The following is a 72,089-nucleotide window of genomic DNA, read 5'->3' as shown; positions in this document are numbered from 1 at the left end:
CTTTCTGAGTTCAATATGTGTTTAGGGGATCCGGAGTACTTTGTCGATGCCCCGAGATGTAGCATACTTCTTCATTGTTAATTAAGGCATAGCAAGACTAATGTATGCCCCACTTTGATCCAAATTTGAGCTGCCCTTTTCGAGTTTTCAACTTGAATCCCTTTTAGTCTCAAGGCTCCATTTGCGGGGTTTCACCCTAGCTTCTCTTTTTTTCTGCTTTTTTTTTTAGAATTTTTTTATTTTCTTTTTGTGTTTTTGTGTTTTTTTTTTTTTTTTGCCTTTGCCTTTGCCATATAACGCCTAATCTTTAAACAATTGCGACCTTTTGATATTGTACAATTTGTGTTAGACATGATTTTCGCACTCTTTATTGGTACCCTTTTTGAAATTTGATGATTGTCGACCTAGTGACATTGGCATATGAAACAACTTTTATCCTTTTCATGGGTAAACGATGACCCCAAAGGCGAATCGGTATTGGTTAGAAGCTTTCAAAGAGATCGCCCATAACCTCCATGCCCCACATGAAGGGCACATGAATTTTCTCTATAAATTTGGCATTTACACAGATAATGATGCAATCCCTTTCTATGGTGGGCCAGTGAGAACCCAAATCTCATGATTAGCCTGGCCATTGTAAAACCATTAGCATATGTCATTCAAAACCCTGCAACATCCTCCTATCTTAGTAGCCAAGCGTATCTTGATATGATCATGCAAAAAAATTTTAAATTCCAGGAAGTGACTCAATGACGTCTTGCTTTGCCTTTGTGGTAATGCAGACTCCGATGTTTGCATCTTTCTCTTGTCATAGGCCTCACTCTCACCGCCTTTTTGTAAGAGAGGATCTGTTTTCATCTTACTCTACCATCCTTAACAAATTAGAGAGTAGTCTACATCTCTATCATCTTCAGAGTGTTGAGATCCCTTTAGGCCCATATTTCGCTCAAAAGGAGACTCGGAGTCAATGACAGCGTTACTCACATCATTGATATCTGGGGACCCGCTGAAGGCAGATTCTAAAGAAATAAATGATTCTAAGGTTGATTATTTGTATGGTATGATCATGAATGAAGAATAAATGAATATTTGACATAAATTCCAAAGAACAAAAGAATCTAAGAACAATTATTTGTACCGTATGAGATGAAATCAAAGAATATTTGCTCAAAAAGATGCATTTTATTGAAATAAAGACTTAGGATACAAGCCTATTTCACAAAAGGGGTTTAATTGCTTCCAGGCTTAAAGCAACAAGCGTGTTTTGAATATTACTCTAGATTAGCTCTAAAAACTACAAGAGGTTCCTCTACAAACTAATCATTCAAAACATTTCCAGGTTTGTAAGGACAATGCCTCACAAGTTTCTCTACTCAGGATCCGATGCTACTAATCCTCTTCTTATTTTTCTATCTTTGACAGAGTCCTTTAATCATTTGCTCTTATCATCGTGATTTGGTAACGGACTCTTTGTACCAGGGGTGTCATCAAACTTCACAATCTCTATCTCGAGGAGTCTTTCAACCGTCTTCTTGTAGGCAGTACAGTTTTCTATTGAATGCCCCGATACTCCCGCATGATAATCACATTGAGCGTTTGAATCATACCATTTGGGGTATGGGGGTTGCAACGGCCTTATATAATATGGGGACACCACGTGTGAATCAAATAAACTTTGATATAACTTCTTATATGACATTGGGATTGGCGAAATTGGAGCTTTTCAAAATTTTGCCTTACACTTGATTCTGCTTTGTCGAACCTTGTTGGCCCTCGTAGTCACCTTTGGTTGATTGATGTTATTGACCTTGAGTGATCTCTATTGTATGAGCTCATCTGTTCACTTCATTCTCCTTTTCTTTGGGCCGACATCTTGGTAGTTTCTCCAACTTCAATCTTGCCACCTCTTATGGCATTCTCAATCATCTCTTTGCCATTACCATATCGAAAAACTTTTGGTAGTACTCCCAATCATATGGGTGATGAATGGGGCCTTCAAAGTATTAATGAAAAGCATGGTCGTTTCCTTCTCCAAAAGAGGTGGTGGACTTGCATCGCTATTTCCTCCACCGTTGTACATACTTGCTCAAACTCTCACTCGGCTTCTTTTCCATGTTTTGTAGTGTGATCCTATCTGGCGTCATATCACCACATGGTTATATCATTGCATGAAAGCTCGTGCAAGATCTCTCCATGAACCGATCTTTGCACGGCTCAACTGATTGTACCACCTAGCCCCTGCTCCCATTAGGCTGTCCTGAAAACAATGGATCAATAGTTGATCGTTGTTCACATAGCCAGTCATCCTTCTACAAAACATTGTTATGTGCGCCTCTGGGCAAGTAGTCCCGTTGTACTTTTCAAACTCTGGCATCTTAAATTTATGAGGAAGCACCAAATCTGGAACCAAACTTAAGTCTTTAGCATCGATCCCCTGATGATTGCCAGTGCCTTCTAAAACCCTAAACTTCTCCTCTAACCACCTGCAACGATCTTCCAATTGTTTCGAGGATTCAGTGGCCATTCTTTCCTTCTCTATTAAATCCAAATCAGGAGTAATAGGGTTGACCGAGCTATCACCCAAATTATTTCCCAACCCAGATGGGAAATTTATGGGGATTCCAGCATCCACTGGCCCATATTGAGGCCTCACTGTGATAGATGGCCTTCTAGGAGGTGCCTCGGTTTGCAGGGGCACATGAGGTGGGGTAAAACCCGGAGAGTAGGTAGGATCTTCATTATCTTCTCCCGCATTGATCAAAGGGCTTTTCCCCTTTTCTAATCCGCCAGCCAATAGACGAGTTAATTGATCCATCATGCTTTTCTGGGACTCTAACATATGGTCCCTCATATCTTGCTGTATCTTAGCCAGTTGCTCTTGCATCTGCTCTTGTAATTGTTCTTGCATCTCCCTTTGCATTTGTTCTATCCTTTCTAATCTCTAGTCCATTGCTTTGGTTTTACAAATGGGTATAGTGGTCGTGTTCGGTTGTTTGATTCTCGTTGGTTTCAGATTAATCAAATAATTTTGTTTAATCGTGGTTCTTTAGTGAAAGTTTAATGCAAATGTTGCAATGTAATGCAAATGTATGGAATGAATGCAAAAGAAAGGAATATGTTGATCTTGAATTCAATTCCATTAGAATAACTTTTCTAGAAAACATATTTCTTTACATGAAAATATATTACATATGCGGTATTGCCCTTCATATCCCAAGTAAACGCTAATCTTTTCTTCATGGTCGAATCTCAGAAATTCTCTAAAAGATGCCTTTACTAGTTCCTTGTCGCTTAATCGAGCCTCGATCTCTTGCTCACTTATCTCCATGATACTCATCAAAAGTGCCGCTCTTGAATAATCTTCGTTGGCAATTAAATCAAGTCATGTATTCCTTCGTGGACTTCCAGCTTTCTCTCGTCATGCCTTTGTTGGCTTGAATCTCTGGCAATTACATCATGTATTCCTCCGTGAACTACCAACTTTCTCTCATCGTGTTTACTTGGACTATATTCAGGCTATCGCACTATAATCTACTTTATCAAGAAATTCATTTCCTTATGACAAACTATTCTATTTAGGAATTGAATTTCGAATCAACACATTCTTTTCTTTGATGTAATGTAATGCAAATGCATGAACGCAAAAAAAAAGGAAGGCATTGATTCTAAATTTAATTTCATTAGAACAACTTTTCTAGAAAGCAAATTCTTTTACATAAAACGGACTACATATACGGCTTTTCTCTTGTATTCCAAGTGAAGACACCTATCTTCCTCTTCATATCCGGATCTTGTGGTCGAGTCCGATTAATTCTCCAAGAGATGTCTATATTAACTCCTTTTTGCTTGATCCAGTCATGCGACTCGTTGCTCACTTATTACTGTGATACTTGTCAGCTCCTTTAAGAAGGTCAAGATGTGACGGCTCTCGAATAATCTTTGTCAGTTTCTGTCTTCAGGCAATGAAGCGAAGTCTTGTATTTCTTCACGAGCTATCAGTCTTCTTTCATGTGTTCACTTGGATCATATTTAGACAACCGTATTATAATCCACTTTATCAAAAAATTCGTTTTCTTATGACAAACTGTTCTATTTAGCAATCAAATATGAATCAACACCTCCTTCCTAGGATGATGTAATGTAATGCAATTATAAACAAAACAAAAATAAAACACGTTAGTGCAGGATAAATAAATAAAAATAAAGCAATTGGGTGACCACTAGGGGTTCGGAGTGGCTCTACCTAGGGTGGGCTCCTAGGTCTCTCTATATGTGGTTTGGTTCTAGAGTAAGGGTACCTGAACCAACAGATTCCTCGATCCTCACCCATTATAGGCTCATTTGAATCGAGTTCAATTCAGGAGAATACATTTCCCTATGGCTACACGGAGATGAAAATCTCACGAAACCATAGGTACGGATGTATTCAAAGTGATCCATCATCTCCGCACGGAGGTGAAAACCTCACGAAGGCGTAGTTTCTCACTCCCATTTAAGGGTGTGACCACAACGGTCATGCAATGCAATGCGAGAAGATATATGCATAAAAACTTGAAACAATTAAAGAAAATAGGAATAAAATGATGAAAACAGTACGAAAAACGGGTGAAACGCAATAAAGTGATCGTATATCAAAACCAAATTCTCAATTTTCGAAAAAAGACAAAAGTTAATCAACTTGTGGCTTGACTCTCTTATAAAACTCCCGATTAGAGTCGCCAAGTCGTCAGTAACCATTTTTTTAAAAAAACGGGTATCGACTTGAAAAAAAAAATGAAAATAGGAGTCGCCACCAATCCTTTTAGGTGTGATCGGATCACCTTAAGTTAATCATTTTAATAAAAGTTAAGATTTACTAAAACGATAATTTTTGGTCTCTGAAAATCGAAAATGAGTTCGGAGTCGATTACATACGAGGAAGGATTAGCACCCTCGATCGCCCAAAATTGGTACCTAGTTGATTAATTAGTGTCTTAGTGTCGAAAATTTGAAAACTTGAAAGAATTTAAAATACGATCCCTCTTTGTAAAGAAAATGCTCAAATGTTAAGGACCTTCTCGTCTCACATATAAAATGTCACATCCAGTAAGTTAGGACACGAGATCTTGAATTTTCGATAACGAGCTTGCCTTTTATATAAAAATTCGTGTATTTCAAAAGGTTATTCAGTTAGTTAAGGTGAACGAGGAAAATCAAAACCCAGTAAGTTAGGGCACGTTTCCTCGAATTCCCAAACACCAAATATTGCCTTTACTTGCAAAAATCTTATTTCAAGGTAACAAAATGCCATACCCAGTAAGTTAGGGCACAACACCTCATATCTCCGAGAATAAGCATTTTTCAAAACTCATGTCGCAATTTAAAAGAGTATTCCGTTATTTAGGTTAAAGGAGAAAAATTGAAACCTAATAAGTTAGGGCACGATTGTCTCGAATTACCAAATACTGAAATATTACTTTTATGAAAGAATTATTATTGGGTTGGATATAATGATAATAAGAATAATATTAAAGTAAAGTAAACAATAATACTATATATAAATATATATATATATATATATGTATATAATAGAAATACACACTACTATATAATAATAATAATAAATATAGAAATACAAAAGCAAATATAAAAATATTAAATTAAAGTAATAAAAACAATACTATATATAAATATAAATATATATATATACATAAAAATATACACTAATATATAATAGTAATAGTGATAGCAAAAATAATGAAAATATGAGTAATATTAATAATATATTAGAATACAAAAGTAAAGTAATAACAATAGGGTGATAATAATAATAATAATACAAACAATAATACATATATATATAATAATAGTAGTTAGAAATAAAAATAATAAAAGTAACAATAATGATAGTAATAATATACATAAATATGGAGAGGGCATATATAATATAATAATAATATAAATAATAATATATACATGAGAAATAATAATAATAATATAAATAATAGTAAAAATAATAAAATAATAAAACGAAGCTCTCAACTCTCTTTCTCCTCTTTTCTAAATCGTAGTTGGTCTCGCTTTGCTTCGGTCATGGACCCCACGGTCACATCGGCGCCACCGTACACTGCAATGGACCTCAAAAAAAAAACCTTTTTCGGTAATGAAAATATGGGTAAGCTTCTTACTTTTATTTTTACTTTCGTATAAAAAAAACAAAATAAAATTGAAAGGAAAACAATAAACAAACAAAGAACTAAAGATGAGAATAGACAAAAGAAACCTCTTTTGCTTTGATCTTTGATTAATCTCCAAAAAGTAGCCTTTCCAAGAAACAAAAACAACCTTCTTTTCCAAAAATACACCTCCAAAAAAACAAAAAAACCTCCTCCAAAACAAAGAACAATCCTCCTCCAAAAAACCAAAAACCCACCCTCAAAAACAAAGTCTTGAATGGCTTTTATAGCCAAATTTTACAAGTGGAGTGGTTGGGGTGGTTTAGGTGGCCAAGGGTGGTGGAGTTGGTGGCCAAGGTGGGTGGCCAACAAAGGTGGTGGAGTAGGTGGCCAAGGTTTTTATTTATTTATTTATTTTTGTGTTTGGGTTGGGATTAGGTTGGGCCAAAATTGGGTTTGGGCTTGTAACTGGATAATAGGCTAGGTTTAATTCAGGTTTGGTTTTATTGGGTCCCGGGCAAAATTTGGGTCTTACACTACATTATTTACACATGAACTTACCTCGATACCACAAAGGTGAAAAAAAAGACGTAATTATCCCTTACTCGATTTCTTTCTGTTCTAGGTCCAAATATCGATTTTCATCATCTAAAATATCACATTCAACTTATTAAAATAATGTACTGATCAAATTAGTCCATTGACACACTTCGGCAATTTTTACAATTTTGCCCCTATATTTTGCCAAAATTACCAAATTACCCCTAGGCTCGTAAAATAATTTTTATCACATATCTTTACTCCTTGAGTCTAGATGAACCATTTTCATAACTATAGCAACTTATAATTTCAGCTATTTCACACATTTACAACTCATTTTACAACTTAGCAATCTAGCCCTTTTTAAGGTGTTTTCAGGCAATTTCTTTCACAAAAGTTGTTTATTAGACAACTAGGACTCATAATCTTCCATAAAAACACAGCAAACAACACATTTACTCTCATGGCAAAACCCTAGACTCTTCATCATTTTGCAAAATAGACCCCTCATATGAAAGCTCATGCTTTAGGGGTTCCAAAAATGTAAAAATCATCAAGCAAAGACATTAAAATCACTTACAAGCAAGGGAAATATGTTACTGAAATTTTCCAGCTTCAAAGCCCTTTCTTTGCTGCATATTTCGGTGAAGGAGAAGAGAAAAATGATAGTTTTTTCTTTTTAATTTGTTAATAATAAAACTAGTCAAAATTGGTGACCAAATTTCACCTAATTTTGACTTTTCAACAATTTTGTCTCCCATGGCCTGCATCACACTTTCAATGGCCTAATTTCACTTTAAAGACCCCCAATTTAAGATACAAGGCAATTTAACACCTTTAGGTATTAAAACACAACTTTTACCTTTTACCCAATTTAGTCTTTTTTCGAAATTGGACTAGAAATTGCTAAAATTAACTTACCAAAATTTACATGCACTTATAAAATTATATTATAACACATAAAATAATACTAAAATAATTTTCTCTGGCCTCGAAATAGTGGTCCTGAAACCACTGTTCCGACTAGGCCCAAAATCGGGCTGTTACACAACCACATACTCATTTAGGCATACATCACATTACACATGTCGAAACCATCCATTAATTTAAAAATTTTAAATTTAAAAAGGGGGAAATCGACTTTTGAAAAACAAATGCATGGAGTCGCCACCGATCTTTTGTTTTGGTGTGATCGAATCACCTAAAAATGAGGTTAGTTTAATAAAACATTTTTGGTTTATTAAAACAATGATTTTGGTCTACGAACTTTTGAGAAAACGGGTTCGGGAGTCGGTTACGCATGAGGAAGGATTAGCACCCTCACTACGCCCAAAATTGGTACCGAATCGATTAAATACTGTCCTTATGTCTAAAATTAAAAAAAGGTTTTTGAAATGTAGTTCTTTTTTATAACGTTGAGTAACCCGAGTTGATTGTCAAAAATCTTCTTGTTTCGACGTCCGAAAATTTATAATTCAAGAATTACAAAAGGATGCTCAACTATTTAGTCCAAAGAAAAATCGAAGCCCAGCACGGTAGGGTACAATTCCTCGAATTCCCAAACATTAACCATTGCCTTACCTTATAAAATACATGTGAAATTCTGAGAAGATATTAGATTGTTTTTGGATAAATGAAAAAGTGCAACCCAACACGATAGGGTTCGATTCCCAAATCGCCAAATATCGAACATCGCCTTCATTTTTAAATTTTTTTTTATAAAAATGAGTGAGAATATAAAGTTCGATCGTTTTGAGCAAACGAGAAATCACAACCCAGCACGATAGGGCATGATTATCGAATTGTCAAATGCCGAATATTTCCTTCGTTTTAAAAAGTTTTTAGAAAACACAAATGAAATTCTAAAGAGACATTCAATTATTTTGGGCAACCGAGAAATTGCAACCCAGCACGGTAGGGCACGATTCCCCGATATTTCAAAATACAAATCATTGCCTTATTTGGAAAATCTCATTATCGAATAGTAACGAATACAATATTTAAACAACATGTATTATTAGTTTGGGTTAAAATAAAGCGATTTATTGGATAAATGTATTAGGGTCTAATTTGAGGCAATGATATGAAATGAAGTATAGTGCGACATGGAACAATAATTCATGCATAAAATATTCCACAAGCGCATGGCAATAATAGGAACACGAGTAAGCAGAAACATACACGCAGTAGCGATAATTTCACAACATACATTATTTATCATTAAGCTTAATAAACATAGAAATGAAGTAATAGTATAAAACAACTTAAATCAAATAATAAGATAATCTTAAATATAAAAAATATATATGCAAAGGGTTTAAAATAAATACTTGTAAAAGCAACTTAAAGTGAATGATAAAGCATAGTTTAAAATCATTAATGAAAAGTCTAAAATAAATGATACGTAAAAAGAAATTTACAACAAATAATGTACGTAGTATATAAAAAAACAACTTCTCATAAATATATATATATATATATATTTATATAAAAATAATGTGTAAAGAGTTTAAGATAAAAACATGTGAAAATCTGAAAATAAATAATCCATACAAAAGAAAGTTTAAGGATAAACATTCTATAAACTTAAAATAATAAGCTATTCAAAAATAATATATAAAGAGGGTTTAAAATGAATAAATAAAAAGCAAATGTAAAGTGGTTAACATATATATAATAGTTCAAAATGATTTATGTAAAAGGGTTTAAAATAAATGATATGCAAGATAATTTAAGATAAATAATGGAAATAAGTTTAAAATGAATATTATGTAGTGAGAAATTCAAAATAAGTAATATACAAAACATCTTAAAAAATAAATGGTATATAAAAAATAGATAATACATATAAAAATTTGAAATTGATAATATATGAAAAAGAGAAAAAATTTAAAGTAAATAATAAAACAATTTAAAATGAATAATACATAAAATAAGTTTAAAATAAATAATGTATAAAGCCACCTAAAGTAAAAAAAAAACATAAAAGGTTTCAAATAAAGAATGTATAAAAACTTAAAATAAATAATACTAAAGAAACTTAAAATAAATAAATACAAAAGAAATTTAAAGGTGAATAACATGCAAAGTAGTTTAAATGGAATGCTATATGTGAAGACTTGAAATGAATAATAATTTAAAATAAGGAGTATACAAAACATTTTAGAATAAATAAAATGTAGAAAGTTTAAAATAAAAAATGGAATTGAAAACGACTACCATATAAAATAGTATATCTAAGTAGTCGTATAAAAAATTGAGAATGAATAATATGTACATTAAACAGTTTAAAATAAATTGGTATCTAAAAGTTTTCAAAATAAGTGATATATAATATTTTAAAACAAATAATGTATATGAAAGTTAAAATGAATAATAGCCCAAAATATGTAAAAACTTAGAATACATGATAATAATACAAATTTAAAATACATAATATAAAAAAACAAGCTTTGAATAAATGAATAATAAAATAGTTTCCTAAAAAACAAGCTTTGAATAAATAAATAATAAAATAGTTTCCTAAAGAATGAAATAATAAATAAATAAATTAAATAGATTAGGACTAGGCTGAAATTGAATTAAAAATTAAGGTAAAAATTGTAAATAATGAAAAGAACGCCATCAAGGATCAATATGAATCACACTGAAACAACGAGGGACTAGCTGGGAAATATTCCCAGCCTTTTATGCGCAGTGTTTCAAAGGACCCAAATGTAACCCAAACGAAATCTAAAAGCTAAATTAAAAAAACAAAAGAAAACAGAAAATGGGGCCTGATCGAATGAAGTTGCAAAGGAGAAGGACTAATCTCGCAAATCTCCCATTTAGGGATAATACACACCCCCCACTCTACCAAACGCGTCGTTTCATCATCATCATTTAAACCAAAAAACCTTTCCTTTTTCAATTTCATTACCAGCCCTCAATTTTAAACAAAAGAACAGAGAGCTTCTCTACTATCTCCCCCTCCCCCTTTCTCTTTTCAGCTAGGGTTTCGGAAACCCATCATCGCCGCTGTTATGTCGCCGTAGAGGGCGATCGGAGTCACGAAAAGGAGGTTTTCAACCTCTATTTTTAAAGTGTTCGAAGATCGCGTTTTCTTAACCCCCAAAAGCACGAGAGAACAGACTCCTCATTTTCCTTTTTTGGGAGCCAATTCCAACGACGGAGTAGGGCTCCGATGTTGCAGCTCTGAGGTTCGGGTAAGTCCTCTTCTCTCTTTCTTTTTTATTTTTGTTTCAAAACTGATTTTAGAACCCCAAAAATAAAGAAATAAAAAATGAAATATAAGGAAACAAAGAAGATAACAGAGAATGAAACTCAACCTTTTGTATGTGTTTTTTGATTGCTTGATCGTATAGAATTACAATTTTTTTATGTATTCCCAAAATCTCCCCGATTACAAGATTAAAATCTGGCTTTATAGCCGAAAAGAAAGAGGAAAAATAAATCAAAATACACTATTTTCTTTGTTTTGTTTTTTTGCTGCTGGGTTTGTCTTGTTCGCAGGTACGGAGTGCGCTCGGGTACTGGGGCTGTGCTAGAGGGTACGGAGGTAGCTGGCGTGAGGGCTCGGTTGCGGTGCAAACAAGCTGTTAGGGTTCTGTCTTAGCTTGTGTTCTTGGGCCAGGGTAGTTAGGCTTAGGATTGGGTTATTGCAAATGGGTTGGGATTTTGGGCTATGGGGTTGTATTAGGTTTAGGTTTTAAATTTGGGTCATGTAATTTGGACTGATGGACTTTTTTGGCTTAATTTTATTTTCGGTTTATTTTGGGTTTCAAAGGGGCCGGGCCAAAATTGGTCACTACAGCTGCCCCTCTTTGCTCATTGTCGTGCAACAAGAATAGAGCAAAGACTTCAAAAGGGACCAAATTTGCCCGACCTAGCTAAGTCTCAAAGTCTTGATCCTCATCTTCCCTAAAGGTATTCTGACTTCAGGAGTGTCAAATTGGCTATCTTCAACTTGCTTCTTGAGAACTCGGGAGCACCAATCTGTTATTTTCGATCTGCTCTCTGCCAATACAGAGATGCCAAATCTGTCATCCTTGATCTGCTCTCTGTCAACACAGAGATGTCAAATCTGCTATCTTCGATCTGCTCTCCGCCAACACAGAGATGCAAAATCTGCTATCTTTGATCTGCTCTCCGCTAATACAGAGACGCCAAATCTGCTATCTTTGATCTGCCCCCTGACAATACAGAGACGCCAAATCTGTTATCTTCGATCTGCTCTCCACCAATACAGAGATGCCAAATCTGCTATCTTCGATCTGCTCTCCGCCAATACAGAGACGCCAAATTTGCTATCTTTGATCTGCCCTCTGACAATACAGAGACGCCAAATCTGCTATCTTTGATCTGCTCTCTGCCAATACAGAGACGCCAAATCTGCTATCTTTGATCTGTTCTCCGCCAATACAAGGACGCCAAATCTGCTATCTTTGATCTGCTCTCCGCCAATACAGAGACGCCAAATCTGCTATCTTTGATCTGCTCTCTGACAATACAGAGATGCCAAATCTGCTATCTTTGATCTGCTCTCCGCCAATACAGAGACGCCAAATCTGCTATCTTCGATCTGCCCTCTGACAATACAGAGACGCCAAATCTGCTATCTTTGATCTGCTCCCTGCCAATACAGAGATGTCAAATCTGCTATCTTCGATCTGCTCTCCGCCAATACAGAGACGCCAAATCTGCTATCTTCGATCTGCCCTCTGACAATACAGAGACGCAAAATCTGCTATCTTTGATCTGCTCCCTGCCAATACAGAGACGCCAAATCTGCTATCTTTGATCTGCTCTCCACCAATACAGAGACGCCAAATCTGCTATCTTCAATTTGCTCTCCGCCAATACAGAGACGCCAAATCTGCTATCTTTGATCTGCCTTCTGACAATCCAGAGATGCCAAATCTGCTATCTTCGATCTGCTCTCCGCCAATACAGAGATGCCAAATCTGCTGGATTCGCCAATGTTGCTACGCTGTCTTCTAAAGACATGATGTGTAGAATGGGTTTCCTATATCTGCGTATATCAAATAACTAGAATGCTATGATCGAGATGAATCAAATGTCCCTAACTAGATGAATGATTATGAATGTAGAAATGTTATGAGAGTGATTCCTTTTTAAATGCTTAAGGTGTCATTGCCCACAATTCGTTTGGGTTCTATCATTGATGTGCTATCACGTCTTCCTACTTAGCCGTTATCTCTGACAGAAAATTTGAAGAAATAGTCCAAATTTGGACTACTCTTTTTCAATGTTTTCCAACTTTGAACCTGCTCTCCGCCAATACAGAGATGCCAAATCTGCTGGATTCGCCAATGTCGCTACGCTGTCTTCTAAAGACATGATGTGTAGAATGGGTTTCCTATATCTGCGTATATCAAATAACTAGGATGCTATGATCGAGATGAATCAAATATCCCTAACTAGATGAATGATTATGGATGTAGAAATGTTATGAGAGTGATTCCTTTTTAAATGCTTAAGGTGTCATTGCCCATAATTCGTCCGGGTTCTATCATTGATGTGCTATCACATCTTCCTGCTTAGCCGTTATCTCTGACAGAAAATTTGAAGAAATAGTCCAAATTTGGACTACTCTTTTTCAATGTTTTCCAACTTCGAACCTGGTTAGTCCTGACTAGTGGCCCTGTTTCAAGTCCTTGCACTATTTAGAGACTTTCCAGAGTAATATGCATAACATCTTTTATGTAAATATTACATGTTCAAAAATCGCGATTTCAACAAAAATGCTCGAAAGAGATTATCATAATGGACAAATGGAATTTTATTAAGCAAAATTTGATGCGAATACATAGGATAACGAATCTGATAAGGTGCAAAAAAAATGAGAAAAAGGTGCCCCAGATATTGCAGCACAAGTTTCACTATTACAATTTCTCAAAGGCTCCTTCAAACCAAATGTGTATTCAGGAGATCCTATGTATTTTGTTGATGCTCCAATGTGTATTATTCTTCTGTCTTGCTGATTTCGGAAGGACAAGACTACCATATGCCCCATATTCGAAATTTGAGCTGCCCGTTTTCGGGTTTTCAACTCAAAGCCCCTTTTGGTTCCAAAGTGCCCTTTACGGGTTTTCACCTTGGCCTCTCCCCCTTTTTTTTTTTTTAGAAGATTTCAGAGCGCCCTTTGTGGGTTTTCACTCTGGCCTCTTTTTCTTCAAGTAAAATACTTCTTGACCGAATCCGAATTTATAGGATTGGGTAAGTCTCTACCGTCCATCTCGGCTAGAATTAATGCTCTTCCGGAGAAACTTTCTTCACAGTTTCAAACATCAAGAATAAGTTTGAGCAATAATCAACATATCACGATTCAAACTTTAAATCCCTAGAACAAATAAACTATGGAAATATCCAAAATATCATGCAAAATTTATGCAACAATTCTACCACATTGTCTTTATTTCCCCAAAACATAAACGAATTAATAACACCTACGAAATAAAGCTAACGTCTTGCTTGGATCACCCCTCGGAAATCACACTGCTCACACCAGCATACAACTAATCTGCAATGTTTTAAAATGAGTGGGTGAGCTTAACTAGCTCAGTGAATGCTTAGAATAACCACAATGCACACACAATATCAAAGGTTAAACAATAGCATACTACAACAAATTCACAACCATATTCAAATCAAGTCAAAATAACATATTCACATTTCATTAAGTCATAAAAGTAACATATACTCCTACATGCAATTACACTCAACTCATATATAATTCATTTAACAATAATTCATCAAGACTAAACAACTTATACATGCTTTAATAACTCACAAGTCTAGTTGATATATTCACATACATATTCACAAGTTAAATAGAAACGACCCAGACCACAATTACATACGCAATTTACTATAAGAACATACTAACATTTTCATGAAACTTAAATAAACTCATTAGCATATTATTCACATGTTTAAGTGTTCACCTCACATCGTATTACCATAACAAATAAGATCACATTTACACAATAATTTACATAGCAACCACATACTCATTTAGGCATACATCACATTACACATATATACATTTTAAGATAATTTGACACTTGAAGCTAGTAGACAATATTTTTTGTCCGAGCCCAATTGGAGACTCATTTGTTCCCTTTAAATTTTTGTTCTCTTTACCCAATTTTGGTCAATTTAAGGCATTTATTTTTCTTTCTTTTTTCTTTCCTTTTTGGGTCTGTCAAGGGCCCAAATTATTATTATCATTACTACTATTATTATTATTATTATCTCTTTTTTTAACAAATAAATAATATTGAAAAACAATATATATATAGATGAAATGGAATGAAAGGAAAAAAAAAAAGACTTTTCATATTTTGTTCTTTAAAAAAAAGGTAAAAACAAAACAACAACAACAAAAACAAGCATTCTATTTCTTTTTTCTTTTTCTTTTTCTTTTTGCCATATACATATCTTGAGGGATCAAGTTTGAGCTCCGATGAAGGAGACGTCACCGAAACATCTGTCCTCCACCCCTAGGACACCAAAAATCCAATTTTTTCCCTTTCCCTTTTTAAAATAAAGGTTTCTTTTTAAAAGGAATGATTGATCTCGGGAAAAGTTTTGATTTTTTTTTAAAAGAGGAAGTTTAGATTTTAAAAATAAAAATATGTTTTTTAGTCATTTTAAAGGAAAGTTTAAAATTTTAAAATAAAAGTTTTGATTCTTTTCAACTATTTCAAATAAAAGCTTTGATCTTTAAGAAAAGTAGTGAGTTTTTAAAAGAAAAAAAGAGAGAAAATTTAGATTTTAAGAATAAAAATCTATTTTTTAGTCATTTTAAAGGAAAAGTTTAAAATTTTAAAACAAAGTTTCGATCTTTTTCAACTATTTCAAAATAAAGCTTTGATCTTTAAGAAAAGTTGTATTTTTTTAAAAAGAAAGCTTTGGTTTTGTAAAAAAAAAAAAATTGGCCACCGTATGCGGCGGCTCCACCACCATAAGCCGAAGAGCCGTTGGACTCTTTGGTGGTGGGCCATTGCCAACATAGAAGGAGGAAGAGTTTTTTTCTTTTTTTTGAATAAGGTTAAAAATGAAAGAATGAATAGTTTTTTCCCATTTATAGGTGCCTAAAATGGGTAATTTATTGCCACCTTATTGCTTTTTAAATTTACAAAAAGTACCCTTTTTTTTGCTGTGTAACCCTCACTATCTGGCCTATTTACACCCGCAACCCTTTTTTTTATTCAAACCTATGATTTAATCCGAAATTTTAAAATTAAAAGAAAATTAATTGCTACATCAGTCCTGTCTTTCACATTTTTTATTTTTTAATCCCAAAATCAAGCTATGCCATTTTTTTTTCATTATTTACACTTATATCTTCCCTTTCATTTCCATTTATACCTTATATATTTAATGTCAATTATGTACTTTATTTTAATGTTTTATATTTATTCACACTTGTATAATTTTTATTTATTCTTATTTCATCTTTAGTTATTTTCATGTCTGTAACCTCCCAAACTGGGCCTAAACATTATGGTCGAATCGGGAAGGCGACACTGGACACCTTAGTGTCAAACTTGTCCTAATGATAGTTAAAAACCTTTGGGTACTTCTTTTTATAAAACCGTAGTTTCTATTGTTAGTTTTGGAAAACATCCATTTACTTAGTCCAACCATACTTAGATCAAATTAGCGAATTAGGTGAGTTTTTGTAAAACCTTATTGACGGCGTTGCCTTTGAAAAATTATTTTGTTATCTTCTTAGCAGTAGAAATGTACCATTACTAGTCAAATTATTAATGTAGTCATATATCATGCATAGTCCATTTCAACATATTATAAAAACCATCTATCTATACCAAATATGTGTGTCATGCATGCATGAAAAACCCCAAAATCTCGAACAGTCTCAAACCACATTTTAAAGAAACTTTACAATCCAAGACCAAATAATAATAAAATAACCTAAAAATATAATTAAGTTAAAATAATATGACGAAGTAAAGTTCGAAGCCCGCAATACGTCTGCATGCCAATTCCGATCCTAAGTTCGATCATTACCTGAGAAGTTGAGATAATGGGGTGAGCTTAAAAGGCTCAGTGTGAGACTAAACGAGTATTAAGCATTCATACAGGCAATTTCATAGAGGTACCAATAGCACAATCAAATATTAACAATAATAATTTTCAAATGCACATGTTAGATCCTACCCATACTATTCGCTACACACCACGAGTTCCCCATAACCCGTCTGTCAAACTCCAACGTATGTGAGCAATGCTCTATGTGGTAAAACCACCAATAATCAATAATGTAGTGAAACTGTCAAATATATAATGCGATATAATTGCCAATCCCCTCGGTACTCCAAATGCATTGAATTAACTAAAAATATATGCGGACTTAATATGCCACTGGTACTCCACGGAACTCCTCCGTCAATCACAAAATCCTATCCCATCCCAATGCGCATGCAATATGTCATACAAATTCATACACAATCACATTTCAATACTTTTCACTTTTATTTGACATGCTCAACATGTCCTTAATAATTACATACTTTCAGAAAAAGGAAACAATGTTCCAATTTTCAAATTACCATTAAGATGGTATCCATCAATATCGTTCAATTCACATACTTTAGAAATTTCATTTTGCACCAATAACGACCTCATGTATATATATCATAGTAAATATTTCATGCATTTAAATCATGCATAAAACTAATATCTCAATATTTCATACCATTCCATCAAACATTCTCATACCACATAATATAACTATGAATAAGAATCTCAATTACACATTCATACAGTCAAACTAGCAATTTTGCCAACACATCAATCTTTTATGGTTCGAAATGTACCTAGTTTGGCCACTCGCAAAACTAATATTTTGGCTACTATGCCAAACCAATCAGGAAGCTAATTATCAAATAAAACCTAACATTTATCATTATCAAACAAATTACAAGTTTAGGACCCATACCTTATTTTTCGCTTTATCGCAACACCCCAGTGAATCTTCTAATTTTCCTTAATAAAGCTTTATACGATCCTAAACTAAAATTCAGTATAAATTAAATCAATTCACCATTAAACCAGTCTCCAAACACCCGCTTATGAGTTCAAACCAATTGTCGAATTAATAATTATTTTACGAATTCAACTAGTTAGATTCCTTACCTTGTATCAATACGAACCGTACGTACAATTGTTCTTCGGCTTTACGGTTGATTCGAGGCACTTGGATCAGCACCTAATTCTATAATATACTGGAAAATCAGTAGTTAATAATTATTCAATTCTTTCATGTAATCAATCCATGACATTTACCCTACAACTATGTCGAAGCAACAATTAATTTTACACTTAACCGCACTTACGCTTCCCAATTTGTGAGATTTGAATGCCCAAACGATCAAGAACGGTTTTTCCCTAATTGAAATGGGTTTAATAGATGATTAGAAGGGTTCAAGAACTCAAATTAAAACTGGAATTAATTGGGCAAGATTTAAGAAATAAAACAACCCCCTATTCTACACATATGCGCACGCACCATAACCCATGATGGCTGAAATTAGGGCTGAATTTTAAAATGATTCGAAACCTCATTAAAATATAGAAAAATACATTTAAAACCATTCAAAAGCCCCTAAATTCCAGATCTAGAAATTTAGGTTTTTAATGGACAAGATTAATTGAGAAATTGAAGTGAGAAGAGACATTACACAAGCTAGTCGAGAGAAACGGCAATGGCACTTCTAGGTGATGTTTGGAATCAATATTGGATTTAAAAATTTCAAATTTAGGGAAAATTTAATTGATGGAAATTTGAAACAATATAGAAAATGAGATGGTGCACAATCTTGATGCAAAAAGTAGAAGAATAAGATGATAAAAGGGGAGCTGTGGGCAACGACAACAATGGAGGAAAAACGGAAAAGAAAAAAATAGAGATGAAGTGTAACACCCCAAACCTGGCCTAAACAATGGTCGAATCTGGTGTGTCACATTGCACTACTTTTCGAAAATATGAACTCTGTTGGTGTTTAATAGTTAAAACCCTATTGTGGTTTGATAAGTATGTTAAATTCCTTGTTATTAACCGATCAGCTAGTCAAAACATTAGTCATATTAAATTACCATTATTTTATTACACTGATTTAAACGTGGAAGCTTTTCAAAACTATAAAGGTTAAATCGTGTGTCTTTGCAATTAATCGATACTTTGAAAACCCGTCTTCCTCTAAACTAGCAGTTTAAAGTAAGCAAGCAAATGCCCAATTAAAATTCAAATCCATAAAAGGCCTTGTTCCAGAATTAAAAACCCAAAACAAAAAAACTCAGGTTTGGTCATAAAGGCAAATTGAGTCTGAGATTTATTGGGCCGTACGAGATTATAGAGCGTATCGAGCCGATTGCTTATAGACTACTGTTGCCACCTGACTTGGAAAAGATCCACAATGTATTCCATGTTTCGATGCTTCGTAGATATCGATCTGACCCCTCACATATAATTAGTCCGTCTGAGATTGAGATTAAGTCTGATATGACATATGAGGAAGAATTGATTTGTATTAGAGGTGATCATGGGCCGGGCCGGGCCGGGTTCGGACCGGGCCCAAATAAAATTTTAGGCCCATATACTAGGCCGGGCTGCCCGCCAAATATGGGCCTAAAATTTTGCCCAAGCCCTACCAAATAAAATTACTAAACCCGACCAGCCAGGCCCATATTAATTTTTTTTTCTTATTTCATTAAATAAAAAATTTTAAAAATATAATAAATCAAATATATTTAAAAACATAAAATAAATATTAAAACAAATAAAAATAATACTAAAACAATTCTTAAAACAATACACAAATTAACAATATAATAAAAAATAGTTATATTAAAAATTTAAAATAATTAAAATAAAATAAAATATATATATTAATATATAATTGGTAAAGCCTGGGCCAAAAAAACTCTTACTTGAGGTCTGCCCGCTTTTTAAACGGCCTCGTTTTTTGCCCAAGCCCATTTTTCGGCCTATATTTTTACCCAAACCCTCCCATTTTTCTCGGGCCTTGGTAGGGCCGCCCAGCCCATGATCAGCTCTAATTTGTATTCTAGCTCACGAGATTAAAGAATTGCAAAATAAGAAAATTTCGTTAGTTAAAGTGTTGTGGCATAAACACAGAGTTGAGGAGGCAACGTGGGAGCCAGAGGATACAATGGGAGAACGTTATCCAAACCTATTCACCGGTAAGATTTTCGGGGACGAAAATCCCTAAGGGGGAGAGTTGTAACAGCCCAATTTAGACCCTAGTCGGAACGGTGGTTTCGGGACCATGAATCTGAGTCAGAAAAATATTTAAAAATTATTTACGATGCTTATTATGTGTGAATTTGTGTGTGTGAAATTTTTGTGATTTAACTTTATCGTTTGAGTTCCCGATTAAATAAAAGGACTTAATCGCGTAAAATGCAAAACTTATATGCTAAATGTTGAAGTATCTAATTGCTTTGTTCTTTTAATGTGGGGTATTTATAATGTAATTATACCATTGGTTTTATAGGTGGACGGTAATGGGCATGTTATATAAGGTTTTCTAATTAAATTTATTAAGGTTATAATGGTAAAATATGAAATAATATATGTATAATAAAACATAAAATTTATAATATGGTTTTATATTATAATGCTTTTGTCTGAAACTTAAAAAAAAAAAAGAGAGAGAAAAGAAAGCTAGGGTTCGGCACTTGCTTAAACTCAATCAAGGTAAGTTCTAACTCGGTTTTTGATAATTTCTACGTTTTTGAGATCATTACTTCAAGTACTAGTAAACCCATGCTTGAATTTTTTATTTTGGTGAATATTTTGAGTTATGCCATTGATGAGAGCTTATGATTTTTGTTGTTTGATGATGAAATATGAAAGATATGTTTTGGGTTAACATGTTTTGTATTGGAATTTTTGATGATTTTGAGTAATTAGGACTAAATTGAAAAAATAATAATTTTAGGGACTAAAATGTAAAATAAATGAAATATATGGACTTGTATGAATACTAGGAACATTCGGCTAAACATGGGTATATTGAAATTTTGCATATTTTGTGTTTTGTGCAATAGGGACTAAATTGTAAAAAGTGTAAAATGTCAGGGTAAAATGGTAATTTGCCTATTTATGTGTTTTTGGACTAAATTTAATGAAAATATGTTTGAATGAGTTTAATTTGAATATTTTTAGATCAAGAACCAAAGAAATCTGATTTGGATCGGGGGAAAACGAAAGTTGTCGACTAGTCGTCCCGTTCCATTTTACATCGTCCGAGGTAAGTTCATAAGCAATAGGCGTACTTAAGTTTAATTAAATACAAATTGTATATGCTGAAATGAAAAATGTGGTTTTATATATGAGTAAGCTTGGCTACTATATTTCCGAATTCGTTTCGACTGAGTTACGACGTCCGAAAGCCCCGTATAAACCTTAGGAATAGCTAGGATACATATGTCATGACATAGGATTCCAATATGTGATGTGCGAGTAAGACCATGGCATCTATATGTGATTTTGATATATGTGTGCGAGTAAGACCCTGGCTGGGACAGTGGCATAGATATATGATTATATGTAAGACCACGTCTGGGACGTTGGCATTGTACGATATATGTGTGATAATCCAAGTGTCCTATCCAATTCCGAATGGTTCATCAGGCAAAGATAAGTTGTGATCGAATGTGTAATACGAGCTAAATGGTCAGGTATGAATTAGCTTGTTGTCTACTTGAAATAAGGTAAGTAAATAACTTGATTTTTGTTACAAATTTTGTGTGATGCAAATGAAGAATATATATGAATTTGGTAAGTGTATTCGGCCTTGTGAATATTATTGAAATGAATCTTAACTATGTGTATATATGATCATGTGTATTCCGTCACATAACTAGTATATGTATATAAAGTTATATTTTGATACATGAGTTTATGTATTTTAGCGTATGTGGACTAGGTTTTATAATGACTATTTGGCTTTGAAAGTTGAATAATAATATGTTAAATTGACTATGTGGGTAGAAATTGTGTATGAAAATGTATTATTTATGAAATTTGTAAGTTTGAGACTAAGCATGTAAATGTTAATGTAATTCGGTTTAGCTTTAAATGAGTTGATTATAACATTGGTTTGTTTACTTGCTTATGACTTACTAAGCTAAGGTAGCTTACTTTATGTGTTCATGTTTACTCTTTTTTATAGATTTTGGATTAAGTTACGAGCTTAGGGATTGTCAGCAAAGTTCATCACACTATCTACTGATTTGGTATTTAATAAGTTGAGCTCGAATTATGGCATGTATAGGCTAGATTACGTTTTGAAATGTTGAATTTTGGATGTGTGTAATCTAAGCCATGCGAGAATGGCTAAACTTTTATGTTTGGATTTGGTTAGGTTAGGTTAAGTATGGTTTGTGTTCATTTTGGTTATAAAGTTATGTGCTTTGAATGTACAATATTTGTTGTAAGTACTATATGTTTTGAAAACGGTTGATGACTTAGAATGTACATGTGGTTGGCTCGGCTAAAGTTATGCATGGATAGAGATATATGTGCTTTGAATTATCATATTGACTTATCAGGTTGTGCCTTTATATTCGGCTAGTGATAGTAAAACATATGCTCATACTTAAGATATATTGTTTGTGGTTTGGTATTTAAGGCCAAGTTGTTAGTGGGATGATTGATAACTATATATTCTATAAATGTAAGGTAGTATTTTAGGTAATGGTGTAAGGTTCATTTAATGAGCATGTGGTCGATTGAGGTTATAAGTGATAACCGAATGAAGGATTAATTAACATATGAAATGTGAGGTTTAGACTTGATACTATATATGCAAATTAGGTATACATTGATATGTCAATTATAATTGAAGTTGGATTGTGGCTATGGTGAAATGCGTATGAATTGGGTATTGAGTTGTCATATGTGTCTGATAATGGTTTAAGTTATTATGGTAAATTATGCTTGAGCTTGGTAAGATATATTTACACCTCTAATGTGTTGATCGTTTATAAAAATTATAAACATGATTTGTTACTAAGCTTTATTCGAATATGTTTAAATTCTTATATATATTCTAATAGATGTATTAAATTGTATTAGAGTATGAGGTATGTAAATTTATATTGACTAATGTAATCATGCCGCATAAATGAAGTATTGGAACTTGTTTTGTTTGACATGTAATTTGCACTTACGCAAGTCTTTTAAAATAAAATTATAATAGGTCTGATATTAAATTAATAAAGTTGTTGGTTTGTCATATGTTCTGTATATACATATAGTTTGTGTTAACATATGTTGGATCATGTTTTAATTATACTGTGTTATGAATGATATGATTTTAAGTTTGATATTAGATTAAGTTAATTTTAATAATGTTATTAAAATTTCGAGTTGTAAAATGAAATGCATAATTGTATGAACTGTGACATGACCGGTAATGCCTCATAACTCTACTCCGGCGACAGATACGGGTTAGGGGTGTTACACATCATTTTCCCTAATCACAAAACCTGTATTCAACTAGAATTTCCCAAATTAAAACCACTTCCATAACCATGAATCATACAATTTATACACTTATGGTCAAAAAATGCCAAATTAAACACATAACACCATTGCTCACATTCCTAACATAACATCACCAAAATGTCAAAATCATTACTTGTATTTCATCAAATAACCTATCATGTGTGTATTATTTCAACATCTTAACCATGCATTATATTCAAAACACACTTTTATATTATCAAATACAAATCCAACCAAATCATCAATAAAGGTTTCCATCAAACACATATATATTTCAAATGGCACAAAACATAACCAAAATTATCATAACATACACATACTAAAGCCCTATTTACATGCCACTTATAACCTAACCAAAGTGAACAATTAATTACAAAATAAGTTACCGGATAGTGTGGTCTCTAAAAGCAATCCAATCAATAGCTCGAATCTGACGATCTACAAGGACGAAAAACCAACGCTAGGTATAAGCTTATGTAAAGCTTAGTAAGTTCACAATAAACTTAAACTTTTACCTACTGTAAAGGATGTAATTTTAAACATTCTACAAGATAATTCAATATCATGATCATGAGTTTGTTAATTACATATACACATCATAAGTCTCACAAGGTTAGTGAGTTCATATGTAAAACGTATAACTTTATCATATTATCAAACTTATACATGAATAACACATTTGGTATATAAACCAACCATCACATATTCATTTAACACACACATTTCATTTCAAATATCTATATAAATTGCCCCAATTCACATATATATTTTCACATAACCATTTCATGTATTCATTCCATATAATCCTTTCATTTACATATATAACACATAATCATTTTGTATACCACGTTTTGTTTCAATAATTCATATAAATTTATTCATTCAATGTTTAATTCCATATAACTGTTTCGTGTATTCCGATTCATTTTATACATTTAACTCCCGATGAACCAAATGAAATAACGTTGGATACGCTAGAACCATGCTCACACAAAGTGTGCCTGTAACCGTAACTGTAACTGCTCTCACGAGCCATATCTGCAAATGCTCACACGAGCTGTGAGTCGGAATGTTAGGCTACACGATGTTGCTCACACGAGCTATGGAGAATCCGCAACAAATGTAAGACCTTAGCCACCGGTAAGACATCCAAGACCAGCACCCGAAATTGTAATAACCCCTAATGACATGTCATTTGTATCCTAAGTATTCACAAGGTTCATACGGGTTATATACCATGTCCATTTCAATTAACGTTCTTCACATTATACCATTACTAGCATACATCCATATAAGTCTTATTTATCAAACACAACATCGATTTATCCAATAATTCAATCTAGTTTAATTTACTAATTGCCATGTATCAACCAATTTAATTCATCCATAATAATAACTAACATATCATATAATTATTTAGCATTTCTTTGTCACATGAATTCAATTATATATTTTCTCCATTTTCAATTATGACCCTCAATTATAAATTCATTTCAATTTGATCCAATTTCACAACTAAATATTTTCTATGCAAGAAAATTTAAGTACAACATATTTAGATATTTAATAATTTAAAAAACAACAAATAAACCGATTCAATTATTATACGAACTTACCTAAACTGATTCTGCAGCAAACACAACGCCAAAGTCTAATCAACAATTTTTTTCTTTTCCACGTTTGTCTATGGATTCGTGTTTTTCATGATCTAAATAATAATAGTTTTATTCAGTTAACCATTTCAATACCATAAAATACTAAAATTCATATATTTGACCATTAATCTTTATTTTGCACTTTTACTCTAAACTTTTAGCTTTTATTCATTTTAGTTCCTAAACTCGACACTTTCAAAATAACCACATTTAGTCCCAATTCATGCTAGCCGAATTTCCTATAATCCTTATCCAGCCTATATTTAACAAATTTTACAATAATTTCATATAATTTTACTATTTTAGCAACTTAGTCATTAAACTTTAAAATTAACTAAAATCACTTTACAAAATAGTCCTATTTAATTATCAAGTTTACAAAACAATCATAAAAATTAAAAAATCTCACAAATTCAACAATGACACATGTCAAAACATTTAACTTTTTTGTAATTTAACATCTGAGTTAGCTAGACCTAGTTGTAACGATCACAAAAACATAAAAATTATAAGAAATGAGATAAAATTACACTTACATGCACTGCAGCAAAATTGACTTTTAGTGGCGTTTTTTAAGGTCTTTAGCACCGCTAAAACTATTTGCGGCGTTTTTACAAGCGCCGCAAAAAATGTCTCTATAGACGGTGCCATTAAAGTTTGTGGCATTTATTTAAAAAACGCTAAAGGCCATGACCTTTAGCGGCGCTTTCCCACAAACGCCGCTAAAGGACTTTGACCTTTAACGGCGCTTTTCCCACAAACGCCGCTAAAGGTCATGAAATTTAAAAATATATATTATAAAAGTCATGAAAAATATAAAAATTTAAAATTCATTATCAAAATATTGAGAAGAATAATATCCATGATATAAATATAAAAATTTTCTATTAAAATTTTAACTAAAAATATTAAAATAAAAATTTAGAATCAAAACTAAAATAAATAATAAAATTAGATTAAATATAAATAAATCAATGAAATAAGGACTTAAATCATAACCATGTAAAATATAAGATATTATCATCAAGATTTACATCCTCATCTTGCTCAAATTTTGGTGGCTTGTACCCTTTCTTGAACCATTCATCTTGTAGAATTTCAGGAATAGTTATACGCTGCCAAAAAAACATGCAGAATTTCAACCAAAATGCACGCGCTAAAGCTTATACTGTGATCAAAGATTGCATACCTGGAAATGTAAGCTATTGAGGCAACGTGCAATCTGTCAGAAAAGCGGAACCATGCATCGTTGGAACTCCACAAACTGTGTTGCTTCAAGTACTTCCTCAAGTTCCCCGAGGAAGAGAACTTCCTTCTGACAATTAGTCAAAGGCCAATACTTCAACAACCCTCTAATAACCGTATCAGCTAACTTATAATCCTTCTCAACAAACTGTATAGTACAATAATCCTTCTCAACAAACCGTATCAGCTAGTAAATTGACATAACATTATATATAATTTATTTATCATATAAGATTTTGAAATTATATAATTTAGTTTAAGGAATTTAATGTCGAACTAAATTTCATTTTTTAAAAGGAAAAATCGATTAAAAATAGCCAAATTAGAGTATAAATACTAAATCAGTAACATAAACATAGAGCAATGACAAACAGCAGAATTTGACATATATATAATACTTTAACAAAGTTATAAACACAATTTTAAAAAATCATTTATATCTAACTCAACAGAAATTATAAACAAGAATGGGCTCTTACAGTTCATTTGTCAACTTAAGAACATTTGATTATAATATGGTAGGAGAGGTTTGAATATAAAAAAAAAAAGCATTCAAAGTATGACTGGACCTCCAATTGATCAAACAAAAGAATACATAAATAAGACATCATCAAGGCAAGATTTAGACCAAAAGGCCAGCTTAATTTGAACAACTCTCATAGCTTACCTTCAGATCTTGAACTGCTTGTTCCCTTGTAATTTCCTTTTGCTGGCGAGAACGTTTGAGAAAGCCAATGCATAACTCAACTCGAAATCACAGTTCTGAAGCCTTTGCTCAATTCCACCCCAAACTATATTTTATCAAGACATGAAAGTGAATGATAAACCTCAAACACCTCACTCTTTAATTACGTACAAAAGATTGGCAAAAATGCTTTAAATAAAAATGGTATTTCCCTACATAAATACAAAGTCCTATTGCCAAGAGCATTTATCAATGAGACTGGATCAAAAATTGTGCCCACTTTTGGGTCATGTATGGAGTTAACAATGACCTGCAGAGAACCAAAGTTATGCAGCTTGTTATCTAATCATATAGAATTAGTGGTTAAAAGGGAGTTTCAAAATATAACTGAAAAGTGTCTAGTTATCGAGTACCTTAGTCATTTCTATTACTTAATGTTCGAATATAAATACATAGGAGATTACCACATTGGTAGACTACTTTTTCCTCGTTAACAAGAACACTCAAGTCTATGGATTGTAAAAATAATCAAGATTGTTTGCATGAGATAGGAAAGGAAAGATCTAACCCAATACATGTATTTCAACAGAGCCCATTTTGGAGACAAAAACATGGCTATTAATAAGGTGCCAAATAGCCACTATTATTCAATTTTAATTTTTTTAGTTTTAAGAAATGATTTATATACTTAAAATATTTTTTAATATCTATATATTTATATTATATTTAATATCTCATCGTAATTTTTTTTTCTTCGTATTGTGTTTGTATTGTGCAATAATACCTTCCGGTTAAGAAAGCTTTAAAAACAAAATAACAAACATGTAAATAAGGAATGAAAGCATGTGGTTAAAGGTGCCCAAACTGATAAAAACATATGTTTTGTAGTAAATTAATGATCATTGAAAGACCAGTTGGCATGGTATTCATATAAAATTTCTAAATATATTGAGGAACTTACCCAAAACATATGGAAGCCAAAGATATACAAACACCAGCTTCGAATGTTGATCTATTAAGATTAAAAAAGAAAGAAAGAAAAACAAGGGGGGTACAGGGATAGTTTTTCTACTTTGAGTAATGAACTTGTTCGGTGTTAGCCAAAATAATCCACCCAATCATAGCTTAGAGAAGCTTGGATTTTTCTATTGTCTTAAATGGATATTAAATTAACTAATCACACATTATATATACATCAGTTCTGAAATTATTATATTTCAGAAGTAAAATTAGTGAGGTGAAACACAATTTTTTTAATATAATTTTTTAGTACAATAATGATCATTTGAATCAAAATTATTTTTAAAAGGATAACATAAGGTTCAAATCTCTTATTATTATTATTATTATTTTTTTGTAACTTAATTAAAAACTATAGCTTCCTGGTTAAAATGAGGAGATTGGGGTTTGGATGGAAGTAGTAGATAGTGGACTGGCTTCCACAAGGAACGCAAGGAAATTGTAGGGAACTTTCTAGTTCTAGGATTGGTTCTCCTCCAAATAAACTGGCTTAATAGAACCAACTCTGAGTGGTCATATGAGTCAGTTAACCTTAGCAGCTGTGAGAAATTTAGTTTAATAAGAATGGAGATATGGTTATATGCAAACATACCACGTCAAAGATTCCTTGTGAAGATAAACTTTGGATGTCTATGGGTATTTCACCATCTTTGGGCACCAGAAGGGTATTGATATACTGACTTGGCTGCACAAAGACATGAACTACAATAAATGAGATTTTCTTTCTGTTTTCCTTTCTTTCTTTTTCTTTTTTTTTTTTTGGCACAAGAGAATTACTCATTCTTGAGTCTTCTCTGTGTCTATACTTCAGTCTTTAATTAAGGAAAATGTTTTCAAATTCAAGATAGATAACTGAAAAAGCTCAAAGCTAATTTTCAACAGAACTTATATATTTGTAGATTGCACTAATAAGAATCAATAACGCAGTCATCATAACCTATGCAGAGTAAGTTATCAACTGTAACTAAATTTATTCACTCACAAGGTTTCTCAAACAATTATGAGAATTTCCATAAGTACGATTCAGAGCATCTGTAATAGCAGTAACAAAGGATGATGCAGAGAAGCCAATATTTCTTCATTGGTCGCTTGCCAGGCCCTCACGATCCAACTAGCAGAGGGAACAAGTCTCTCAAAGTGAAAAGGATCACTATGCTTTATTGGTTCTGAAATAAGCTTCCGCATGAAGTACACACTAACATTGCTTGGCTGTTTCCTCAGTATGGAATACAAAGACAACAGCACAACATATATAGCTATATTGATTCCGGCAGAAGTTAAAAGAGCTCCAATGTCCATCTCAGTTCCCTCTAACCTTTTATTCAAGCTTAAGAAATTCAATAACTAAAGCACTGAACCGAGAAAGGACATGTCAATATTACTTCCAATTTGCTCAAAACAGAGTTCTTTTGATGACTACTAATGCAGAAAGTAGTTTGGCTCAATCTGAAACAGAATCAAGTGCTGCAAAATGGATCTGGGAATTTTCATAGTTCAGAAACCAAAATTTAAAACCATTCTCTTAGATCAAATCTCAAAAAAGAAAAAAAAACGAAGAAAAACTTCAATAAAATTTCAAGTAAGAAAAACAATGCTTAAACTAAACGCAGACGCAAAACATCATCAAACTTTAAAAAATTAATAAAACCCCTAAATAAAAGTTGTTTTTAACTCTAATTTTCTTTCTAATAGAGCTACCGAAAATTTTAAACTATCTTTTTCCTACCTGACTAAATTTCCAAACCATTTCTTCTTCTTTTCCTTTCGATGAATCTCTATATTTCCAAGACAAAAGATTATACAAAACTCAAGTAAAAAAAATAAAATAAAAATTGCTCCTAACAATTAGTTCAAGAAGGAAACTCAAACGAAATTAAATCAATTTAGTTAAACAACCTAGGAAAAAAATAAAGATTAAATAAACTGAAAGTACCTGGGCAAATATCAGAGGCCAAAAAAGCGTAAGAACTTTGAAAAGGTTCCCAACGCAAAGAGATTCTGAAGCAAAATGGTTGGCTTAAAAAAGTAGGGAACTAAATACATAAGAAAATTGTGAGTTATCACTTGTACGCCAAATGCTATGCTTTTCCTTCAACTTCAAATAAAAACAAAAATAAAATTCGACCAATTTGCTGACAGAGAAAGAAATCAAGAGCCCTAATTCGGAAATAAATTTTTATAAAAGATTGTATTATCTTCAAAGAATTTCATTTATTGACAAAAAAAATTAGTTCATACACACGCAAAAAAGATTTTATGCAAATTTTCATAGTAAAAGGTTTAGGGCACGCGATAGAAATGGGAAGAAGAGGGAATGGGCGGGTAATCAAAAATTATTAGTCTTTTGCGGCGTTTTCATAAAAAAAACAACATTATAGCTTAATCTTTTGCGGCATTTTTGCTAAAAACGCTACTATTATTCAATTTTAATTTTTTTATTTTAACATTTTTTATTTTTTCTTTCAAAATTTTTGTGTTGAGTTTATTATTTTTTAAAAATTTTGAATATTAAATTTTTAATTAAAATATGGATTAAAATATTAAATATTAAATTTTTAAGTTTTTATTTTTAAGTTTTTATTTTTATTTTTATTTTTTATTTTTATTTTTATTTTTTTGAATATTTTTATAATTTTTAAATTAACATATAGGAAACTTTAATAGAAATAAAATGAAATCGATGAATTAAAAAATACAAAATGACAAAGCAATACAAGTATTATTCTTTTAAGTATAAATACATCAATATATTTTTATATTGAATAAATATAAATATTTATATATATATATGCAATATAATTGTGTTAATAATTTACAAGAACTGGATCAAATTAAAGTTCATGCATGTATACAATTGCACACTAAACCATTGTTCACGTATGCTTTTGGGATTTAACCCATTTGATATATATTTTTAAAAATAATAATTTATATTTATCTTATTTAGATTTATATATTATAAAAAATTCAATATACACAAGTTAAGTAGTTCATCATATTTATCCCTAAACACTAAAATTAAACCCCAAATCTTAAACTATAAACCCTAAATCCTAGACCATGAACATATATATATACTTAATATCCATATGAAATTCATTTTTTAGATTTTAGGGTTTACAGTTTAAGAGTTTATGATTTATGGTTTATAGTTTAGGGTTTATAATTTACGATCTATAGTTTATGGGTTTAGAGGTTAGTTTTAAGGCTTGGGGTTTAAGGGTTGGGGTTTAGGGGTTGGAGTTTTAAGGGTTTATGATTTGAGATTTAAGGTCTGGTGTTTAAAGAGTTATTGATATGTGTTTATAGTTTTAGGGATTTATGGTTAGAGATTTAAGGTTTGGGGGTTAAAAGATTATTGATTTAAGGGGTTAGGGTTTAAAGAAAGCCATAACATTGATTTTAACAGCTTCGTAACTTAATTAAATGAAAACTTCTAATTAAATAGTTTAGTTATCAAAGTGTAACTTTTCATGATTAAGTAACTAAAATGAAATTAACTTTCCCATAGCTAAGTGAATGGTCTAGTTAATTTATATTGTTTATAAAGTCAGTTTTAGATATGATCAAAATAAAATCAAATTCAAAATAAAAATAAAACCTTATTTAATCTGTTACTTTACCATAAATTCGTTAGGGATTTAGGATGTCGAATTTGGGAATGGGTGATAATACTTTAAGGATTTAGGATGAGGAAGAAGGGGGAAATAGAACTGGGGGAAAACGGGAAAAATGTTAAGTGTATCAGGTGTGGGTAAAAAATAAGACAGCTAAACGATGAATTTTTTAACAAAATAATTTAACATTAGCAGCGTTTATAACCTAGCGCCACTAAAAATGCACCTATTGCAACGTTTAGGATTTTAGGGGTTATAGTTTAGTGTTTAGGGCTTGTTAGGGTTTAGAGGTTTACTATTTTAGGGGTTATAGATTAGTGTTTTATGTTTTTTTGGGGTTTAAGATTTTAGGAGTTACATGACTTTTAGTGGCGTTTTACCAAAAGCGCCGCTAATGCTCTGGTCTTTAGCGGCGTTTTACCAGAAGCGCCGCTAATGCTCTGGTCTTTAGCGGCGTTTTACCAGAAGCGACGCTAATGCTTTGGTCTTTAGCGGCGTTTTACCCAAACCGCAGCTAATGCTTTGGTCTTTAGTGGCGTTTTACCAAAAGCGCCGCTAATGCTCTGGTCTTTAGCGGCGTTTTACCAAAAGCGCCGCTATTGCTCAATTTTTAGCGGCGTTTTTGCTAAAATGCCGCTATTGCTCTGTGTTTTATAATTTTTGAGGCGTTTTTTGATAAAATGCCGCTAAAAACGCCGCTAAAGCCCCTGTAGTGATGCGCACTTGCAAAGCTTGACCGAAGCTTTTATGTTATTCAATAATGGTTTTCGGTTCAAAACCATGAAAATGAAGAAGGTTATGATAATGACTTTTGTTCTATTCATTTATTAATATTTTAACATATAATATTTTAATTAAAACATTTAACAAATAATATTTTTATTTTTCCTCCCACTAACCGGGCATCATAACAATTAAGGTCTATTTGCACTTTAAAACCTTCATCTCATACTTTTATAACCATTTAATAAAAACAAACTTATAACAATTAACTTCTATATCCTTTACAATTTAGTCCTTTTTCCTTAATTAACTATCAAAACATCAAAATTTCTGAACCAAATTTCAATATACCTATATAATTGCTCCATAAATATTTAATTATTAAATATTTACGAGCTCAATTATAGAAATGAGGTCTCGATACCTCATTTTTTAAAATCACTTAACTTTAGGAACAAACCACTTGTATTTAAATATTAATTCAATCACCAAAAATTATCAAATCAAAATTCAATATAATATTATATTAGACTCGTAAATATTAAATAATAATATTCACGGACTCACTCGTCGGATTTATGGTCCTGAAACCACTAAAAAAACGAGCTGTTACACTTTAGTTGTGATAAGCTAAGGTAGTGGAGTAGGCAATTGGAGCCGAACTACTATAAATCCTTGTGTTCTTTGTTGCACAATTTTTATTGCTTTCACCATAACATCTCAAAGGTTAATTCAACTTCCTTATTGGCAATCTCGAGTTGATTCTTCTGTGCTAATACAAACCACTATCCTGAAAATTAGGGATATACTCAAAGACTTAACAATCATTTAACTAGAAAATAAAAACAACTGATTAAATTAAACATTGACTAAAGACTTAATTAATAAATCAATAAAAACAATTAACCAGACCAACAGACCAAATATAAACAACATAAACATTGCTGGTGTTACTGCTTTAACATAGGGGCCAGAAAGAGTGAGGGTTTTCCTCTGGTTAGTAGCCAATCAATGCCTTTTAGCGAATGCAAAACGTGTAAGATGACACCTCACAAAAGATCTGTATTATGCTTCTTGTGGTAATGTAGTCGAAGATATAGACCATTTACTGCGCCAGTGTTTTGTTGCGAAATCGGTATGGTTCACTTTAGTTCAGAGAGTTTTTGTCAATGAATATTAAAGAATGGGTGCAATTGAATATACGAGATCCAGCTTAGTTTGCGAAAGTGGATGCTGTCGACTGGGACCTGCTGTTTGGATTTATATGTCGAAACTTATTGAATTTGTTGAAATAAGCTTGTCCTTGACCCTAGCTTTATTGAAACAAAAGGAATTTCAGAGAAAAGCAACATGATATGTATTGACATGCGAAGAGCAGTTGGTCTCGTGGGGCGACAACAAAGTGCCAGTGGCCAAAAGTATAGTTGGTTGGTAATCTGGGAGAAACCGATGGAAGTATGGTGTAAGGTAAATACAGTCGAGGCGTTGCGGACTGAGGAAGGGGTGGCATCGCCAAGGGGATCATTCGAGATGCTGATGGACGTTGGCTGATCAGTTTCTCAAGAAGCTTTGGGCCATGCCTGATCCTAGATGCCGAGCTGTGGAGAGCATATGATGGGTTAAAATGTGAAATGGACATGGATATGAGGAAGGAGATTTTAGGGACGAATAACATGGAGGTTGTTTGACTGTTGAGGCATAAAGGAAATCTGGCAGCTAATAAGGTAGTGTTACGATCGATTTGGCACTTACTTGGGAAGGAATGGGATGTTAGGGTGACACATGTCTTTCGCAAAAGAAATTAGGTAACGGACGAGATAGCGGCAATAGCTTGGGCTTTGAATAATTCGAGAGCCTCAGGACAACATCTTCAAGATGATTCCAGCGGTGTAGGAACAAGAAGAGTAATGCATAATTAGTCTAATTTAGAATTTAAATCCTTACATTAAAAAAAGAACCCTAAAAAACTGTGATTGCAATAAAAAAAATATCACCACATTTAACCATTTCAGCATAATTCAAAATTTTTTAAAAAATCCTTAGAATTTTAAAAATTATAAAAAAAAATTAGAATGAGTGACTTTTAAAGTTTTTATTTTTTTTTGGAACACCTCTTCTTCTCCTTCTAGGCTTCCTTTGGTTCACCGTTTAAAGCCAGTGAGGTGCAGTTGGACTCCCAACCTCACTGGGAAGCTGTTTGGTTGAGTGTTTCAGTGCAACCAAAATCAATTCTTATCACACTGCTATCCCAAAAATCAACTGGAGCTTTCAGCAGCAGTAAGCTCACTGGTTGAACTTCCATTTATTATTTTACCATTTTATCCTTAAAGTTTCTTTATCAATCTGTTATTTTTTTCAGATTTGGCGGCCAAATTCTGTTATCTATGTTGGAGTTTCAACACACTTTAACTGGGTAAAGTAAGAATTTCAAACAGAGCACCAGCAGCAACGTATTATACCCGGGTAAAATATGAAGGAAAAATGCTTGAAGTTCAAGCTTTTAGCTACTGTCAAGAATGGAGAACAGAACTTAGAATTTTTAGAAGGCAAAGGAAGAATGGAGCATATGGAAGAAAATCTGATGATTTCATTCGTTTTAAACATTGGTTATATAATAAAAAATTAAAAATTAAAAATTATTATCATTTTATCTAATAAATAATTTAAATTGATTATATAATTCATTAAAATATTTATAATAAAATATTAAAAGATACATTTTAATATTTTATTAAATAAATTTATAAATTCACATATTTTAATAATTTTATATAAGTAAAATAATTTAAAAACTTCTATTATATATCAATTCTAATATGATGTCCTTAATAATCATTTTTCATTTTCACCTCACCGCTACAGCTGCGTTTGAATCCAAACACACACTCCACCGCTGTTTCTAATCTCACCGCTACAGTATCCAATCTCACCGCTATAGTAACTAATCACACCGCCACCGCTGTTTTTAACCTCACCGGAAGTAAACACACCGCCCATCCAAACTAAGCCCTACTTTTCTCTCTTCATCTCAAACCTTCCGCCATTGTTGTCCCAGCAAAACCGATCCAATTTCTCGGATTTCCCATGGAGTCCATCTCAAAACTAGATTTTTATCTCTAGAAACAATGGCTTCGCTACGGGTCTATGTCGCTGGGCTCTTCTGGAAAACTCTACTATTTCTCTGTTTGGTATTGCAACATGTCTAGAAATAACATTGTTGTTTGATCCTCCGATGACTCTCTTCGGGCCAAAACTTGTTACCGGGGCAGCCATCAGCGACTGGTAACCGATATTCAACGAGGCTGGCATTGGAAGATGGGGGATGTCCGGTTTATGGGAATTGACATAGTTTGGATTTTCCAGCTGATACGAGTTTGCCCAACCACACAATGAATTTCCTGAATTTGTTTGAATAAAGACTAAATTATATAATATGTAAAGTTGAGGATATTTAGGTGAGCATTCCTTAAATGATTTAAGGAGAGAATAATCAAAAATAATAATATTAGTTATTAAAATAATAAATTTAACTCTTATAATATTAATACTCTTACCAAATAAAGTGAGTGAATATGATTTTTAATTTTAATTCTGAGGTCTATTGTATAAAACTGAAGAAGAAAGAAGGTCAAGTAATTTTATTACCAGATTTATAATGACGAAATGGTTGAAGGCTCCCATTAATCTCCTATCTTGGTGGGAAATTTGATAAAGTCAAACCTTTCTGCCCCTTTTCTGGGTTATTTACCACTAGTCTTCAATTATTTATTAGGGTTGTGGGCGTTCTGATTTGATGGTTGGCCGTAAAAACCCCTCCCTCTACCAATCCATTAGTCTGAATGCGCTCCTTTTTTCTTCCTTTGATTTCCGCTTTAACACTTTCTTTTTCCTTCAAACATCCCCATGCATGAAGTTGAAAGGTCAAAGTCTTCTTTAGCCCCTAAAGACAAGTTACAAGGTGGTCACCTCACGCCAGGCGCCCACTTCGCTCATCCCCTTCGTATAATTTACATACACACACGTTGCCCTCACTTTCCTATTCCCCATTTTAGGCTTGTGTTACAACCCAACTATATAACATTTTGGGGTTTAAGCTAGCTTTATATGTCATGTGAACCTTCAACTTGTTGCTCCATTTTGTTTAGAGCTTGATTCCCATTATTGGAATGGACAAACACCAAGAATACGAGAGGGTATTTAATCACTTCGATGAGAATAAAGATGGGAAGATATCCCCGGCGGAGCTTCAACTGTGCGTGAAGGCGATAGGAGGGGAGCTGTCACGGGAAGAGGCGGAGGTGGCGGTGGAGGTGTTGGATACGGACGGGGATGGATTGTTGGGGTTGGAGGACTTCATTAGGTTAGTGGAAGAAGTAGGAGAGGAAGAGAAAGTGAATGATTTGAAAGAGGCTTTCAAGATGTATGAGATGGAAGGTTGTGGGTGTATTACGCCAAAGAGTTTGAAGAGGATGCTTAGTAGATTAGGTGAGTCTAGAACTTTAGAGGAATGTAAATCCATGATTGCTCAGTTTGATCTTAATGGCGATGGAGTCCTCAATTTTGATGAATTTAGAGTCATGATGTTATGAACTTGTCATATTTACATATATAATCTTAACGATGAATTTGAAGTCATGATGCTTGGATGTATATATATATATATATATACACATCTCTTTCTTCTTCTCTTTCCTTGTTCTTTGTTGGGATTTCTTAAAAATATTTTTATTTCACATAACGATATTAAGATTTTTTATATTAAATGTCAATAATATGATACCTTCAACAAAGTAATTGGAACATCAATTAGGTATCTTTTTATCACATTTTATTTTTTTGATTTAAATATTCTGAGAGGTTACGAGTAAATTTACGGAGAGGAGTGTTTGATCCCTTGTCTTAATACATACGGGAGTTGAATAGGCAACTTAGACACCACTTTATTTAGTCTTTTTGTTGAGACAATTTTAATTTTGAGGGAATAAAATTGAGCACGGACACTTCGAATCTAATACCAAACCTATTGAGAGGGTTCATAAACTTTTAAGAATGAAACTGTAAAAATTTCTCTTTAAAATTAAGTTAAAATCCGCTAAACAAAAATAAAATAATGCAATAAGTGCATTAAAAACTTAAGTTCAAATGTTCATCTATTTTAAATCCCTAAATAAGTTGGAGTCATAAACACAAAAATGATTAAAATTTTAATTTTTTATAAAGTAAAAAATATTATTATGAGTGTATTTTTATTTTTTAAACTTATTTTTCTTGAAAAACAACAAGTGCATTTTTATTTTTATTTTTATGTAAAATCTATAAATCTAGAAAATTTTCAATTAAAGCCTAATTTTTTAAAATAAAATAATAATATTGCAAACTAGCTTTACGATTAGAGTGATCATGGGTCAAGCGGCTCGGCCGGCCAAGGCCCGCCAAAAAATGGGAGGTTTGGGTAAAATATAGGCCGGAAAATGGGCTTGGGCAAAAAAACGAGGCCCGTTTAGAAAACGGGCCGGGCCTCGGGTAAGGGTTTTTTGGCCCGGGTCCGGCCCAACCCGGCCCAAATTATATATTAATATATATTTTTTTATTTTATTTTTAATTATTTTAAATTTTTAATATAACTATTTTTTATTATATTATTAATTTGTGTATTGTTTTAAGAATTGTTTTAGTATTATTTTTATTTGTTTTAATATTTATTTTTATGTTTTTAAATATAGTTGATTTATTATATTTTAAACTTTTTTATTTAATGACATAAAAAAATTTTAATATGGGCCGAGCCGGGCAGGGTTCGGGCTTAATAAGTTTATTTCGGACCGGGTTTGGGTAAAATTTTAAGCCCATATTTCGGGCCGGGCTAAGCCCGGGCCTAATAGATGGGCCTAAAAAATTATATGGACCCGGCCCGGCCCATGATCACCTCTATTTACGATAAGAGAAAATAGGGGAAAAAAACTGTAGAATCGCGCATTTCTACATGATGTGACAGGAGAAGAACCAGAGACTTTGCCCTACAAGAATTTTCATACTGTGGCATTTGGTCCCTCCCCACCCATAAAAAAGCTTTTAATTATTGGCCCCAAATTCATAGAACCACCAAAAGCTTCAAAATGGTTTTGGAGTAAAAAAAGAATATTCCAATCTTAAATATATTGAATATCTTAGATAGATCAGTTACCAATATTTTTTTCTTGCAGATTGTGATCCAAGAAATGTGAATCATACCACTACCAAGCGTGCAACCTTTTTTATTATTCAGTTTCTGCCAATTTCAATAGTTTAGCTAAACTTTGACTGAATGAGTCAAAGCAGCACAAGCTTCAATGAAGAATTCCCCACCATTTGGCTTCATAGTTTATAGTAAATTGTATGTAATCTTCCAAGCTTTTTCTAAAATGTTGACTACTTGAATGATTTATTATGTATCAGGAAATTCAGAGAAATTAAACAAAAACTACAAAGTTTAAACCTGCCTTATTTGTTCAATCTCAGTTTTCTTTTAATTACATATATGTAGTTATTTACAGGGATCTCAATACCCTTATCAAGAGGACAAGAGGCTATGAAGCCTGGACTCGAAAATAATAGCTATTTTGGATCTTTTTTAACAGATTATATTATATATTATTCACAGATTGGATGTTGTGGATGATGTGTTTACCAGAGGTTTGGAAGAGCTTTCGAAGATCAATGTGTGTTCTCCTTCTGTTGGTTCTTCCACCGATCTTGATAACCTGTCAACGATCTCTCCAGCACTTGGTCTCAAACAAGGGTCTTCTTCAGTGCAAGCTCTTGCAAGGTTTGCCAATGTGACTGCCATATCAAATGAGTAATTCTCCCCTAATGCACTGTCCATCCATGCCCTTAATTCATCTGCGCTTTCTGATTGTAATATGGCCTTGATTTTCTCCGAAAGCCAAACGTTCCCGCCTCCTTTCTTATCCGGTCGGCTTATCGGGGTTTGTCCCGATAAGATTTCGAGCAAAACTATCCCATAAGCAAATATGTCAATGCCTGGGGAGATAACACCTTGGTGAAGATATTCAGGAGCTAGATAACCCAAGCTCCAACTGGAAGGGTTTGTTGAAAGATCAGGATATTTTGTATCATCTTCAACACACCTTGCCATACCAAAGTTCCCAATCTTTGCATTCAAATCTTCATCCAGGAATATGTTTCGGCTCTTGATATTTCTATGAACATAGCTCGGATTCATAACTTGATGCATATACTGTAATGCCACGGCTATATCGAAACTGATCTTCAGCCTTTGCTTCCATGTCAAGAAGCAGTAACATGAGGCTATGAACTGATTTTTCATTGCCAATCCACCATGTAACCAATCCTTCAAGGAACCATTTTTTGCATATTCAAAGACCAAAAATGAATGGGAGCCCTCAATCACACATGTTCCGAGTAATCTAATTATGTTTGGGTGGTGATGAGTTGCATCAGTAAAGAATCTAGTCTCAACCTTTGAAATATTTTCTGTTCTAGTGCGCCTTATTGCCATGCTTTTCCCATTGAGATGACCATGATACACACTTCCCTCTATCTGAGTACTCGGATTGAAATCCTCGGTAGCTTTCCTGAGCTCCTCTATGGTATATAACTCCAGTAGCGCCTTACGAGATGTAACACTGTCTATCAGCCGACCGTCTCCGGCATCCTGAGATCCTGCAAACGAGACTTTCTTCTCGCTTGCAGTCCGCACACTTAAGCTAAGCTGCTGCAGTTCCAAATCATCATCCTTGCTTAAGTTTTGCTTCTTCTTTTTCCTCTTCAATCGGATCACCAAGAAGGTTGCTGCAACAGCAATGATAGTCCCAATTACAACACCACTTACAGCAATATAAACTCCCACTTTCCACATCCTTGGCTTTTTCTTCTGAGGGTTAATTATAGGAATGCTGGTTTCCGGAAAATGAGGAAGGGGCTCACCATTAAGTGGAATCAAAAGAGATGTAAGAGTAGCTAAACTTTCAGGTTCAAAGGTCTCTAAAGATCTGTTATTTGCTGATATTATAGCTTCTGAGGTTGTATTGAAGGCAGCAGCCAAGTTAGAAATTGTATCACCTGGACTTACAGGGTAAGAAAGTAAGAGCCTTGCTTTCAAAGCGACTTCAGACGGCGACGGACATGCGCATCTTAGTGGTACCACTAACCGGACTTTGTCACCAAGACCCCATGGTGAGACCCCGGGATTCTTGTCTTGGATTGCTTTGCAGGTTGTCAAGCCTTGCAGTGATTCAGCAATACCATAGAAGCTCTCCCCTTTGATTGTAGTTTTTGTTAAATCAGCATGGAACAAACCATTGTTGCATTTACAATCAATTGGCAACAGCAAAGGCTGATCTCTTGGTAGAAACTCAGTTTGTGCAGAGAAGCCATTAGCTTCAGCAATTGCAACCCTGTTGAAGCCTAAATAAAAGCTCAGATTGGAAAGAGATGAGTAGTATGATGTAGCTCGAAGCACCACGAACGTGCCGCATTGATCCTCTGATCCATTTATACCACAACGGTAACCCAAAGCATCTGGAGATGTAACGTTACAGCTAAGCAAGTTCTGTCCAAGTGGAGAGACAAGTAACCATATTAATAAGACCAAAGCTATCAAGTATATTTTACTCATTACAGATGCCATACCAGCTCCAACATAACGGACCAATCAAAAGAAGAGCTCACTTCGAGAGAGTGAATATTTTGGATCCATACATAAAAAAAAAGAGAGGGGTTTTAAAATAAGAGCTTTTTTGCTTTTTTCCTCAAAGCTTTTTCAAGGACAGGATTCTTGGGGATGGCGAAGATATTGTGTGTATATATATTTATATGGTTCCAGCTGTTGGTTAACCACATAGGGGGTGGCTATGTATCCCAAAGGTTTCAGTTGCCGGGGAACTAATTGTAGCCACCACTCTCAGCTACTTTTAGAGAACTTCTGGGGCCACTCAAACCTGCTTTTATATGCTGCAAAATATTCTTACATGTGCATTGACAGGACACTTAATTTGTTCCTTATCTATATCTATATATATATAGATATTCATTTTCCTATGACATGAATGCCCCATTAGATCATGGATATGCAAACATTTTGTACATATGGTCCTGAAGTTGGGGAAAAAAGTTGCTTATAATTCACGGACCAGAACTGGAATGCAAACATGGTCCTGGAATTAGGACAATAAGTTGTCATCTTTATTGGTTGATTTAAATTAACTATGTTGATTGCATATTTGTTATTTGCAGAACAGACTAGATATAGGTTTTTGCAATGAAGAAAGCTGTCTGATCAATGGGGTAAAGGAAGCAGGAAGAAGAGGAAAAACTGGGAAATAATGAAGGTAGATAAAAGCATGTCCACAAAGACATGCATGCATTGACATACATGGCCTACCATAGCAATGAATTGACAAAAGTGAGGGGGAGGCCCCCGCAATTTCTAACGTTTTCCGTCATGTAAAATTATGATATGATGAATGAGCAAAAGTTTCCTTACTTTCATCAAGATTTTCTAGACAAAACATGTGAATTGCCTTTCCTATAATCAGCTGCCTATGTGGGAACAGACTTAATGAGATTAGACAACTCCGTGAAAATTTTCCACATGCAATAACCAGATTAGAGATGGATTTCAATGACTCAACTTATTAATAATAATATGAGGAAGGACTTATCAGAAAATTTTATTATTTTATTGTAGGTTTTTTTTTTTCCAAAATTATTTATCATTTATTTATCTCTAACTACCTTAATCCTATAATTTCTTTTTATTTTAAATACATCTTGTCACCCATACATTTTAAAACCAATTGCTTGAATAAAATTTCTAACAAATTTGTTACTATTTTCATTTTTCTTAATTACTACTTTAAAATATTTATGTTGTTACCTTTTTCGGTACCTAGCACTTTTTATCTTGGGATGATATATTATATATTATTTTATAGTATTAATAGTTACATGTTGTTGATGTAATTTGTTTCATTGAACTCGATTACTCATTCTTTCACAAAAAATTTATATCAAAGATATATTTTGTACGATTATCAAGTTACAAAATATAGGTGGAAGCGAATAAAAACTTAAAGAACGTGGCATTATCACATACTTTGAAATCTTTGTTAATTTCTCAATACTGCCTCATTGTTTATAGCTATCCTCATAGTGCCATGCTTTCGATGTCATATCACTGTATGGTAAATCGACGAGCTTTTTTTTTTTTTTTAATTCCCATAGATTTACTTAAATTTGTTAATGGAACTTTGAATCAATGGTGGGTGTCTTAAGCTAAAACATATGTTTATTTGGTGATTTTAAATTCTAATAATCGGTAAACTTCCAACCATGAAAAGTTATGACTTTTCAAAAACACAATTATGTACTTATTGGTACATGTACAAATAGAGGTTTGGTTAGAGTTGAATTAATTTATTTCATCCAAATCGTGAGTGAACATTTTTATTATTATTTTTTTCTCATGATTTGAGATATATATGGAATAATTTATTTATTCAAATCATTATATTATTAACTAACATTTGGATGTTGTTACGAGATATTATTTTAAATGTATTCATTGTTAGATGTTACATTTAAATTAAAGTTTATAGAAAATCATACAATATAAATCATCTTGACCGGTTTAAAACATCATAAGCTAAATAGGGTGTACATATGATAACATTTTAATATATATTAAAAGGTTGAATAGGATTGTGAGTTTTAGTCACGTTTTATATTAGTTTTATGATAATTAAATGTTGAACTAGAAGTGATTTTGATTAGAAATAAAATAAGTCATATATAATATGCATAGTTAATTTTTCTAGACAAAGTAGAATAATAGAAAGCATTGGCTTATATGATAATATCACTATTCGGTATAAAATCTTTTAGTGAGAATATGAATGTTGTAATCATACATTTGAAATCGAGATCATATTGTGCATATTTATGATGGTGAACATTTTTAATATATACATATATGATTTGCATATGATTTATAATTTCAAGGTTCTATAAAAATTTTTAGATATAATGAAATTTGAAATATATTTAGAAACCATAAACAAATTATCTAGTGAGTAAAAATAATAATAATATGAAGCTATTTGACTCATTTAGGTGATGACCATAGTTTTAATTATAGTTACTAAAATGACTAATAAAGTCTATGATTATGATCACATATTATCTTAAATATGAAAACATCATATCTTTTGGATATTCAAATATACTAGTTTTCTTTACAAAAATATCCTAATTAGACAAACTAGTGGATGACCAATTGATACTAACAATTATTTTTCTTACCATGGTAGTGAATTAGTGGTTTTTTTTGTTGGATTATATGTTATTAAAGATTATTGAATTCTTTAATATTATTTCTAGTATTAATATTTTAATATTTTACAACTTCAATTGATAAGATCAATAACCAATTTATCAACTTAGTTTATTATAGTAGATCAAATTTGGATGATTTAGATGGATTCATATTTCAATTGATAGATCTTATCAACATGATTTTTAAGAATGATGTCACATTGAAGGAAATAAAAAAGTGGATTCATAGAAAAATGTAACGAATGTGATATATCGCATTTGAACCCAACGAATGCAATGAATTGTTAGTATCAGTTGGTCATCCACTAGTTTGCCTAATTAGGATATTGTAAAGAAAACTAGTATATTTCAAATATCCAAAAAGATATGATGTTTTCATATTTAAGACAATATGTGATCATAAAAAAAAATGTTCTAACTTTGTATAGATGTATTTCAGTACTTTTTATCCAAGGATACATGATTTGGTAAGATTTGGACAGATCAAAATAGATTGAAATTTGCTTATTGAGGATTAAATTTAATCTTTTATATTGAAGTCTTGCTCAACCTTGGAATATATTCATTGAAAAGAGTACATATCTAGTTCACTGAGAGGAACTTGTTCTTGAATGCATTTACTTATGTTCATAAAATGTTCTTTCGGTTTATACTAAGCTTTTGTGGTGAAAGATTTAATTTTTGAGAGTTTTCATTGTAATTGTACAAGAGTAAGGTTGCAATGATTAGGATATCAATCAAGTTTAAATCATAGCTTGGAATATGAAAGTTATAATCGATTTCTCACTGGGTATAACCCTGCAAATGTAGGTTTTTGAATTGAACTATATAAATGATTGCTCATGTTCATTTGTTTTATGTTTACTTGTTTCTTAAGTCACAACTAAACATGCAACTAATCAACAACTTTAACACTAGCAATAACATAACAAATAACGTATTCAAGAATACTAATAACATAAAATTGGGTAAAAAATATTTGCATGATAAATCGAGTCAAATTAAAGAGTGATTAAAAGAGTTTTTGAGTATATCGAGAGGTTTAGGTTTGAATGTAACATCCCATTTTTAGTTAAATCGAAACAGTGGTTTTAAGACCACAAATCCGAATCAGAAGGAAAATTATTTTAATATTAGTCCATGGTATGCATTATGATAGGAATAACGTATGAAAGTTTCATTAAGAAAATTTTACCGATTACATGTCTAATTTAATAAAGGACCAAATTGCATAAAATGTAAAAGTTGAGTTCTAGTAGCTATAAGTATCAAATAGCTATGGAATTCAAAATTTGAGGTCCTTATATGAAAATTAGACGATTAAGTGGAGTTAGTAGATAAGTATGATGATTCATCCATGGACATTTAATTAAATAAAATGATGAAATTGGAGAGTAAAAGATGAAAAGATGATAAATTTAAAAAATAAGAAAATATCATCATTTCATCATCTTTCCTAAATAGAAAAACATGGAAACCCTAGCTAAGAGAAAAGAGCTCAAGCAAGTTTACTTAGCTTAAGTAGGTAAGTAATCTTGTTCCATTTTTAGTAATTTTCATATTTCTAAGATCATAATAATTTAATCTAACTATTTTGGGGATTAATTTGCAAATTTATCAAAGTATTAAAGTTTTTCCATGGATGAATATGCATGAATTATGAAGTTTTATGGTAGAAATGGAAAGGTTGTTGATATATAAACAACTTTTGTAAAGGAAATTTTCATGAAATTGTGATTTAGGGACTAAATTGAAAAGATGTAAAATTCATTAAAAAAATTATAATTTTTTTGAAATATATGGGCTGTAAATGTTATATGTAAAAATCGGCTAGGCTTGGAATAAGGATTAAATCGCATGAATTTCATTTTTTGAGCCTAGAGACGAAATCATAATTAATCAAAAATATATGAGAAAAATGGTAATTTTGCCTAAGATGTGAATTGGATGAAATTGAATGTGAATTTTATTAAATTAAGTTAAATTTACTCTTATAGATCCGGATAAACCTAGTTCGGAATTGGATCGGGAAAAACAAAAACTATCGGAATGATAGTCCACAAACACGAACATTGTCGAGGTAAGTTCGTGTAACTAAATTGTGTATATTTATATGTTTCAATTAAATGTTGTATATATGTGAATTGTATAAATGTTGTATGTATGAAATTGATAACATATCTGATAATACCTGATAAATAATAAGTCCCGTTTGGATAAATGAGATTCGATGGATACAAGGTTCCCGAATTGGTTGTGGTCCTGTATATATTGCGGACACACCATAGCTTGAAAGAGCGTCCCGTTATTAGCTCTCATGAGCATCCTAGTATTTGGCCCTCTCGAGTTTCCCATTATATGGTTCTTGCGAGCTTTCTGTTAATAGCTCTTCGGAGCATCCCGATTGGTTGTGATTCTGTATGTGTTATGGACACCACAGCTCTTATGAGTGTCCCGTTATATGGCTCTTCATGAGCTTCCTGATTAAAGGCTCTTTGTGAGCTTCCCAATATGGCTCGCTTGAACTTTCCAATATATGGCTATCCGAAGCTTTCCAATTAATGGCTCTTTAGAGCTACCCGTTATAAGGCCAGGATAAGCCTCCTGTTACATGACTCACATGAGCTTCCCATTATATGGCTTGAGAGAGTACTTTCCGTTTATGTGCTCTTATGAGCATTCTCGAATATGAATTGACATATTACAGTTTTGTACACTTAGTGTGTACTACCCGTTTATCCATCGATATTTTAAATAATTCAATGGACAAAAATCCTGACATGAGAACATATGAATCCAAATTGAATCGTTATCTGTACATATATATGAAATACATCGAACTTGGATTTTGATGAGCTCATCATTATTCTTGATAGTCACATGAAATAAATAACTAATATGTTTGGTGAGATTATGTGCTTAGGCTTTTGGCCAAGTTGTTTGGAATGTGTTTGTATGCTTACCATAAATGTAAATGAATGGTAAGATAATTTTCTTTATACGAACTTACTAAGCATTAATTGCTTACTCTATTTTATTTCCTTTTTTTATAGTATTCAGAGGCTCGTAAAGGTTGGATGTTGGTCGGAGCTACATCACACTATCCTACAACTCGTTTTGGTATAAATAACAAAAATTTCTTTTGAGTATAATGGCATGTATAGGCTAAAGTGGTCAAGGATGGCATATATGTGTTTGGTTGGGATTAGGCGTTGGTATGGCTTGTAAATGGTATGTTTTGATATCAAAAATGGTTTTAATATGCTTAATTTGTGTTTGAAATGGATGATTAATGAAAATCATCTAGGCATTTTGATTATGATAGTAAAATTGATAGAACATGTCTATATGTACACATGGTATTTTGGTAAGTATATATACTTGAACATATGTGTTGATATGTCTTACATAAAATGTAATGACCCAAAATTCAAGAGTATCAGAAAAGTATAGTATCGGGTCTCCGTCTTAGTAAAACGAATTTGTAAATATTTATTAAAAATATTTATGAAGCTAGTTGTTTGTTTAATTAGGTTTTAGTTAGGTGAATTTATTTTAATTAGGAGTAATTAGGAAAAGGACTAAATTGAAATAGGGGTGAAAGTTTAATTATAAATTAAAAAGTTAAAGGGACTAAATAGGTAAATATACCAAGTCCCATAAATGAGGCAACATAAATATGATAAAATCTTAGATTTTTATGTTTTAAATATATTAATATATTATTTAATTATAAAATATATTATATTATATGTAAAATTTAACTAAATCTTAACAAATGTATGGTAAAATTTGTGACTGTGTAATACATATATATTTGTAAAATACATATATGTTTACTTATTATATAAGTATATTATTAAGTTACATTTTATAATATTATTAATAAACAAATGAAACAAATGAAATAAAAAGAAATAAAAGATAGGAAAGACACAAAGTAACATAATAGAAAACGAAATAGGAAAGAAAGAAAGGAGAAAAGAAAGAAAAGAGAAATTAGGGATTTCAAGGTTTGAAGTTTATTTGGTAAGTTAATTTAATCATTTTCTTATAATTTTTGAGTTTTTAGAAACCCAGAACAAAATATGTCATGGTTTATGTTGAAATTTTGTTAGTTGATAGATTTTTAGACATGAGTTATGTTGAATTAATTGATGAATTAGGGGTTAAATTAATTGAATTTCAAGTTAGAAGTTAGTAAAGGATTGAATTGTAAAATAAAGTGTAGGTTTTGAATAGTAGGGACTAAATTGAAAGAATTTTGAAATTAGGAATTTATGGTGAAATTGAAGAGTTAAAATGAGTTTATAGAAGAAATTTAATGAGAATATGGAATAGTTTTAGTAAAATAAAAATTAGTATTGATTTAGGGATTAAATTGGAACTTAGATAAAATTTATGTATAAAAAGAAATATTAGATGGAATTGTGTGATTGATGATTTTTAATTGTTTAATTATGTAGCTAATATCGTACCAGAGTCGTTGACCAAGAAAGGAAGGGAAAAGGTGGACGAGGAATAGATCGAGGAATTTCGATTCGTATTACTATAATTCGAATTTAATTATTAATTGTTAAATTTTAAATTAATATACATGATAAGCAAATTGAGGTAAGTATTAGTATTAAATTGAATGAATTAGATTGAATTGTGATTATATGTGAGTAATTCAGATGTATATTGAATTGAGAAAATGAAATTAAAATATGATTATTGAATGGAAATTTAAATGGTTTGAATTGAATTATTGTACTATTGTGGTATTGAATTGGAATATGGAAATTGGTGATTGATATGGATTTTATTGAAATTAAATTGAGAAAGTATATTGAATACCCTATTAACTAGTTAGGCTAAGTCATATATAGTTGGCATGCCATAGGATTGGAAGTGTTCAGGGATATTCAACCTCGAGTCGATTAGGCACTATATGTGTCGTATTAGGCACCATGTGTGTCGTATTATTACTTCTGATATATTGATTAGGTACTGAGTATCATTTGCTTCGGCAATATTTATTAGGCATAATGTGCTGTACTGGTGTGTTGGTTGGATCCGTATATTTGCCAAGGTCCGAGTTATGTTAATAGGGGTAAAAGAACAAATTGTAATAGAATTGGTATTGAATAAATTGAATGAATTGTATATGAAATGAAATGATCTATTGGAATGATATGTGAAAAATCTAATGAAATTGAGATAGTGAAATAATGTATGAATTCAATTAAATACAAGATTTGAAATAATGCTTATTGAACAAGTTGATTTAAAGTATGAAATAATTATTGAATAATTGTAGGCATAAATTGAATGTATATAATTTATTGTATAATGTTACAAATTTGAATTATGGTAATACCACTGAGTATATCTATACTCAGCGTGCGGTTGTTTCCGTGCGCAAATCAATAGAAATAACAATCCCGACCTTAGCTAAACTTTGGTGAAGTATCTCTCTTTTTGGTAAATGTGGCATGTATCTAGGTTAAATTTATAGGCCAATGTGAATAGTAGTTGTAAAGGATGTCAAATGTTGTTTTGACATTGGTTAAGTGAGATGTTAAATATGAAATGGTGTATATGGTATGAAATTTGACATGGAGAATGAATGAAGTTTATTAGCCAATTTTAAATGATGTTAAGAATGTTTATTGAGTAAATTATCAAGTCAATGTTTTAGGCATAATTAGGTATGTTTGAATGTGAAGATGTATTGGTTATCATATTGATTGTAAATTGGCTGCGGTTTGAAATTGCAGAGAAGGTTAGATGTTTATAAAAAGGTTATATTGAGTTTAAAAAAAAAAAAAACTACGAAAAGTTTTTGGAGCACTCAAACAAGTCTCGATTCATTTCTAACACGTATTATGGGCCTCAAGGGTCCATAAAAGGGACTTAATGAATAAATTATAATGTGTATGTTAATTGTTTTTTAATAATCGTAAATTGTCCGATATGTCCAGTAATGATCTGTAACCCTGTCCCGACGATGGTTTAGGGTTATGGGGTGTTACATAAAAAATATTTTGGCTTGATTTGAATGATTTATATTGGATTGGGAATGTGTTTAAATGTTAATGTAGGTGAAATACAAGTTTGGGTGAGAAATAAGGCTTGGAAATGGCCTTATTTTGTCCACATATGCGCACAAGTGTGTGGTTCAGCCGCATGTCCCTTGCGTCTTTAAAATTGCAAAATAAAATGCTCAGGTATTTTCGTGCGGACAGAGACACAGGCGTATGTCTCAGCTGTGTGTGGCACACGACCTCTGCACACGGGCATGTAACTTGGCTGTGTGGCCCCTGCACGTAATTGATGTAAATTAAAATGTTTACACGGCTTAGCACACGGGCGTATGGCTTGGCCATGTGACCCAAGTTAATAACCACCCTAATTTGGACACAGGCTGGGACAGGGCCGTTTGTCCCTATTTCGAATGTCCATACGGCCTAAGACACGGCATGTCTCTCGACCGTGTGAGACGCACGACTTGGCCACACGGGCTGGTGTCCCTTGCACCTTGGAAATTTTTTGAGATTTCGTGAAAAATCCTCTGAGTTCCCGGTTTAGTCCCAACTTATTTTAAATGCATATTTTGGGCCTCGATGGCCAATTTAAGGAACAATATGATTGATTTCAAATATGAATAGTAAATGATATGAATTAACTGTATTTGTTCTATAAACTTTGGTAATACTCTGTAACATTGTTCTGGCAATGGATATGGGTTAGGGGTGCTACATTGAATGTGTAGAGGATAGGATAATAGAGGAAGAAGAAGTGATTGTAGGGTTTAAGAGAAATTAAACACAAAAAATATAAGCTAAACATCAACATCTATGATGTTGAGGTCAATGTAGCTAAGATCAAATTCATATTAATTGAAGTATAAGATCCTTAACTGTTATAATAAATGTCAATAATGGCAATAAAATGATTGCAAAAATGAGAAAAAAAATAAGAACACACGGATTTTACGTGGAAACCCCTTTGGGAAAAACCCACAGGCAGAGGAATGTTGAAAAACGAATGATACAAGAGGAATTTTAACTACATCTATTTAAGGATTGAAAAAATCTTGTTCTAATCAAAATCAAATAGAAGAAGTGTAGTTTTATATGGATTCTACTTGTACGGCCTTTAGCCTCTCGCCCCCACAGATATCTTTATTTTGCCACTGTATTTATTTCTTCAACAAGTGGTGGGATTCAGGTCACACAAACTCTAACAATCTCCACCTTAGCACGAATTCTCAACGAACAAATTCTCCACCTCTTCCATAAAACCCCTAAAGGGGTATTCTTTAATAATGAGCACCAACAAAGTTCAAGTAATGTTCAAACTTGGTTATAGGAAGTGACTCAGTCATCATATCTGTAAGATTATCATGAGTACTAACTTTGCTCACAATAATATCACCACGAGTAATAATATCAAGCACAAAATGATACTGAACATCAATATGCTTTGTTCTCTCATGAAACATTTGATCCTTCGTAAGGAAGATGACACTCTGACTATCACAAAACATTGTATTAATCTGAAGGTCTTTACTGAGTTTACTAAAGAATCTGTTTAACCAAATAGCTTCTTTACAAGCCTCAGTAATCGTCATGTACTCAACTTCAGTAGTAGACAAAGCAACTGTAGTCTACAAAGTGGCTTTCCAACTGATTGCTCAACCCCCAATAGTAAACACATATGATGTGGTCGCGAAACTAACTAAAATTTTGACTAAGGCAAGTGCACCTATTAATTAATAATATAACTACGGTGAGCACAGGTATTGTTCCTACGAAGACTAAAAGTACTAGTAATTATTATCTTTCTATTATTTAATTGATAAATTCGAGTGATCAATTAAAAACTATATTTAACTAAACTAATTAACTAACGAACACGAAAAAGAACAAAACATGAAAATAACCAAGTAATAACCGAAAAGCGAAACAATACCTAGGAAATAATTCACCTAGATTTCATCTGTCACTATCAATCTAAATTACACAATTTTTTTACGTAGCATCTTGATATGTAGAAATCCTTAAATTACGCTAATATATCTTTCGAGAGTAAGAGCAACTGAGTCTAAGTTGATTAATTGAAATTTCTTTCTAATTAAAACCTCTATTATCACATTAACTCAATCTATGGATTCCCCCATTAGATTTGACTCTAATTCAATAGATTTATATCGTCTTATTTTTAGGATTGTATACAACTCCACTCAATTACGCTAGATCTACTATTAAACATGGTCTATTCCTCCTCTGATTTAACCATACCAAACATGAATCAATAGTCTAGAAATATCAAATCAAGAATTAAACACACATAATTGAAAATAAGATCTAAGTATTTATTGCGTAAAATAAAAATCAAAAGACACAGTCTATCATAGGGTTCATCTCCCTAGGTATTTAGAAAATTAGTTCATGCTTGAAATAAAAACATCCAAGACAAAGTATAATCGAAAGAAATAAAGAAACTCATGATGGCTTCCTAAAAAATCAACGGGGAGTCTTCAATTTTGATAGAAATCTACTTCAGAATCTGCTTCAATGATTTTTTTGAGTTGTTTTCTTAAATATTCTATGGCAGCTTTTTCCTATCTTCTTATTTTGTTATATATATGTCTTAAAAAGCCCGAAAAACTTAAAAATCGCGTTTTTCACTGTTCAGAGTGTAATTTCGCAAAATCGACACGGCCTGCCACATGGTCGTGTGGTAGCCCATGTAGCCAAGCCATGTGGAAGGGGTTAGCCCGTGTGGCTCTTGTACCTTGCTCTAATTTTTCGATTTTCGCTCATTTTTCGCTCCTTTTGCTTCCAAATGCTCTCCTAAGTATAAAAAATGAATTTAAAATATTAGGAGCATAAAATTCACCAATAACATCGAATAATATTCTAAAAATGCATTAAGAATGAGATTAAAACATGTTACTTTTAGCACTTATCAACATACCCTGTGAGTGACATTCTTTTATCAAGGTTTTCAACAAAATCAGAATCAACACACCCAATGAATCCATCTTTAGTTCTTACAAACTATAAACAAACATCAGTAGTACATCGTAAGTATCTGAAAATACACTGAACTGCTTTCCAATGTTCTCTACCAGGATTCGCAATGTATCTACTGACTGCACTAACTGAATATGATAGATATGGATGTGAGCAAACCATAACATACATGAGAGATCCCACTGCAGTAGAATATGGGACACGTGACATGTAGTCAATCTCATCATCTGATTGCAGAGATAAAGCTGATGAAAGTCTAAAGTGGGCTGCTAATGGAGTACTAACAGACTTGGCACTTTGCATATTGAACCTGCAAAGATCCCCTTATTTTGCCACTGGATTTATTTCTTCAATGAGTGATGAGATTTGGGTCACACAAACTCTAACATTAACAAATCTCAAAAATTGATCATGATCTAAACACCCAATAGAGTCAACGTCAAAGTATAATTATTTTATCATGTCCTAAATTATGGAAATTAGATTCCGTAAGGAATCTTTGACATAAATACTAAATCTCGCGATACCTATGAGTGTCGAGTTTCCTTCAAAAACTATTGATATGGACCTCGAAATTGGTAGATGTTGAAGTTGTGTAATATTAAAAAAAATTATAAAAATAATCTTAAAAAATCCTATTTTAGAAAAATATAAATAATAAAATAAAAATTCCCCTTATATCACAATAAGAAAAAGGCTGATATTCTAATAAATAGCAATAGAATTTGTTACGCAATAATAAATGCATTAAAGATGGAGAAAAAGCAATGGTAGTATGTGAAGCAAGTTGGATGAGGGGAAATGATTGAAATTTTGAAACATAAAGAGGATGACATCAATCCACTGAAGATATATATGTCCATGAAAGTTGAAACGAAAAGCTGGGGCATGATAGGAAGGCTAGCGAGTCATAGGTCAAATTTGGCATGAAGTTCCTACGTTGACAAGCTCCACGTACCGACCCATGAATCAATCAATCATCATTGCAACTCCAGGTTGTCCATGGAACCCTTACTACTTTTGGCTCTCTTAACTTCAATGAACAAAAGGAGTAAATCAACAAAATGTTCATTTTCCCATTTTGTCCCCTTCCATTTTCTTGCCTGGAAGGCCACTTCTTCACCTCAACAAGTGAAGTTATTGCATTTTAGGAGAACTTGTAACTTTGGGGTTTACTGCTTTTTCATTTTAAACCCAGAATTGAAATTGCATTGAAAGTTTCAAACATCCATAAAACTAGGTTTACAGAACCTAATGTGCACGTGAATACACGTGAAGCTATGCATAATTTAAAAACAAAAAAATATGGGACTTAGGTTTGGAACATGGCACAGCAGACAGATTTAAGGATCGTTTCTTGTCGAGGATAAATGTATGCTTCTCACGTGCGTGCACGTAAATGGACATCTCGTTTTTGTTTGAAAGCTCCTGGATGTAACAATTTGATCCAAAGATGAAACAGTGTGTGTAGAAAGAGGTTTCAGCTCAACAACTGTGAAATTAATTTGGGTTTTCTTCATCAGTCTTAACAACAATTGGTAGATTTAAATCACTATTTCTGATTAGCTCAACCAATAAACCATGTCTCCATAATATCATTCAATTATATTTGCAGGCCGGTTTGTACATACATAGAGCACTTCAGAAAGGTCATTATCACCAATAATCTCGAATCATTTTATTGAAGGTTCGAACCCACCATCTCACCTGCAAAACAAATCCACAAAGGCTTTAGCATGTCTTCATTGCTCTAATGCATGAACATGGTGTTCCCAAGGAATGGTACTCTTCAAGAAGTAACCAATGCAAAAAGGTTGTGGAATATTACAAGGTTTGACCTTTACTTACCCCAAGTAGCAGATATAATCACAATAATAACATAAAGGTCGCGGAATATTACAAAGTTTGAACTTTACTTACCCCAATTAGCAGATATAATCACAATAATAACTAAAGCAAAAAAGTGAAGACTATGTACCGAAAAAGTAAAGGAGAGAGCTTTACCAAAGCAATGAAACATACCCATCCTGCAGAAAAAAAGGTCCAGAGCTGAAAAGAAGATTAGAATTTAGAAACTCTTTTTCATATGTTAAGAATCCATGAAAAGCAAAGCTAAATGCTTTTACCATGATATCCGTGTGATGCCAGTCAGCTCCAAAGTCCCATTTTCTTTCTTGTTCATCAAATAGGGTCCAAGTTTTAGGCTTTTTATTATTGTTTTGGAGCCCAAGTTAAGTTTTGTTTGGAAAGTGGATTTGCAGTCTTGGGCCTAAGAAAGCAAACACATATTCCCATTAATTGCTTTTTTTTGCCACAACCTCTTAAAGATTTAAGAAAGTGACTTGAAAGTGGGATTTGTTTAAACCACTAATCAAATTATAGTGAATCATTCATATGAATATCACATGGTTTGATCTCGAAAGTTCAAAGCTTGAAAGAAACAAAAAACGATCACGCCAGGCAGCCACATGGCTTGGCCGATCATAAATCTCTAATAAATATTTTCTCCATGATTCATGATTGAAAAGCTTGATCGATTAAATATATTCCGAAGGGTATGATATTTTTAGTGAATGTGAAGCTCAAACAGACAGACAATGACAATTGGAAATGGTCGGTGTTGGCATACAAACAAAAGAGATATAATTCTTTCTTTTGATTAGAATTTTGTTATTGTTTTGATTTTCAAAAACTCTTATCTTTTGGTACTATAGCCACAACCATCCTCAGTGGGTTTTCCATATTCCATTTGCTTTCCTCTCTTTTGTATTTCTGTTTGGAATTTTCTAGCTAATCTAGGGACAGGTCGGATTTATGGTCCAATTTGATAATTTAAAATATATTTTATTATAAGAACAAAAAGTAATAAAAAGAAACTAATTCCAGCACTGCTTGCTAATTGTTGTGCTAACTTCCCTTTCAATTCAAGACTAAGCACTCTCTTGCAGAATCCATTTTTCCTTTTCTTTTTTAACATAACGCTAAAGAAAAAGAGCTCTCTTTCCTTTCTCTTCCATTTTCTTTTTGCTTCTGCCTTTTGGGTTGCACGGTCCATTGGCAAAATAAAAGAAAGTTTCTTCTTTTCTTAGTGGGATTCTGTGGTTCTAAAGAGTTGGAGACAGAGAGAGAGAGAGAGTGGGAGAAGGGAAAAAAAAAGAGATGGGTTCATGTGTTTCAGTGCATAAGAGCTCTCAAGAGTCTGCCATGAAACTTGGGCTTTTTATAGAGCCTAAAACAGATAGCCTTATCATTCCACCTTCACCTGTTAAAGAGAAACCTGCTGCTGCCAATGGTCACTTTGCACTTGAATCTCAATCTTCCTCTACTTTTAAAGATTTAGGTAATTGTTTTCTTTTTGGTTTTCTTGGTCTTGTTTTTGGAATTAGTTTGCTTCGTTATGAGATAAAGGCAATCTTTTTTTTTTTTTTCTTGTCGTACACTTTTATCATAAATTGAGTACAAAGGTTGTTTTTTTTTTTTTTTTTCACATTCAGGAATGATCTTGATGTCTAGTAGACTATTTACCTTTTTAATAGAAGAAAGGTTTTTTTTTTTTTTTCTGGCTTGATGAATAATGATGCTCCCAATTATTGATTTTTATGATTATGTTTCAATCTATGCCATGAATGATATGCCTAATGAAATTGGTTTTAGCTTTGTTGATTGTGAGATATAAACATGGTGGCTCTTTTTTTTTTTTTTTTTTTGGTTTTCTTATAGTTGTGGGGTCTTGTTATTGTTTCATAGCACAATAGAGTATGGCGTGGTGACATTTCAGAGCATTTTCACCGTTGTTTTACTGCAAGTTCATCTATCTTAGCTTAAATTTATTTATTAGAGTTGAGATTTCTTTTATAAGTAAAAAAAAGTTCATGTTTACCAGTTAACTCCATTTCCCCCCTTCCGTTTCATATGAGATTTGTTAAAGAGAAGTAGCTTGTCTTGCAAGAAAAGTCTTCCAGTATTGTAGTTTTTGCAAAAAAAGATATCTAATATCAGATGTAATGAAGCCAACTATTCCTAAATCTCTGAAGTTTTAGGTTCTAAGTTAGACTTTTGGGGTGGATCTTTATTCAGATGGATTGAAACGCCCTTGTTCAATACCTTACCTTGTGATGTGGAATAGTAATAGCATAAAGACATGTCAGCTATTTTAAGATTTTGTCTGATTTTTGAAGGTGCACATTATAGGGGCCCATTTTTTAATTTCTGTATATAGAGAGCAGTACACATCCTATTGTAGATTTGTCAGCCTCTGATGGAAAGCTTGTTGATGCATGGACCACACCTAGATATTATGAAGGAACAAAGAGTTTTAAGGTTTTTCCAAGGACATTGGTGTAAATAATTTGATATTAACATGTATATAGAAAGACCAGAAAGGCAATTTGTGGACTATCTGGGTACCATTCATACTTGTTTATGAGTCACAGGGTTGCTGGTAGTGATGTTATATTTGTAGAATATCAAAGAGGTTACATCCTTGTACATTGTGATGATGTAGTTCTTAAATCAACTTCATCCTTTTTAGCAATCTAAATACCTTGAGCTAAACTGTTCATTTGTTTTGCAGGTAGTAAAGATGAAACTTTTTTTGATTCCCGAGCGTATCTCGATTCAGATTGTGAGGATGATTTCGTTAGTGTCAATGGGGGTATGAATATAATAAAATTTTGAATTCATTGATCTAGCAAGCTTATATAATGGTCATAAATGGAGAAGCTTTCATGACATAAGTTAGGTTGTTTGTGATCATTTGTGATAATGTTGCCTTGGATGTTTTATGAATATATACCAGAGCAACTGTATAGTCCTTCCTGCTCTAATATCAAATCATTTTTCGAAATGTTTGTATGTTTCTGTGCAGATTTTACTCCTCATAGTAATACCCCAGTTCATCGGAGCTTCTTTGTGGGGACATCTCAAGTTAACAAAGTCGGTGATGATGGATCTCCAGGGTCAGTTTCTGAAACATCCCCATCAGGGAAGAAAAAGAAGCTGGTTGAACTATTCCAAGAGAGCATTAGGGATGACCATGATACTACCGAGCCAAATACCTCAAGCAACCAGGACACTGCCACTGAAAAGATAGTCAAACCAACTATCCAAGACATACTACCTCCAAAATCCGTAGATGGTACCCCTTATGTCTCTGGAGCTAACTCCTGCTGCAGTAGTGAAAGGACTGTGAATGGAGATAACCCTATCTTTAAAGAGAAGCCATTAAGATCTGTACAGTGTTGCCTTCCCAGCTTGGTTTCATGTAGTAGTTTTAGTGAGAGGAAGAAGAAGATGAGCCCTGCAATAGCTGCAAACGATAAGCCGTAACTTCCATCCGCTACCAGCAATTAGATTGAAGAAGCCTGGATCTTGATTCCCAGAGATCATTTGCTCAAGATGACTTCAAATTTTTGTCAGAATTAACGAAGTCTTGGTGTCATGGTTACTTAAATATGGGATTTTCGGATTCAGGGAAATGAAAAAAAGCTGCCCTGGCCTATTAGTAGTATACCGTCTCAGTCAACCTGAAGGTATTAATTTTCTTTTCGACACGAAGTTTATAACATTACAGGTATTGTGTGATAAAAATGCAAAAGAATCAAAGGAAAACTTGTAAATGACTCTTGTAATCAATTTCATATATATTATGTAAAGTATTTTTTATATATCTTAAGTAACTTAAGGGTTGTGAAATATTAATTGTGCTTCTTGATTAGTAGGTCTTGGCACTTTGAAAAGCTCATGCTTTAACTTTCTTTCTCAACACTCAAAGATGTTGCTCCTTCAAAGTTTGTGTTCTTAATAAATTTGAACATGATGGACACTTATTTTTCTGTTGTAAAGTAAGCCCTCCCTTCACCTTTTGTTGATTTATCCATTGAAAGTAATTTTGGGATGTTTTCTTCAACCATTGCTGTTTTAGCTGTGTTCAAAAGGACCCTAAAGAAGAAAGGGAAGAAACAAACTTGAGTAACGAAGGGGCATAGATTTGCATTTACTTTTCGGAACTCTTCGGATTTAATACAGTTAGAAAGTGGTAAGATCAGACTGTAGAGACCTTAAACCAATCTACAATATGTTGTCTGCTTCAACTCTAAAGTCTTGCGGTTTTTGTCTCACAAGTGTGAGATTAAGTCTATGTGTCTCGAGTTTTTAATGTGGGATTGAGGTGTTAAACATGGCTTTCATAGTACGGAAGTGGTTGTGAAGGATGCGCCAAGTTAGCATTGGTCTCGGATTCATCACGTGTTGCCATAAGAGGACAGCAAGATGTAAACAGAAAAAAACAATCTATTTCATTTATTGCTCTGTTCTTAATCAAATGTAAATATCTTCGTTATTTAACTGAAACTTTATGAAAAAGAATTGGTGCAACTTAACAAGGTTGTACACGGCTGTTGAATCTCTTCTCTTTGATCTATCCATAGGTGAAAAAAAAACTGCAAAAATTGAGTGCAACTGTGGAAGACTGAACTTAGAAAGATGAAAAAAAAATGTGTGGTTCAAACAAATCTGCTATTGTAGTTTTGTTTTATTTTTCGCTTAAGAAAGCTTGGGTCTTTCTAGATGAGGAAAGGCACTCAAAATGTTGTAAGCCCGCAAGTCTTGCCTGGTCAAGATCCCAACTACAGGAGCCACCTGCAGAAGCAACTTTGTAAGTAAGGTGTACAAAAATGGAAGAAAAGCATGAAAAAGAAGAGAAGTGTTTATGGTTAGTAAACTGACCCCTGCGCCTTGATACTTTGGCACGATGAGCAAATGCCGGAGTCCGACTTGCCTGAACAGCACCAAGGCTTTAGCCACTGACATGCTTTCCACCACAGTGAAAGGGGTTGTGTTGGTGAGAGGATGTAAATCAACATACATTTCCATTTCATCACGGGTCACTGCCACCTGCTCAATCTTGAGTTCCCTTTCAGCAAGTTCTACCCAGTTGAATTTCTCCCTCACTTCCCATTCCTCAGTTCTTCTTTTCTCTGGCAGGAACCATTTTTTCTTCAAGGCTTGAACAAGGTGAGCTCTGAGGATCAGTCCATGCAGTTCGGTTGCACCGGTGGCTACCGTGCCTGGCACCAGCACACCCTGGTCTACAATGGGGAATGCATTATGTGTAGTGTTCCTCAATACGTCCATGATCCGTGAAACCTTTTCCACCCCACAAAGAGTGACTACCGGTGGCTTGACATCAGCAAGCTCGCCAACTGTGAGATTTCTCATCCAGGGTTCAGGATTTGCATCTAGGAAAGGAAGGCCTTTAAGTTCTAGTATAATCTCATAGATACTGGGGTTGAAGCAGTCTCCAACAGTTTTGGCAATCAAAAGGACTATCATAGTTATTGGCAGCAAAAGAAGGTTGTTTGTGAGTTCAAGGAATATGACACAAAGTGACACAGTCATCCTCATTGAGCCAGCCATAAGGGAGGCTGCACCAAGAACAGCAAAAAGACCCTCGTCTAAGTTTGTATATGATCCCATGGCCATACTGAGAAGTCGACCATAACCTGAGCCCATTAGAATGATAGGGAGGAAGAGACCAGAAGGAACAGCAATGCCAAAAGTAATAAGTCCTAAGATGCAATAAAGTGCAAAAAAGATTAAAATGGAGGTAACATGGAATTCATTTGTAGTGTTGGTTGAGAAAATGTTTCGAACAGCATCATCATTAGTGGTAAGAAGGAGGGTGGCTAGATCATTATAGTAGCCATCAGGGCAGTTGAACTGCTTGAAGTTCCCAGACCGATCATTTGTCGGACAAGTCTCAGGAAAAGATGGATCGCATGCTCTGCATTGAGCTAGAAATGGGAGACAGTATTGGCACACAGAGGTAAAAAGAGAGACACCAAGAGCTAGGAGTAGCTTATGCATTTTCCCCTTACTGCAACAAGATTAAAAACATTGATTACTAATCAAGCAATCAAACAGAATTATATTCATTTTGAATTGCTCATTGACCATTTATCGAATTTTTAGAATATGTTAAAAATAAATCAATGTAGTTGTAGGATTGATGTGATAACATAATTGAAGAGGATGATGGATTATGTAGCTTACTGGTTAATGAGATTGTAGACTCTGAGGACCTTATGAAGAACATGATTATATAAGCTTCCCAAAAGTCCACCAATGATTCCAATTATGATAATTGGGATTACATCCATGGCTTGGTAGCTGACTTTAACATCGCTAACATCGAACATGATCAACCCTCCTGTTCCGAAAAGGCCACATTTCCCAGAATTGCAGATTTCGATGAATGCCCTTAGCACTACCACCACAACTGCTGTACTAAAGAAAGTTCTCCAGAGAAGGGCACTCCTCCACCATGTTGCAACTTCTTCGAGAGCAAATAGGACACCTCCCACGGGGGCACGGAAAGCTGCACAAACACCCGAGGAAGAACCACAGGTGATAATATCTCTGCGATCCCGATCATTGTTGAAGTACCGAAGCCAACGCCACTTGATGCGGTAGTTATCAGGCCCTCCCTGGGCTAGTAATGAAGCAATGCAACTCCCAATGTGCACTAAAGGCCCTTCTTTCCCCAGATCTAGACCAGCAGAAACTGCTCCAATGCTGCCAACAATCTACAATTTTACAAAGGTCATCAGCACCACTAAGAAACAAATTAAAGTGAAACTATCTCATACTATATCCAAATTATAAAGAAACAAAGAAAAAGTATCTCATACTAGAAAAAGTATCTCATACTAGATCCAAATTTACCAGCACACTAATTAAGAAACAAATTAAAGTGAAAGTATCTCACTGGATCCAAATTAAGAAACAAATTAAAGTGAAACTGCTCAATCCTTAAATCCCGGACAAAAGCAGCAAAGCATAAAGCACAATGGCAAACCCACAATTGATCTATAGGACAGAAAAGAACTCTTGAAATGCCGGATCTGATCGGTCTCTACCTTCCATAATTGTTTAAAACAGGCATTTCTAACTGAAAAGGTAACCAACCTTGACAAGCAATGTTGTAGCACCAAACATGTTAGGAGTATCAACTCCATTGAGATAAGCCTTGATTTCAGGGATACCAGGACCAGCTGCAGTTGGGGCAAAACACACACAGAGAACTGCAGCAATCAAGGTCAGAAAAAAGTTTATCCCAGTGAAAAAGATCAACCCAGACATATACCTGCATCAAGTCACCTAGTCATTATCAAAATCAAATTCAGATCATCTTGGATGTAAAACTGAAGTTTAGTCTTTGATCATTAAAGTCCTTACCTGCCCTCCTCTATGAAACCAACAATAGCAAGAAGCTTATAGCCAGCAATATTCTCAATTGCAAGATTGATAAGGGTGGCAATCAATCCTGTCAACAATCCAACAAGGAAAGCCAAAGACCATTTCAAGAAAATGTACTGCAAAACTTGAACTTTAGATCTTCTTCTCCAATCATGCTTGAAAAGATCATTTTCATTTATCCTGCATCAATTTTTTTTCTTTTAGTAGATGTTATCAGAAACAATGATCAAAGAAGAAGAAAATTCAGAATTTAGAAATATATGTGTATATAAGATTATTACTCATAATCCAAACTCTCAATATGGGAGACCTTGGCTCCAACCAAGGCTAATGGAGTGGAAGAAAGGGTTCTGTTTCTTTTGAGAAGTGGCTGACGCAAAGAATTGCTCTCAGTGTCACTTCCTTCTTCTTCTTCATAAGTTTCAGCCTCCAAGCTATGGGGTGTTTCTGGATTTGCCAAATGGTTTGAATCCTCCATCAATCAAAGAAGGCAAAGACAAAAGTGTTGGCTTTTGAATGGCAATGGATTAGTATTAAGGAGGAAGCAAAAGCTTTTTATATCTCTTGAAACTTTATAGTGCACTTAAGCTTCTTTGTCCTACTTTAAACCAATCTTTCTTCACATGAAGTTGCACGATATACACGCTAGTTAAAGAAAGTTTAACCATTGTTGGTCTTTAATATAACATTTTTGAATTTTTTTTTATTTTTAAAAATAATTTTTATTTTTATTTTTATTTTTATGAATATCCTTTTAAATAAACCCTTATTTGGTTTTTCATTTTTTTGACCATATAATCCATGCATGCAGATCACGCAAATCACTCCTCAGATCTTTAGTGTGTTCAAATGGATGAAAATTGGCCCACCTACAATCAAAGTAGGCCACATTTTTACTCCAAAATTGGCCCCACCAATAATGAAGTATCACATGCAGAAATTTACTGCAACATATAGAATAAGATGAAATTGGATAAATTAATGTTCACATTGGCTGTTTATTGCTTTGGCATTTGGCTCTTTATTGTTCACAAATTGATAATTAAAGAAGGGCGGGGGGGGGGGGGGTGTCTTCATGACAGATAGGAACCAATCTCATCTCAATCAAAGCCCACTTGGATATAACGTTTAAAGATCTAACGGTGGACAAAAATCCGACCCTTGGATAATGGAAAGGGTGGCCTTATCCATTAATTTAATAATAATATATTTGTGGGACTAAATAATTGAAAATGAAAAGTGATGAGATTTTTGGTGTTTTTATTTATTAGGAGCCAGGTGCCAGATATTCAGGTGGGTTGACGACGGATGATCCACATTACTGGGGATGTAACCCATGTGACGTGGGAAACCCTCAACCATCAGATGTAAATTAGACAAAAGAAATCCAAAATACAATCTCGAGACGCCACTTTCCAGCAAAATCGGCCGACCAAGCAAAGAGCATGGGATGGCATGATATATGTGATGTAAGAAATGTGGATGGAATGCCCCCATATTTTTCCTTCTGCCTTTTTAAACAAATTCATCATTATTTTTCACTTCTAACAACATATATCAATTAAAAAAAGGAAAATAGCTTTAGGAAAGACGAATACATAAAAAGGTGATGGTTTTTAAAAGTTAGAGGTTGAAATTTGTGAATTCATCAGCCCACCGAAATCATTCATCCTAACCACTTACGCCACGGTTCTAAAAAAGAAAACAAAAAGAGTATATATTAAATTTTATAAACGTTAATCTTTATCAAGAAAAATAAATCGGACCAATTAAGTTTTAATTTAATTGACATAGATATTAAGGTCAATATAAGAGGATATAAGTTTAAATACATTGAAACACATTATTCTCCTATTTATGAATTAAAAAATTATTGATAATTTTAGATATTATATCAAAAATAATAAATATAATCAAAATCTATAATAAAATTGAACATGTGAGAACAATATGTAATTAATCAAAACAATTTTTTCCTTTACTTACTGCTATCTGCTATCGACCATTATTATAGAGAAGCAAATGAATTATTAAACACCTATTTAAATTTCTATATGATATGCAGTTGTTTCTCCACTTTAATTTTTTACTTATTTGTACCATGACTACTACTCATAATCAATTTTAAATGATTATATAAATTAATATTTGTAACAACTCATTTTTAGTGAAATCGGATCAGTGGTTTCGAGATCACAAATCTGAGTCGAAAAAATAATTTATTTTAATATTATTACATGATCTACATTATTATAGGAATGTTATATAATAATTACGATAAGAAAATTTTACTGTGTTTAATTATGAAAATGACCAAATTGCATAAAATACAAAAGTTGAGTTCTAGTAGCTATAAGTACCAACTAGCTATGGAATTCAAAACTTGAGGTCCTTATATGGTAATTAAACCATTAAATAAAAGTTAGTAGATATTTTAATGAATCATCCATGGAAAATTAGAAAAGGCAAGGACTAAATTGGAAAGCAAAAAATTAAAAGATGATAATTAAATCAAATAGAAAATATAATCTTATTTTTCATCATCTTCCCAAAATTTCTATGGAAACCCTAGGAAAGATAAAACAAGCTTTCTTGGCTTAATTGGGTAAGTATTCTTGTCCCGTTTTTAGTAATTATTATATTTTGAGATCGAATAGTTTAATTTATCTATTCGGGGATTAAATTAAAATTTATGAAAGTATAGAAATTTTACCATGGATGAATATGCTGAAATTTTGAAATTTATGGTAGAAAAAGAAAAGTTGTTGATAGATAAATAACTTTTACAAAGTGAATTTTGATGAAAATATGATTTAGGTACTAAATTGTACAGATGTAAAAGTTATGGAAAAATTATGAATTTTGTGAAATACATGTGTTGTAAAAGTTATATGAAAATTTCAGTTAGGCTTGAAATAAGAATTAAATTGCATGAATTTCACTTTCCGAGCCTTGGGACAAAATCGTCATTTATGAAAAGTACAGGGGCAAAATAGTAAGTTTGCCTATGATGTGAATTGAATTAAATTGAGTATGAAATAGATTAAATTGATGTTAAATTTATTTATATAAATCCTGAAAGACCTAATACTAAGTTGGATCGAGGAAAACAAAAAGTTTCGAATTAGTAGATTTCGTATACGAACAAGTATCGAGGTAAGTTCGTGTAACTAAATTTTGTATATTTTCATGTTTGAATTGAATGTTATATATGTGAATTATGAATTTGTTATGTATATGGATTTGATTATATTCGACATGCCCGAGAGTTATTAAGTCCCGTTTGAATAGATGAAATTCTATGGATACAAGTTTTTCCCGAATTGGTTGTGGTCTTGCATATGTTGCGGACACACCATAGCTCAAAAGAACATCCCGTTATTAGCCCTCTTGAGCTTCCCGTTATATGGTTCATCGAGCTTCCCAGTATGACTTGTGTTAGTATATTTTGATGTATATATATAAGTGACTTGTCATGTTTAATGTGTGAATGATATGGTAGAATGAAAGAAAGTAAAATGTGGTTTGAATATGTATACATGAATTTGGTTTAATAGTCCGGTTTAGACCCTAGTCGAAATAGTGGTTTTGGGACCACAAATCTAAGTCATAAAAATATTTTAATATTATTTTCCGTGCTTATGATATGTGAATTAGCATGTGTAAAAGTTTCGTATGAAAATTCGATCATTTGTGTGCTTAATTTGAGAAAAGGACCTAATCGCGTAAAATGTAAAAGTTGTATGCTATTTGTTAAAAGTGTTGAAATGCCATGGCTTATTAATTGAGAGGCCTTATGTTGATATTAAACCATGGGTTTTGAAAATAGACATAAATGGCCTTAACATATATGATTTTATAATGTTTATAATAAGGTTAAAATGGTCAAATGTATATTTAAGTTATATTAATTAAACAAAACAAGAAAATAGGCCATTATATGTTTGTATATGCCGAAATTGAAGAACAAAAGAAGAAGAAAACACAAGTTAGGGTTTCAGCTATAGTTTTGCTTGATTGAGGTATGTGTTTTGATCTGTTTTTGATAATTTCTATGTTTTTGTGATAGTTGCTTAGTGTTCTCCAAAGCCCATATTTGAATTTTGGAAATTGCTGATGATTTGGAGTTGAGCTATGGATGATAATGTGAGCTTTATGAAGTTTGATGTTAGTAAATGGAAGATATGTGTTAGATTATTAAATTTTGTCTTTGAATTTTTGATGAAATTGAGTAATTTGGGATAAATTGTGAAAATGATATTTTTAGGGACTAAAATGTGAAATAAATGAAATATGTCGGCTTATATGAACTATATGGAAATTCGGCTAAGCATGTGTATAAGGAAATTTTGTGTATTTTTTTATTTTTGTAATTAGGGACTAAAGTGTAAAAATGTAAAAATGAGAGGGCTAATTTATAAAATATCCTAAATATGTGTTTTTGGTTTGATTTGAATGATTAGGTGATTAAAATGGTTAAATTTGAATATGTTTAGATCAAGAACCAAAGAAAACGAAATTAGATCGGGGAAAGTCGAAAGTCATTGAATAGTCGACTCTGTTCGTCCGAATCTGTACAAGGTAAGTCGATATACAAATAAATGTATTTTGAATTGAATTATTATTGATTATATGATAGTGAACATTGATGAATGGTTATATGAGTTGAGTATGAGACATCCGAGAAAGTATCGACAAAGTTCCGACGTCCGAAACGCCCCGTACGAACCTTAGGAATAGTTAGGATACATGTGTCATGACATAGGATCCGATATGTGTTTTCGTGTAAGACCACGTCTGGGACGTTGGCATCGTACTTGATTTCGTGTAAGACCCTGTCTAGGCAGTGGCATCGATATTTGATTACATGTAAGATCATATCTGAGACATTGGCATTGTACGAGCTTTCCGAGTTATCTGTGTAGCCTTATGATTCCAAACTGTTCAACGGACATTCCGAGATACGAATGATTATATGAAATGTGTATCCGATTCAGGTACATTTGAATTGTACACTATGTTGAGATTGAAAGGTAAATACATGTACCTTTGTGAACATATGATATAATTATGAAAAAAATATGTTATATGAACATATGAATTGGAAGTATGTGAATTGTATGTGAACTAAGTGATATATGTTAGTATCTTGGCCATGAAGTATATGTATTGTTATGATATTGATATGTTTAAGTTGATAAGTTTATTTGTATATGGCTTACTAAGCTTTTTGAAAGCTTACTTTGTGTGTATTTGCATTGTTTTATAGATATTGTAGCTATTGGGAGTTCGGGGATCGTCGAGGATCGTCACCACACTATCAAACCTTATTTTGGTACCTTTTGAAAATTTATTTATTAAAGGATGACATGTATAGGCTAGAAGTACTTTGAATATGTTTTGTAATATGTATATATCTAGCCATGTGATATGGCTTGGTTTTGGTTGTGTTTATGTATGGTTTTTGAGTAATAAATATGTGATGCAATATTGCCAATGTGATGTGTTTTTGGATGGCTAATGGTAATGGTCAATTTGGTAGTTTATGAGATGTGCTTATTTGAGAATTTGGTAAGTTAATGGTATGAAATTGAATGAAGTGTTTTGAAATTATAAAATATATGTTTTGTTATGTTTATAGCTTATGAAATGATATGGTTTGGTATATGATATGTATAGAATTGGTTGGAAATAATATAGCATGATTGGTCTATGTTTTGGTTGTGAATTGGTTGATAATTTGGTATGCAATTGATGCCTATTTGTTGATGCAGGGAAGACCCTTTATGGTGGCAAATTGGCCTTATAAATGGCCTATTTTTACCCACATGGGCAGAGACACGGGCGCGTGTCTCAGCCTTGTTGCTCGAGGGCCATTTTGAAATGAACAGACCATACGGTCGCATATACGATCATGTGTTAAGCCATATGGCCAAGTCAGTTTCAGCCATGGGCTTGACACACGGGCGTGTGACTGGCCGTGTAATCCAAGTCAGCAGCCTCCCTAATTTTCACAAGGCTTGAAACAAGGGCGTTGCTTGTGGCCGTGTGGACAAGTCAGTATGTATGCCTTATTTTGACACCGCCTAGACACACGGATGTGTCTAAAGCCGTGTGAGGTACACGACCTGTTCATATGGGCATGTGACCTGTACAACTTTGAAAAATGTTTTAGTTTCGAAAAATTTTATATGTGCTCAGTTTAGTCCCGACCCTTTTCTAATGCATGTTTAAGGTCTCAATAACCTATATAAGGGACATTATGATCATATTTGATTATGATGGTGGATAATGTATGTGAATTGTTTGTAAAATGTTTTCGGTTGTCCGATAACGCCTTTAACCCTAGTCCAGCAATGGATACAGGTTAGGGGTGTTACATTTGGTTGGTATCAAAGCTACGGTTTAGTCGATTCTAGGACTAATATAGCGTATGTGAGTCTAGCTATATATACCATATTTATGAACTGCGATAGTGTGATGAATCCTGACAATGAAAATGAGTTTTTACATAGCAAATGGATCCCGAACGAGTCGTAGCTGACAATGTCAAAAGTAATGCGCCTGTTCTCGCGCAAGAGACAGTGGCATCCGATTCTAGACCAGCTATGAGTGGCCATGATGGGGAGGCTAGATAAGCCTTCTATCAAATGATGAATGATTGGTTTAGTCAATACATTAGAACTAATCCGGCTGTTCAACAACCCCCAACCCTGGCTAATCCTCTGCAAGTCCCTGCTATGTCGTAAGTTAATCCGAATCAGTTGAATAAGCCTCCAGTTGATATAGAAAATATGGGGCCGAAGAATTCCGTGCTACTACTAATGATGATGCTGAAAGATCCGAGTTCCGGTTAAAGAATACGATAAGAGTATTTGATGAATTGTCTCTGATTCCGGATGAATGCATAAAATGTGTTTTTCACTTCTGAGAGATACGACGTATCACTAATAGAAGACTTTGATATTTGTGGTTCCAAGTGAGTGAGTCACCTGGGATTTCTTCCAAGCTGAATTTCAAAAGAAATATATCAGTCAGAGATTTATCGACCAGAAACGTAGAGAGTTTCTTGAATTGAAATAAAGTTGTATGTTTGTTACAGAATATGAGCAAGAATTTGTAAGATTGAATCAATATCTAGATAATTTGTTTCAACTGAAGCAATAATGTGCAAAAGATTTGAAGACGGTCTGGATGAAGATATTCGTTTGTTAGTTGGGATTCTAGAGATAAAATAATTCATTGTGCTTGTTGAAAGAGCCTGTAAAGCTGAAGAGCTCGGGAAAGAGAAAAGAAAAGATGATTTTGAAGCTAGAGACATGAGAAAGAGATCTATAAGCAAATCATTTCAGTCTGCGTCAAAGGAATAATGAGATGATTATAACCGTTCAAAGGCTAATGTGGGACATTCGAGTAGTCGAGTTTCAGAGCTCCAACTGCACCTGTTGCCAGTGTTGGAAATGTTCGATTTGATCGTCTTGAATATAAACACTATGGTAAAAGAAATCTTGGTAATTGTAGATTATATGATCGAGCTTGTTTCAAATGTGGATCTTTAGATCATTTTATCCGAGATTGTCCAGAATCAGTTGAGTAAGAGATTGTGCAAAATCTGAGATCGAGTAACACCTCAACTAGAGGGAGACCTCCCAGAAATCTGAGAAATATGAGTGGTGATCAAAGAGGAACTAAAGATACTGTTGTTAGATCCAAGGCTCGTGTACCTGCCAGAGCCTATTCCATTCGAGCTCGTGAGGAAGCTTCATCGCCAGATGTGATTACGGGTACTTTTACTCTTTACGATACTTCTGTGATTGCTTTGATAGATCCTGGTTTAACACATTTATATATATACATGAATTTAGTGAATAGTAAGACTTTTCTTGTAGAGTCTACTGAATTCGTAATTAAAGTATCGAACCCCCTAGGCAGATGTGTACTAGTTGATAAAGTCTGCAAGAAATGCCAGTTAATATTTCGAGACATTTGTTTTCTGGCTGATCTAATGTTATTACCCTTTGATGAGTTTGATATAATTCTAGGTATGAATTGGTTAATTTTACATGAAGTTGTTGTGATTTGCAAACAGAAAACCATTAATTTGAGATGAAAAAATGATGAAATAGTCCGAATTGAATCTAGTGATTTGAATGGATTTCCTGCTGTGATATCTTCGATGAAAGCTCTGAGTATTGTGAGAAAAGGTTGTAAAGCTTACTTTTCCTATGTGATTGATTCGAAAGTGTCAGAAAAGAAAATTGAATCAGTGCCTGTTGTCTGTGAATTCCCTGATGTGTTTCCTGAGGAACTTCTGGGATTACCTCCGATTTGAGAAGTTGAATTTGGCATTGAATTAGTGCCCGACACTACTCCAATTTTGATAGCTTCGTATAGAATAGCTCTGACCGAATTAAAAGAATTAAAGTCTCAGTTGCAAGAGTTGACCGATAGAGGGTTTGCTAGATTAAGTTTCTCACCTTGGGGTGCTCTTGTTCTGTTTGTGAAAAAGAAAGACGGTACAATGAGAATGTGCATAGATTATCGTCAATTGAACAAAGTAACTATCAAGAACAAGTATCCCTCTGCCTCAAATTGATGATTTGTTTGATCAGTTGAAAGAAGCTAATATATTTTCGAAGATAGATTTGAGATTAGGCTATTATCAGTTGCGAGTGAAAGACTCAGACATTCTGAAAATTGCATTTAGAACGAGGTATGGCCACTATGAATTTTTAGTTATGCCTTTCGGATTAACTAATGCACCTGCTATCTTTATGGATTTGATGAATAGAATTTTCAGACCGTATTTAGATTGATTTGTTGCCGTATTCATTGATGACATATTGATTTATTCGCGTGATGAATCCGAGCATGCCGAACATTTGAGAATAGTACTACAGACTTTACGAGATAAGCAATTGTATGCGAAGTTCAGTAAATGTGAATTCTAGTTACGAGAAGTTGGTTTTTTGGGCTATATTTATCACAATTAGGTATCCGAGTTGATTCATGTAAAATTTCGGCTATTCTGGATTGGAAGCCTCCGAGAAATGTTTCTGAAGTCCGCAGTTTTCTGGGACTTGCTGGTTATTATCGAAGATTTGTAAAAGGCTTTTCTATGATTGCAACTCCTTTAATGAAACTGCTTTAGAAAGATGTGAAGTTTGAATAGTCCAAAAAGCGTCAGAAAAGCTTTGATCAGTTGAAAACTTTGTTTACTGAAGCTCCAGTATTAGTACAACCCGAATCGGGTAAAGAATTTTTGATCTATAGTGATGCTTCGTTGAACAGTCTGGGATGTATTTTGATACAGAAAGGCAAAGTCATTGCTTATGCTTCGAGATAGTTAAAGTCGTATGAAAAGAACTATCCAATGCACGACCTTGAGTTAGCTGCAATTGTGTTTGCTTTGAAAATATGGTGCCATTATCTGTTTGGTGAGAAATGTCACACATATTCTGATCATAAGAGTTTGAAATATCTGATGACTCAGAAATATTTGAACCTGTGACAAAAGATAGTTAGAACTGTTAAAAGACTATGAACTTGTAATTGATTATCATCCGGGAAAAGCAAATGTAATTGCTGATGCTTTGAGTCAAAAATCACTGTTTGCATTGCGTACGATGAATGCTCATTTGGTTCTATCCAATGATGGTTCAGTATTAGCTGAATTGAAAGTGAGACCGTTGTTTTTACAATAGATTATCGAAGCTCAAAAGGTTGACAATGAGATAATAGCAAAACAAACTTAGAGTGATCTAAATTCTGATTCAGAATTTAGAGTTGATAAAGATGATTGTCTGAAATTCTGAGATCAAATTTTTGTTTCGAGAAATCCAGAGTTGATTCGAATGATTTTGAATGAAGCTCACAACAGTCGTTTATCTATTCATCCGGGTAGTACGAAAATGTATAATGATCTGAAACAACATTACTGGTGGTCTAGAATGAAAAGTGATATCTCTGACTTTGTTTCTAAATGTTTAATTTGTCAGCAAGTTAAAGCTGAACATCAGGTGTCATCCGAGTTGTTACAACCGATTATGATTCCAAAATAGAAATGAGATAGAGTGACAATGGATTTTGTTTCGTGTTTGCCCCTATCTTCGAAAAAGAAAGATGCAATATGGGTTCCAGTTTATTGATTGACGAAATTAGCCCATTTTATTTCGATACGATCTAATTACTCACTTGATAAGTTAGCTAAGTTATATATTTC

The 72,089-nt window shown here is 33.1% G+C and overlaps 4 protein-coding genes and 3 long non-coding RNA genes across 17 annotated transcripts in view; 2 read left to right on the top strand and 5 right to left on the bottom strand.

The window, feature by feature from the left end:
- The window catches only part of LOC128291418 (uncharacterized), a 13,612-nt gene extending 6,809 nt beyond the window's left edge, over positions 1-6,803 (bottom strand). The window contains exon 1 of the long non-coding RNA XR_008281192.1: positions 6,717-6,803. This is a non-coding gene — a long non-coding RNA (uncharacterized LOC128291418). The remainder of the gene's footprint in view (positions 1-6,716) is intronic.
- Positions 6,804-25,801: 18,998 nt separating this feature from the next.
- LOC128291657 (uncharacterized) lies at positions 25,802-30,262 on the bottom strand. Of its 8 annotated transcripts, XR_008281472.1 has the most exons (7): positions 29,822-30,258; positions 28,871-29,365; positions 28,481-28,573; positions 27,085-27,178; positions 26,851-26,974; positions 26,128-26,253; positions 25,802-26,053 (listed from the first exon to the last, which is right to left on the bottom strand). It is a non-coding gene; the product is annotated as an uncharacterized LOC128291657 (long non-coding RNA). The 8 variants fall into 8 exon arrangements; XR_008281468.1 differs by having other exon boundaries at positions 26,128-26,331; positions 26,851-27,178; positions 29,822-30,262; XR_008281467.1 differs by having other exon boundaries at positions 26,851-27,178.
- Positions 30,263-36,004: 5,742 nt separating this feature from the next.
- LOC108466030 (calcium-binding protein CML38-like) lies at positions 36,005-36,859 on the top strand. Its single transcript, XM_017766400.2, has one exon. The coding sequence runs from the start codon at positions 36,395-36,397 to the stop codon at positions 36,815-36,817; it is 423 nt and encodes a 140-aa protein (XP_017621889.1). The 5' UTR covers positions 36,005-36,394; the 3' UTR covers positions 36,818-36,859.
- Positions 36,860-38,708: 1,849 nt separating this feature from the next.
- Positions 38,709-41,229, bottom strand: LOC108459921 (protein LYK2). 2 transcript variants are annotated; one of them, XM_053027169.1, is made up of 2 exons: positions 40,881-41,229; positions 38,709-40,800 (listed from the first exon to the last, which is right to left on the bottom strand). In XM_053027169.1, exons 1-2 carry the CDS (start codon positions 40,890-40,892, stop codon positions 38,863-38,865), a joined length of 1,950 nt encoding a protein of 649 aa, XP_052883129.1. In that variant the 5' UTR covers positions 40,893-41,229; the 3' UTR covers positions 38,709-38,862. The 2 variants fall into 2 exon arrangements, with proteins under 2 accessions (XP_052883129.1, XP_017614809.1); XM_017759320.2 differs by having other exon boundaries at positions 38,709-41,229.
- Positions 41,230-54,075: 12,846 nt separating this feature from the next.
- Positions 54,076-54,902, bottom strand: LOC128291502 (uncharacterized). Of its 2 annotated transcripts, none has more exons than XR_008281309.1 (3): positions 54,736-54,902; positions 54,614-54,658; positions 54,076-54,316 (listed from the first exon to the last, which is right to left on the bottom strand). It is a non-coding gene; the product is annotated as an uncharacterized LOC128291502 (long non-coding RNA). The 2 variants fall into 2 exon arrangements; XR_008281308.1 differs by having other exon boundaries at positions 54,632-54,658.
- Positions 54,903-55,015: 113 nt separating this feature from the next.
- Positions 55,016-58,303, top strand: LOC108460816 (uncharacterized protein At3g27210-like). 2 transcript variants are annotated; one of them, XM_017760479.2, is made up of 3 exons: positions 55,016-55,949; positions 57,183-57,263; positions 57,477-58,303. In XM_017760479.2, the coding sequence occupies exons 1-3, from the start codon at positions 55,769-55,771 to the stop codon at positions 57,935-57,937; spliced, it is 723 nt and encodes a 240-aa protein (XP_017615968.1). In that variant the 5' UTR covers positions 55,016-55,768; the 3' UTR covers positions 57,938-58,303. The 2 variants fall into 2 exon arrangements, with proteins under 2 accessions (XP_017615968.1, XP_052883035.1); XM_053027075.1 differs by lacking the exon at positions 55,016-55,949 and adding an exon at positions 56,568-57,083.
- A 579-nt stretch (positions 58,304-58,882) lies between these two features.
- Positions 58,883-62,537, bottom strand: LOC108460815 (chloride channel protein CLC-b-like). Its single transcript, XM_017760478.2, has 6 exons — positions 62,149-62,537; positions 61,847-62,047; positions 61,577-61,754; positions 60,662-61,194; positions 59,336-60,485; positions 58,883-59,248 (listed from the first exon to the last, which is right to left on the bottom strand). Exons 1-6 carry the CDS (start codon positions 62,343-62,345, stop codon positions 59,153-59,155), a joined length of 2,355 nt encoding a protein of 784 aa, XP_017615967.1. The 5' UTR covers positions 62,346-62,537; the 3' UTR covers positions 58,883-59,152.
- Positions 62,538-72,089: the final 9,552 nt, after the last annotated feature.

This window comes from Gossypium arboreum, chromosome 4 (assembly GCF_025698485.1).
Source record: "Gossypium arboreum isolate Shixiya-1 chromosome 4, ASM2569848v2, whole genome shotgun sequence".
NCBI lineage: Eukaryota > Viridiplantae > Streptophyta > Magnoliopsida > Malvales > Malvaceae > Gossypium > Gossypium arboreum.
This window is presented reverse-complemented; position numbering and strand designations above follow the sequence as displayed.

What these genes read in the sequence shown, in the direction of transcription:
- LOC108466030 (XM_017766400.2), top strand. Translation starts at nt 36,395, where the DNA reads ATGGACAAACACCAAGAATACGAGAGGGTATTTAATCACTTCGATGAG.
- LOC108459921 (XM_017759320.2), bottom strand. Translation starts at nt 40,878, where the DNA reads ATGGCATCTGTAATGAGTAAAATATACTTGATAGCTTTGGTCTTATTA.
- LOC108460816 (XM_017760479.2), top strand. Translation starts at nt 55,769, where the DNA reads ATGGGTTCATGTGTTTCAGTGCATAAGAGCTCTCAAGAGTCTGCCATG. An exon ending in CTCTACTTTTAAAGATTTAG is followed by an intron (nt 55,950 to 57,182) that starts GTAATTGTTTTC and finishes TTTGTTTTGCAG; the next exon opens with GTAGTAAAGATGAAACTTTT. An exon ending in TTTCGTTAGTGTCAATGGGG is followed by an intron (nt 57,264 to 57,476) that starts GTATGAATATAA and finishes GTTTCTGTGCAG; the next exon opens with ATTTTACTCCTCATAGTAAT.
- LOC108460815 (XM_017760478.2), bottom strand. Translation starts at nt 62,345, where the DNA reads ATGGAGGATTCAAACCATTTGGCAAATCCAGAAACACCCCATAGCTTG. An exon ending in GGTTTCATAGAGGAGGGCAG is followed by an intron (nt 61,755 to 61,846) that starts GTAAGGACTTTA and finishes GACTTGATGCAG; the next exon opens with GTATATGTCTGGGTTGATCT. An exon ending in GTCTACAATCTCATTAACCA is followed by an intron (nt 60,486 to 60,661) that starts GTAAGCTACATA and finishes ATCTTGTTGCAG; the next exon opens with TAAGGGGAAAATGCATAAGC.